The sequence below is a fragment of the Nicotiana tabacum genome, chromosome 3, assembly GCF_000715075.1.
Source record: "Nicotiana tabacum cultivar K326 chromosome 3, ASM71507v2, whole genome shotgun sequence".
Taxonomy (NCBI): Eukaryota; Viridiplantae; Streptophyta; class Magnoliopsida; order Solanales; family Solanaceae; genus Nicotiana; species Nicotiana tabacum.
Genome location: NC_134082.1, coordinates 31,514,282 through 31,586,370, shown reverse-complemented (window position 1 = coordinate 31,586,370; position 72,089 = coordinate 31,514,282). Strand labels below are relative to the sequence as shown.

The 72,089-nt window shown below is 38.6% G+C and overlaps 1 protein-coding gene and 2 long non-coding RNA genes across 4 annotated transcripts; 2 read left to right on the top strand and 1 right to left on the bottom strand.

Moving 5' to 3' along the window:
- The first annotated feature begins 32,023 nt into the window (after positions 1-32,023).
- Positions 32,024-50,941, top strand: LOC142179409 (uncharacterized). The gene is made up of 2 exons (XR_012707454.1): positions 32,024-32,524; positions 50,619-50,941. It is a non-coding gene; the product is annotated as an uncharacterized LOC142179409 (long non-coding RNA).
- On the bottom strand, positions 32,123-43,807 carry LOC142179410 (uncharacterized). The gene is made up of 2 exons (XR_012707455.1): positions 42,629-43,807; positions 32,123-41,734 (listed from the first exon to the last, which is right to left on the bottom strand). It is a non-coding gene; the product is annotated as an uncharacterized LOC142179410 (long non-coding RNA).
- Positions 50,942-57,086: 6,145 nt separating the features above from the next.
- Positions 57,087-68,788, top strand: LOC107828168 (high mobility group B protein 14). 2 transcript variants are annotated; one of them, XM_016655433.2, is made up of 6 exons: positions 57,087-57,295; positions 57,412-57,576; positions 65,223-65,280; positions 65,386-65,436; positions 68,231-68,311; positions 68,415-68,788. In XM_016655433.2, the coding sequence occupies exons 1-6, from the start codon at positions 57,177-57,179 to the stop codon at positions 68,463-68,465; spliced, it is 525 nt and encodes a 174-aa protein (XP_016510919.1). In that variant the 5' UTR covers positions 57,087-57,176; the 3' UTR covers positions 68,466-68,788. The 2 variants fall into 2 exon arrangements, with proteins under 2 accessions (XP_016510919.1, XP_016510927.1); XM_016655441.2 differs by having other exon boundaries at positions 57,094-57,295; positions 65,392-65,436.
- The last annotated feature ends 3,301 nt before the right edge of the window (positions 68,789-72,089 follow it).

Genomic DNA, 72,089 nt, shown 5'->3' with positions numbered 1-72,089 from the left:
GAAGTGACCGACTCGAGATCCCGGGCCTCCGGGATCACCCTCTGAAGCATTTTGTCAAGGAGAAACCGGCCTTCCCGATTTCACCGCACACATTGATATACGTGTGAATGTTGTTTTTCTTGTTATGTCCTCTCTCCCTCTTTCATTTAAGTACTTTAAATTTAAAGGAAAAATGATGAGAGTGTTTTAGTTAAAAATTAATTTTAAGGAATTTTGTACAAAATTATAAGGAGATTAGAAACTAATATAGGCATAATGTGGAGAGTAACCGTGGAGTAACAGACGGAAATAAAAAAAAACAAAGTGGAAAAGAAAAAAAGAAAAGATAATTACGAGAAAAAGAAAGGAAAAATTTATATACAAATGCAACAGAAATTAACTTGCGAAAAATAGTTTTAGTTCGTTATATGTATAAAATAGGCCAAATCTGGAGATTTCAATTACTTGAAAGTTTTTATCTTTAATTGCTTCTTTATTTATTTAATTTTAAACAACAACAACAACAACCCAGTAAAATCCTACAAGTGGGGAGGGAGGGTAGTATGTATGCAGACCTTACCCCTACCCGAAGGAGTAGAATTTTAAAAATAAAACAAAAGCACGAAAAAGAAAAAGTTATGTACAAAAATATATATTTATATACATCATAATACATAAAGATATACATTTACTCAGCTTTTCCACAATTTTTATTATGCATAGTAAGCTTTTTCACATTTTATTTAATTCCTTTTACCTTTGCATCGATAATACAATAAATGTACTGTCTTTTCAAGCTCTCTACAGTTTATATATGGTCTTTTAAAATTCTTTGAAGATTTCTTTTATCAAATATTATTAATTTGGCAGTTTTCCTTTTCTCGTGAAGATCAATGTTCTTCTAATTTGGTCTACTTGCTCAACATATGAAATAGATAGGCAACTATAATTCTTTTTAATATTGGTCGAGTGTCTTCATCTTTCCTGAATTATTTGTTTGAGGATATATTCAAGTTAAATTGTGGTGTTTGAATTATCGTTATTTAGAGAACACAAAACTTGTCCGCTCTTATGCATAATAGATAGGCAAATTTTTTTTTTTTTTTTTGGCTTCTTACTTCTTACTTATCGGATAATTAGTTTTAATATTTTACACTCCCTTTGTGAATTAGTTACACAACCATGTGGATCATAGTTAAAAAAACCTTCTCAAAGGAAATTCAATAAATTGGCTAAAGCAGAAAGAAAATGCGAAAGGTTTGAAGAAAAAATAAAGCTTTTAAAACTACAAAAGGAAGATAATAAAATGACGTGACAATTTTTGCATTTTTACCCAAATAATCAAAACATTCTTGAGTGAGAAACACGTGCACATGTCCAGAAACTAGTTTATATTAAAAGCACGAATGCTCGTACCGAAATGTTCTTTACCGTTTTGCCCTTTAAAAAACTATTTCATATTGGACAAAATTATAATTTAATTAATTTTTTAATACTTAAGACTTTAAAATAAACTAAAATATGATTGTTAGATATTTCTTTATTCAAACTATGCAGGAAATCTTAATATGTAGGAATACGTTAAAAACAAATAACATTTTAACTTATATAAGTAGATTGCCCAACTAAAATTATGGTAAATCAACATGGACTTATAAATCGTTCCTATAAAATATTGAGTTGGTTAAGACTTTTATCACACCGGAGACTCTTACAACAATATATTAGAAGAAAGTCTATTATAAAGATGTGTTGTGTCTCTTTTTCTTTATAAAAGAACTTACCCAGGTTTGAGGGTTAGTTATATTTTATACTTATGATGATCTCAGTTGCACATGATTTATACACTTCATGACTATGCTGGTGAAATTAAAATTCTCAATTTACTAACTAATTATTTTTCACTTTGTCTTCCTTCGACATGATATAATCTATCTCATAAATGTATACGGTTAAAATCGGGCTAGTACGATTTTGCTATTTAATCAAGACCAGGGGATCACGTCAAGGATCAGCCTCGTAATGGATCGGGCTATAGCACGAAGACAAGGTGTCGAGTTCAAGAATCGAGGTCCCCGTCGAGACCAAGGACAGCAGCAATCGAGACTAAGTATGACCGACTTTGAGTGAAGTGCAATAATGGAAAGGCGAGATATTCGTAATCGGTCGAAGATCACGGCGGAAATTTCGGAACAGATCAAATCAAGGGCTGTTATTTGTACCAATCATGGGATTTACTTCCGTAATTAGAATTGTACCATAATTAGGATTCCTCTAGTATATAAAGGGGAGTCCCCATCATTGGTTGTTTACCATGAAAATAGTAATAACAATTAAATTTATTGATGGGACTCTAAAAATATGTGATTATGAGATTTAGAGACAAAATAAAGTTAAGGAGGGAGCAGTAACCAAACCGACATGCCAGTTACTTGGGACCTCGGGCTTGTCGATTATGGACCGCGAGGTCGATCCTGGGGCTCAGCCACGAGCTGTTGAGGGTAATCGAGTATGACTAACAGTTATGAGATAATTAGAGAGGGCTTTTTATGACCAATTATAAGCAATATATGATGAACAAATATGAAGACAATAAATGGAAGCAATAATATCAAGAGAGTGTATGAGAGAGCAAAGAGAATGTTCATGTATATTTCATGTGGAATAGCTGAAGCAACAGAGTTTACAAGAATGGTAGGAATGCCCCTTATATAGGAGGAGAATCTTAACATAGTACAAAATACATTAACTACTCGGATATGGGGATGGGACGGCTAGACATGATGTCTGAACGCCCTACATTGGGTTTAGAATAGTCTGCTAGGCTCTGTCAGTCTTAGCCAAGCATCTTGGGAACTTTCCTCTTTTTTAATATAGCTGTTGGTCTGAGCTGCCACGAGATCGGGCCCCGATGACCCTTGACAGTGAGCCTCGACCTCGGTCTCGAACCTCGAGAAGCACGTTCGCGGGGCACCATAATGACGAGGAAATCGGAAACCCCCGATTTTACCGTACACCGATAGTCTCCATGTTTCTTAGAGTGAAAATGATAAGAAATGACCTTGAATTTCTTCCCCCTCCGATTCTCTCGTAATCGACGTCAGGCACAAGGCGCCAAGGCATGATGCACACGTAGCCCCTGAAGATTTTCGCATTGACTATGGCAGTTGGTTGTCTCTTGGCCTTCATCAATGCACACGTGGGGTTTCTATAAATACTCCCCTTCTTGTTTTCTATAACTTATTGTATTCCCAAGCCTCAGAAAAGGTTCGTTCTTCCTTTGCTTTCATTTTTTCTTAGGAACGCAACTCTCCTTCTTCTTCCAGAAATTTCTGGAAATGGCAAAACTTTCCGCCTCCGCTTCTCAAAAGGATGTGGCCTCGTCCTCTTCGCTCCTATCTCAAGGTGAAGTGACGATGCCTCCTCGTGCGGAAGGATGTGTTCCAGTCTTTCGCGATGGATTCTAATTTCAGGGCTGTGAGACCTTCTTCAAAGCCGGGGCATAGCGAGCCTGTGACTCAATATATTAGCTCGATAACAGATATCGGAAGAGTGAAAGCTGATTGTCGCTGGGGGGACACGGTGCTTGTGGAGATCCCTTCTCTGGAAGAGGATATTACGACACACAAAACAGGTTTCCTCAGTGTGTACACCTATCCGTTTACTCTAGGGCCGGTGGGTCCATCTTCGCCCCTGATCGACCCCGTGATTCTCGACTTCTGCCAATGATGCCAAGTGACCCTTGGCCAAATTCATCCTTCATTCTGGCATGTTGTTCACATGATCAGGTACTACATGAACATGATCGGGGAGATGCCCTTCACTTTTGATCATCTGATTAGGATGTACATCACCCATCTCTTCCGTAGGGGTTTAGTCAAACTCCACTGCCGAGACCCGAGGTCCCTCTTTGCCTGTACCAATGAGCTTAGAAATGGGGGATGGATAAGTCGATTTGTTCGAGTTAGGACTTCTGACCTGATCCCGGTGAAAAAGATACTGCTCCTCGAGAGGTGGAATGTGGAGCGTAAGTAGACATGCTACCTTGCCTTCCCTCGCTTCTCTCCGGCTATGTTCTTTCAAGAACTTAACATGTATTATTTTTGTTACTGCAGCCGCAACAATTTACCCCGGTGTGGTTTCGGACCTCCAGGATTGGGTAGGTCATCTATACTTGATTTGCCCATATACCGAGCGAGTGTGGAGTGATTTATCCCAGTCCCGGTGGGAAGCCAAGGATAATGGTGAACCTCTACCCTTGTCGTAGTCATCCTTTTCGACTTAAATTGCTACTAACAGCGCTCTCGTTCCCTGTGCTTACCTCTTGCCTTTGTGTAGGATTGGGGGAAGTCCCCTTGATGAAGGGAGCTTTACCCGGCGGGGAAGGCGCTTTGGTACCTGATGAAGGGAAGAAAAGACAAGGGGATCCGTTGGACGAACCTTCCGAATCTAAGAGGATTAAGGTGGAAGAGACTGAGTCCAACTCGGTAGATCTAACCCCGAAAACAGCGGGAAACCCTCGAGTTGAGGGTGAAGAGAAAAATAGCTTCTCGATGATGCCCGAGGGAGGGATAAACCTGGCTAATCCTAGGGCCGTAGAAATTGTGGCTTCCGAGCCGAAGATTGATGCTGTTGCGGCCCCACTTTGTGGCAGAGAGACAATTGAGGGAGTATCGGGTTCTACCCCCGAGCTGGTCGGTGGTCAGAGTTCTCCTCAATCTGAGGTGCCTTAGTTAGGTGGTTTGGAGGGGCCTAGTTCAGGGACCCAGAATAGACAAGGGGTGGCCCTAACTGACCTTGCCAGTGTTGTGGTCGTGATTGATTCTCCTTAGGGAATGACCCTACCTTTTAAAGGAGTGCAGGATGCCTCATGCGAAGAATCTCCTGATGCGGGGATACCCGCCAAAGCTGGAGATGTGCCCGAAAGGCTCCCAACCGTTTTCGAGGGAGTTCCTAAGGTCGATGCTTCCCTCGTCTTTGGTGAAATGAACAGGCTTTGCGAGCAGGTAATCTTCGCTTTCCCAGTCTGTCGCTCAAGCCTCGGTTGCCTCGACCTTTTTCTTTCTAACTTGTCTAGTTTCGTGGCTTTAGGCCAAGGTGCTTTACAATCAGACTTTCACCCGGTATCAGGTCGAGGTGGCCCGCCTCGAGCGTGAGAAGGCTCACCTTACTAAGCAGGTATCTAGTCACTGTTTGCCTTTATCTGAATGTTCTGCCAGATCCTAGTGTTTTAATATCTCGGATCTAATTTGTGTAGCTTGAGAAGGAACGCACCCTACTAAAGGAGGAGCTTCGGCCAGAGACTCTGAAGTCTCCGAACTCAAACGGCGTAAGAGAGAGATATCTTCTGAGAGGGATGCCCTCCAGGAGAAGGTGATATTGGTTGAGCGTCAGCTTAGTGAGGCGAGGGAGGATAGTGGAAAATATAGAGGTCTTCATTGCGAGCTGGTGGCTGCCTTATCTAGGATCAAGACTGAAGCCGAGACGCTTATATCTTTGTATGGAGAAGATGCCATTGTGACAAGCACCCATGCCGGAGGGGCGCCTGAGGGGAATGAATCAAGGTTGACTCGGGTAGTGGATATACGTGTGGGAAATATCATTTTGCCTACTGAGTTCGAGAGAATGGAGTCCCTGGAGAAGAGAGATGCTGCCTTTCTTACTTTTGGGGGTGTCTAGCGGTAGCTCATGAGGTGACAAAAGAGAAGGCAGAGCCCCCGGAGGGGAGGAGGCCATCGAAGAGAGGCTGCTGAAGGACCCGTAGTCTTCGGGATGCAGCCTTCGGTAGAGACACCTAAGACCTCCCTTTCGATGGTGGATTAAGATTCTGTTTGGTTCTCTCTTTGTAAGGGTTTTTCCAAGACTTGTAAACATCCCCTTGGAGGTCAAGAAGGGTTTTTATTTTTTGATCCTCCCTTCCTTTTTTCGAAAATTCTATGTGATGTTCTTTGACTTTTGAACCAGGGTCCCGTCTCCGGGTTAGACCCCGGGGCTTGACGATCATCGAGACTGGTGACAGTGACTCGTACACACTGAGTCGGTTACTTCTTAGAGTAAGCTGGCATTTGAGCTCTTGATATTATTTCTTCCATTTATTGTCTTCATATTTGTTCATCATTTATTGCTTATCATTGGTCATAAAGAGCCCTCTCTAATTACCTCATAACTGTTAGTCATACTCTATTACCCTCAACAGCTTGAGGCCGAGCCCCGGGATCGACCTTAAGGTCCATAATCGAGTTGTTCTTGCATAACTAGCTTGAGGATATTCAAGCTCGAGGGCTCTGCCCAAATGCTGATTTTCTTTATATTACTATCAATTCTCATCATTTATCTTTGCGTTTATCAATTGGTATTAGGTGAAATCACATATCCTTAAAACCATATTATAAGATTAATTGTTATCCGATTTTTAGGGTAAATAGTTTGGTGCCCACTGTGGGGCTAAGGATAATAGTGATTGCTTAATATTAACCTTCATAACACACATTGCTTTTACACTTGTTCTCATTAGTGTTTTTGATTTCAGGAATCAACATGTCAAACTCTCAAGCAGTGCCCACTCACACAGATACTGAACTTGGTCTTCATGGCAAGAACGAGCACGTGGTCGCCTCGAGAAACGGAGTACCTCAAGGACGATTTTATGCATATGTGTATTGATTATCACCAGTTGAACAAAGTTACAGTGAAGAACCATTATCCTTTGCCTCGTATTGATGATCGGTTTGACCAGTTACAGGGTGCACGAGTGTTTTCTTAGATTGACTTACGTTCAGGGTACCATCTGTTGAAGATTCGGGAGCCAGATATCCCAAAGACTGCTTTCAGGACTCGGTATGGTCATTACGAGTTCCTTGTTATGTCATTTAGGCTTGCCAATGCCCCAGCAGCCTTTATGCATTTGATGCACAGTGTGTTCCGGCTATATCTTGACTCGTTTGTTATCATCTTTATTAATGATATTCTGGTGTAATCTCGGAGTCGGGAAGATCATGAGCAGCACCTGAGGACAGTTCTCCAGACTCTGAGGGAAAAGAAGTTATATGCAAAGTTCTCAAAATGTCAATCCCGATGTACCATAGGTCGTAGATCCAGTCGATGTCAGTTCTCGAGTCGCCATTCGTGAAGATTTTGGCGCTGACCCTAAAAATAGTTTCCATAGAGACGTCCGGGAAGCCGATCAGAATGCACAAAATGGTGAAGAAGGTGGGATTAGCCTTCGAATGATATTCGACAAGTTATAAACTCAACATGCTGCGATAGTGCAACTCCAAAAAAAAGAATCGAGCACCAAGCAAAATCAAACTCGATATATCACAGGAAGTTGTTCATAGAGTCAAACTTGTACAGTAGAAATTGAACGATAATGGATCGGTAACTAACACCGCCATCATGAAGATGCTCGAGGAGCTCACTAAACGGATTGAATCAGGAGAAAAGAAAATTAAGGCAAATGATAAAAAGTAGAAACGTACAAATCCCGGGTTGATCAAATACATGGGGCACCCCCGATTCTGAAGGGTTTGGATTTGAAAAAGTTCGTACATAAACCTTTCCCACCAACTGCGGCTCCGAAGCCCATTCCAAAAGAAATTCTACATGCCAGAAATTCCCAAGTACAATGGAACCACTGATCCTAACGAGCATGTCACTTCTTATACATACGTAATAAAAGGAAATGAATTAGAAGACAATGAAATTGAATCTGTTCTGTTGAAGAAATTTGGAGAAACTTTATCGAAGGGGGCAATGATATGGTACCACAATTTGTTGCCCAATTCCATCGATTCTTTCTCCATGCTTGCCGATTCGTTCGTAAAGGCACACGTTGGAGCAAAAAAGGTCGCGACTAGGAAGTCGGACATCTTCAAAGTGAGACAAAAGGACAATGAAATTCTAAGGGAATTCGTATCTCGATTTCAGATGGAACGCATGGACATACCCCCGATTACCGATGATTGAGTTGTCCAAGCCTTTACTTAGGGTTTGAACGAGCGAAGTTCGATAGCAATACGTCAACTAAAGCAGAATTTGATTGAATATCCAGCAGTGACCTGGGCTGATATACATAATCGATACCAGTCAAAGATCAGAGTCGGGGATGATCAGTTGGGAGCCCCGTCCAGTTTTGTTTACCTAAATAGATCCGAAGGCAGGATTCAAAGAGACATTGACATAGAGCCCCGATCGAATAGAGATCCGTACCAACCTTATTGCTCAGATCGTGAAAACAACTGACTGGGACGTAATCTTATTCGAAATGATCGAGGTCAAAATTCCAGAGGGATCATGAGTAAGAGTGGCTTCGATAAACATGTCGAGCCTAAAGAAGTGCCACGATTATTAGAATACAACTTCAGCATCAATACTTCAGGTGTTGTGTCAGCCATTTTGACGAATCAAGGATACTAGGTGGCCCAGACCTTTACAAACCGATCCATCTCAAAGGAACCAAATCAAATATGCAAATATCATGGTACCCATATGCACAGAACCGAAGACTACAAACAGTTAAGGTAGGAGGTATCTCGTTTATTCAACGAGGGTCACCTTTGAGAGTTCTTGAGTGACCAAGCTAAAACTCTCTTCAAAGATCGGGACGTAAATAGGAAAAACGAACAGGAAGAACCGCATCACGTGATTCATATTATTGTTAGTGCGGTCGATATTCCTCAAGGCCCAATATTCAAACACACCAAAGTGATAATTACAAGGGAGAAACGTACTCGGGACTACTTAGCAGAAGATACCTTATCTTTCAATGATGAGGATGCAAAAGGGATAGAACAACCTCACAACGACACACTGGTAATATCTATCCTTATGAATAAAATTCAAGTTAAACGTGTGTTGGTTGATCCAGGTAGCTCAACAAATATTATTCGATTGAGTGTCGTAGAGCAGCTCGGCCTCCAGGATCAAACCGTGCCCGTGGCTCGAGTACTCAACGATTTCAACATGGCGAGTGAAACCACCAAAGGAGAAATCATTTTGCCGGTAAACATAGCCGGGACTATCTAGGAAACGAAGTTCCATGTAATCGATGGGGATATGAGATACAACACACAGCTCGGAAGACCTTGGATTCATAATATAAGGGCAGTACCTTCAACGCTTCATCAGGTCTTGAAATTACCAACACCAGAAGGAATCAAAACGGTGTACGGCGAACTACCCGCAGCCAAAGAGATGTTTGTGATTGATGAAGTAATACCAGTATCGGCACTATCATCAACAAAGGGACCAAAATCGAAGGGAAAGCAGGAAGTCAAATAGCAACCACAATCGCCAGCCTCGACCAGATCGAAGCAGCAGGAAAATTTCGAGGATGATGATCATATGATACCTTAAACCTTCGTAATCCCCAATGATTCTGATGCCATGAAGTCAACGGTTGAAGAGATGGAACAAGTCATACTGATCGAGCACCTGCCTGATCGAAAGGTATACCTGGGCACGGGGTTAACTCCCGAGCTCAGGGAAAAACTCATTAAATTCCTTATTAAAAATATGGATTGTTTTGCTTGGTCCCACCTTGACAGGATAAGGATCCCACCGGAGATTACCACTCATCGACTAAGCTTGGATGTGAAGTTTAAGCCGGTAAAGCAAAAAAGAAGGCCACAATCCGAGGTTAAGCATGCATTCATCAAGGATGAGGTAATCAAACTTCTCAAAATAGGGTCCATTCAAAATGTAATATATCCTGAATGGCTAGCAAACACAGTCGTAGTCCCTAAAAAGGGAATAAACTCAAAATGTGAGTAGACTATAAAGACTTAAACAAAGCATTCCCTAAAAGATTCTTTTCCTTTGTCGAATATTGATCTCATGATCGATGCCACGGCTGGCCATGAGACCCTCAGCTTTCTCGATGCACTTTGGGTATAACCAAATACAAATGGACCCGGAGGATCAGGAAAAGACTTCATTTATCACGAAGTACGGTACTTATTGCAATAATGTAATGCCGTCTGGGCTAAAAAAATTCGGTGCTACTTATCAATGTAGGTTTTTATTGATGACATGCTAGTTAAGTCCCTACACGCAGAGGACCATTTGACACATTTGCAGGAAACCTTTGACATATTGGGAAAATACAACACGAAGCTCAACCCCGAGAAATGTGCATTCGTGGTCGGTTCAGGCAAGTTCCTTGGCTTTATGGTGTCAAATCGGGGAATCAAGATCAACCCCAATAAAATCAAGACAATCGAAGACATCACAGTCGTGGACAGCGTTAAGGTCGTACAAAGGTTAACAGGATGGATAGCCGTTGTAGGCCAATTTATCTTGAGGTCTTCAGATCGAAGTCACAGGTTCTTCTCACTGCTCAAAAAGAAGAAGAATTTCTCTTGGAGCCCAGAATGCCAACAGGCATTGGAAGAATTAAAGCGGTATCTTTTGAGCCAACCGTTGCTTCAAACTCCGAAAGCAGACGAGCAACTCTACATATATTTGGCAGTCTCGGAGGTCTCTGTAAGTGGTTTTCCTAGTTCGAGAAGAGCAGGGTACGTAATTTCCTATTTACTACATTAGTCGAACTTTAGGTGAAACAAAGACCTGGTACCCACACTTAGAGAAATGAGCGCTTGCTCTAATAAGTGCATCTAGGAAATTAAAATCGTATTTTCAATGTCACCCAATTTGTGTTGTAACCACTTACCCCCTTTGCAACATTTTGCATGAGCCCGAACTCTCAAGCCGATTGGCCAAATCAACCATCGAAATAAGTGGGTACGATATCGAGTATCAACCCCGAATGGCCATCAAGTCTCAAATCTTACCAGACTTTATGGTCGATTTTACACCAGCCCTCGTACCCGAGGTCAAAAAGGAACTATTGCTAAAATTGGGTACATCCTCAAGGGTGTGGACCCTTTTCACAGATGGTGCTTCAAATATGAAAGGGGTCCAGACTAGGCATTGTTTTGAAGCCACACACAGGCAATACAATGAGACAATCTATCAAAACCCCTAAACTGACTAACAATGAAACTGAGTATGAGGCCATGATTGCAGGTCTCGAGCTGGTTAAACGTTTGGGAGTAAAGGTCATTGAGGTCAACTGTAATTCCCAACTCGTGGTAACCAAGTCAACAAAACCTTCGAGGATCGAGAAGATCGAATACAGAGGTACTTGGACAAATTGTAGGTAACCCTACACCGATTCAAAGAATGGACCTTACAGCATGTACCTCGAGAGTAGAACAGTAAGGCCGATGCCCTTGCAAATTTGGGGTCATCATTCAAAGATGATGAAATTAGCTTGGGGTCTATCGTACAGCTTTCAAAGTTGGTAGTCAAAGAAGGCCATGCCAAAATAAACTCCACAAGCCTAACTTGGGATTGGAGGAACAAATATATCGATTATTTGAAGAATGGAAAACTTCTGTCGGACCCTAAGGAATCGAGGACTCTATGAACGAAATCTGCACGATTCGCATTGGCCGAAGATGGAACATTATATAGATGGATGTTCGATGGGCCGTTGGCAGTATGTGTGGGTCCGGGAGATACCGACTACATCCTACGAGAAATTCACGAGGGTACTTGCAGGAACCATTTTGGTGCTGAATCACTGGTTCACAAAGTCATCCGAGCAGGTTACTATTGGACCAATATGGAAAAAGATAATAAGGAGTTCGTTCGAAAATGCGACAAATGCCAAAGACATGCATCGATGATCCATCAACTTGGGGAGCAACTTCATTTAGTCTTATCCCCATGGCCATTCATGAAATATGGAATGGATATCGTCGGCTCTCTGCCATCGGCCCCAGGTAAAGCTAAGTTCATTTTATTTATAACTGACTATTTCTCTAAGTGGGTTGAAGTACAGGCCTTTGAGAAAGTCAGAGAAAAAGAAGTCATAAACTTTATTTGGGATCACATCATATACCGATTTGGGATACCTGTCGAAATCGTATGCGACAATGGGAAACAATTCATCGACAGTAAAATAACGAAGTTCCTCGAAGATCACAAGATAAAAAGGATCATGTCGACGCCATATCATCCTAGTGGGAACAGACATGTCGAATCAACAAACAAGACCATCATTCAGAATCTATAGAAAAGGTTGAATGATTCTAAGAGGAATGGAGAGAAATTTTTCCCGAAGTCTTTTGGGCATACCGTACAACGACAAAATCTAGTACGAGGGCAACGCCGTTCTCCTTAGTATATGGCACCGAAGCTCTAATCCAGGTCAAAGTTAGGGAACCAAGCATCAGGTTTCAATACATAACGGAAGAATCAAATCACGAGTCTATGAACACAAGCCTCGAATTTCTAGGCGAAAAACGGGAAGTCACCCTCGTTCGAATGGCCACTTAAAAATAGTAAATCCAAAGATATTACAATCGAAGAGCCAATCTTCGACACTTCAAAATAGGGGACTTAGTTCTAAGAAAATTCACCCTCAACACTAATGAGGGGAAACTCTGCCCAAATTAGGAAGGACCATATCGGGTCCTCGGAGTCACCGGAAAGGGATCTTATAAACTCGGCATGATGAATGGCAAACAATTGCCAAATAATTGGAACATATCGCTCCTCAAACGATACTACTGCTAAGGTATGATTCTTTCTTTTTTTCATTTATATTTGATATTAACTTATTGCAGGTGTTTGATTGAAGACTTCGAGAAATGTTTCAACATAAATACCTTAGGTTTTAAAGCACGCGTTGCATTCCTTTTTCCTTAGATCGATTTTTGTCCCAAATGGGTTTCTCCTGCAAGGTTTTTAACGAGGCAACAATTATTTATGCCACTTGGGGACAATTCAAAAGTATTCGAGGCTTCCTTACAATCAACCTAGAATACTAGGGGGCATCACCCTCGGATGTTATATTTTCAAGGAAAATACTTTGTGTAGGCAGGGCCTCGATAGGTAAATTTTGTAAAGGGCCAAAGAGTCAAATGAATCGTGTCCGTGTGGATTACTCGAGCCCTCATGGCAAAACATGTACGCATGAACAATCCTTTTAAAGAAGTATCTTTTCCCTACCAAATGTTCCATGTCTTGGTGAAATTTCTACTTTACAATTTCATACTTAAGATCTATTACGGAAACCGGATCAAGAGCCAATCGTAACTAAAGCTCGAGCAATTAACCCCATACTCGGGTACTACCATCCGAAAATCGATATGCTCGAACTACTAAACTTCAAATTCATAAGACCTTAAAAAGGCAACCCTCGATTTTATAGGTCACGGCTACCCCATTCGGGGACTGACACTTCGAACAAGTTCGACATATAAGCGAGAAACAAGACCAAAGGAAAAATCTCAAGTTAAAGACTACGGCCAAACTAACACGGTTCAGAGACATCCGAATTCCGTAATCAAATAGGCCTTCAAATATTTTCATAAAACTGGTTTCAAAAAGGCTACCCTCGGCAAATTTACATAGGGTTTCAATAACATCAACCCTCAAAAACCTTAAGAGGTACCAAATTGTTTGAACTCTCGAACAAAATTATGCTAAGGCATAACAACTTTTTATATGATTAAAACCTTTTAAGCCGAAAAAGGGGAAAACCCCACTCTTTTAAGGCCATATCGGCCCGATTCAAGACCCTAAAGGCCATTATATTGTTGAGCTCGAGGATCCACCCTTGCTCAATCGGAACCTAAGGTTTTTTTCTATTTTGAGTTCGACCAAGTACTCACTCGATTATAGAGACAACACTAGTCTGACTGTGGTCAAATCACTTATGCTTCGGGTTCACAAGCAAATTTTTCGAAGGACAACGAAGCGAGTCAAAATCCTCACAAGATATAGAGTATATCAAATTTATCATAAGTCAAAAAGCAAAACAGAGTTTTCACAATTCACAAAACTGAAATTGGAGACGAGTCAAAAAGAAAAAGGATATTTTATATATGCAAAAATATTTACAAAGACCACGCTGGGTCTTACACAAAAATCCAAAAAAGGAAGAAACAATTCTAAGTGCCTAATCTTCCCCTGGAGCCTCATCTTCATCCCATCCACTCTTGGATCCACTCGAGCTCCCGGAACCATCATCGTCAGAGAGCAAAGCTTTGGCTTCGGCCTCTAGCACTTTTGCATTCTCGATATCGCCAGTAAGGTCAAAACCACTAGCATAAATATCTTCGAGAGTCTCTCTCCGAGACTGGCATTTGGCATGCTCGGCAACGCAGAATGATCGAACCTGAGCGGCATCGAAAATTTCCTTTGCTCGAGCGTGAGCGACTTCAGCATCAGCTCGGTAGACAGCCACAACCGCTTGCGCGTCGGCCTTTACTCTTTCTGCCTCAGATGTGGCCTTTGCAAGCTCAGCAGCTAGCCAAACCTCAAACTCCTCAATTTTCTTGGCTCGGACCAAGAGCTCCTCCTTAATGATTTGGAGTTGATGTTCGGCCGAAGATAGCTGGGCCTGAGCAGTGTCTTTCTAGAGAGAGCAGCCACAATCTCAACAGACGAGACCCATATGCTGCTTCTTATCTTCTTCTTCTTCATGAAGGACTGAATAAAAAGAAAACCCTAGAAAAAAGCTAGGACATCAGCCGCAACAGTGTTGAAGAAAACACATACACCCACTAGCGAAGCTCGATCTTCAGAGAAGAAGAGTCATTTCAATGGCTTCTTCTTGACACACCCTCACGCCAACCTAAACCAAAACACCCTTTCCCCCGTCGTTGTCTCACACCCAGCTACGACATCGTTATAGCAACCAGCTCGTTTGGAGAGTTGTATTGAAGTGAGATGTCGGAAACGATTTGAGGCCGTCGTCCAATTGTCGATTCGAGTTTCACTGTTGGTTCGTGGTACCGGTTCGATTCTTTGCTGCTGTATTTCATCTTTCCTTTCGATTTCAAAGCAGTGAGAAAAGCTATATTGAGGTCTGTCTCCATGTCATTTCTACTGTTTTTTTATAGCTTGAAATTTATGTATTTGTTATCATGTTGCCTTAGTAATTGTGTTTGGTTATATGTTGAAACTGATTTCGACTGATTTTCATACCCTTTTATTAAGTTTATTTCAAATGGATCTATGTTCTATTTAATCACCTTCAAAGTCTCACGTTTCAGTTCTACCGTTACTTGTGTTTATGAAGATTTGGAATAATTTTGATGACAGAAGAAACGAAATGAGAAAGGTTTTTAGTTGTTCGTTCATGGTTGTTGCGCCAGTTATATGCCCATGTGTAATTTTGCTCGTTTCATATTAATTTAAAACCATGATATCCCTGTGGATTCCTTTCAGTTAATGTTGACTTCATTTTATTTTATATTTTAATTTTTGTTTTCCTTATAGTTAGCCTATAGATATGAATATCCGTTTAAATATGAATATCCGTAGTTTATTTTGGTTGAGTAAAGACTTTCTTTTTTTGAAATAAATTGAGGTGCGCCGTGTCAAACAAACATGACAATTGCATGACCCTCATTTAATTAGTTTTGTTTTTAACCCTTAGAAATCAAGGTGTGCCATTTAGTTGAATTTTCCATGGCCCTCGCAAAGTTGAAGACGCGTAGTTGTTTTAGCCACGTTATTTTAATAACTTACCTTCCTAAATTCGGGTGCGCATTTATGTGACCCAAATCCAAATCTCAACGTTAGATAAAATGTGTCGTGGACTGCGGGTACATTTATGTAGCGTGGCTTACGACGTGTTTTAAATAACTTTGAATTTTTTTCCGAAATATTAAAAGCGGTTAAAATAATAGCACCATTTTTGCTTTTTGCTTTTGCTTTTTGCTTTTTGCTTTTGCTTTTGCTTTTTGTTTTTGCTTTTGGCTATAGTATCTTGAAATATCATATTGAAGTGTTTGTGCACTCAAGTGATAGAGTAAAGATTCTCTTTCAGCATTATACATTACGTATACCACAAATTAGAGTAAATGTACGCAATTGTGAAGTTTCTTTCTCTGCTATTTGTTTGGCATGATTGATCCATCTTTTTTTATGCATTCAATTAGTAGATGGTTTATTTTCATACTTGAGCCTTTTGTTTAAAAATTATTTAGCAACCAAACCTCATACTTTGGTTTGAAGCAATGAAGATTTTTGGCCGTTTGGATTTAGATAATTCAAATCTAATTGGCCAAGAGCTAAAAAAAATTCACAAGCTAGTTTCATCTTTCTGTAAATAATCTATCTCTTTTTCTATATTAATTTTCATAACATGGCCTTCACAATAATCTTAAATTACCTTTAGAAAAATAATTAATAAATCTCGTAGTTTGCTTTAGGCTCGATTCAGATTAGTATTGTGATTATGTATATGTTCGCGTAACATAATTGCGAATTTAACTCTAAAAAGACTCGAGGGATTCATTCGCGCAACCTCAATCAAATTTTCTTAAATAAATAAACAAAGTGTTATTAATTGTGGACATATTCGCGTGACATGATTTTTGACGCGCCAAAGGAAAAGAGTATACGTGCGCATAACTCAATTCTTTAATTACGAATAAATCAAGTGAATTAAAAGCGGTTTAATAGTTGAAAATGCACATAGGATTGAAAGTGTTTTAAAATTAGATAATTAGGCCAATAATAATAGTTGAGCGACCGTGCTAGAACCACTGAACTCGGGAATGCCTAATACCTTCTCCCGAGTTAACAGAATTCTTTACCCGGATTTCTGATCCGCAGACTGTAAAACAGAGTCAACCTTTTTCTCGATTCGGGATTTGAACCGGTGACTTGGGATACCATAAATATCCCAAGTGGCAACTCTGAATTTCTTAATATAAATAATCCTGTTTCGATTGTCCTTTAATTGGAAAAAAACTGCCTTATGCCCTTTGGGTGTAGGAAAAAGGAGGTGTGACAGCTCTGGCGATTCTTCTGGGGACCTACGGACCCAGAATATCTGGTTCAGGGTTCAGAATTTGAGCTTAGATAAATTGTTATATTTGGCTTTATCTGATTTTGTTACATGTTTGGGCCTAATGTGCTAAATGTTGGTTTTTACCGCTTTGATATTATCTGAACTGTATATATAAACTGCTACGAAATCCCTCTCTTCTCTCTCTTGAGGAGTGCACGCTGGTCGTGACTTCTTTCTGTTAGTGTCCTATTCCAAATAGAATGAGGTTCGGACAAGTTGCAAAGCCGGATGATCTTTTGGTTACCGGTACGCAGCCCCCCTCGGCTCGAGTTGTCCATTCAGGTAAGCCAGGTCTAGAACAAATAAACCCAGGTTTTAAACCTAGTATAACAAGACTTCATGCCGGATCCCTAGTAGGAACGTTTGTTTACATCACGTGCATTTTGACTTTGGAGACTCAACACAGGGGTTGGGTCTGTCTAGGACAGGTGTACCAAAAATAAAAAAGACCATCCTGATGCATCTTACTTGCTACTTATGCATTTATTTGCTTCGGATTTGCATGCTGACCAGCTTATTAATAAAAGGAAAGAGTTTGGAAAAGAAAATAGCAATGTGAGGGCTAAGGGAGGTAACTACCTGTTTTGAAATCCTATGTCCCAAAATATACCGAAACTCTACCAAAATTTTGAAAAAAAAAGTTGGTTTTTTTTTGTTTTGTCAAAATTGCCCGAACTAAGCCAGTTTCATTCTTACCGGATGTGGGATACGTAGACAACCCCCATCAGGTCCAACTGCCCTTTTTGCAAAATAGCCCAAAAAGAACAAAAATTTTATTTTTCATTTGAAAATAATTAAAGTAATGACATTCTTGTCAAAAATAGCCGAATGTCCCCAAAAGGGCGCCGGAAGGTTGCTTTTGCAAGAACATCCACATTTGGTCATTTTTCAAAGTTTTGGCTGGTTAGCCGACACAGCAGTAAAATCTCCGTTCTCGAAATGCTGAAAAGCTGTATTTGCAAAACCGGGTTTTTATTTTATTTTGAAAAAAATGTGTGTTAATTTTATTTTTGAGTCAAATAAGTCTTAATTTTTGCCTAAACACCCTACTAAACATGCAGAATGAGCACGAGTCAGAATTTGCCGGTAATAGTTATGAACAAAATCTCTTTGGAGTTGCGTATGTGGTGGGAAGATCTGGGCAAGTCAGAGCAAGATAAGGTCAATCTGCATTTGGGAGGTCTCAGCGGGTTGATGAAGATAAGGCCTAGGGGAGACATCATAAAGGCGTTGGTCATATTTTGGGACCCGTCTCACAACGTCTTGCATTTCTCGGATTTTGAACTCACACCCACCTTGGAAGAGATAGCAGGTTACATGGGAAGTACTGAAGGGCTGAGGCATAAGTATCTGATCGCTCCAAGAGCCGTTAACTCTCACAAATTCATAGATTTGTTAAAAATAAGCAAGGAAGTCCCATATTCGGAGTTGGAGGGTGGTTTTTCCACTCTACATTTTATATACCGGAGGTACGGGCATATAGGAGGGTTCGACGATCCGGAAAGCAGGGTTTGTAGCAAAGAGAACCAAGCAAAATGGGATGAACATAGGCATTTCGCTTTCATGGTAGCTTTCTTAGGCCTTGTGGTGTTTCCCCGAAAAGATGGGAATATCGATCTGCGGGTGGCTGGAGTCGTCAAAGTCTTAATTACCAATGCCAAGAGCACCCTTGCCCCTATGATAATATCTGAGATATACTGAGCTCTTACAGCTTGTAAAGCTGGGGCAGATTTCTTCGAGGGATGCAATTTGCTACTACAAATGTGGATGATCGAACATCTGTGTCACCACCCTCAGTATATGAGTTATGGGTCTGCAAAGAAAAGTTGCATTGAAGAGTTCGACACAAGGATTTCAGGGTTCAAGTTACCGGAGGGGTTTGGAGAATGGATAGCCTGCCTTCGCGCCATCACTACGGGACAAATAGAATGGACACTAGGTTGGCTTCCTGTTGAAGAAATTGTGTATATACCCGCCACTGGTCCTTACTTCCTCCTAATGGGTCTTCGAGGTATTCAGCCTTACGCTCCCTACCGAGTGATGAGACAATTGGGAAGGTGTCAGGTGATGCATCCAGATGAAGATCTCAGTATTTACGCGGTTGAGATTAGCTCCGACGGCCAATTTCACGAAGAAATAGTTCGTTCTATTTGGAACAAGTGCCAGTATTTGACGGCGAACACTCGAGTGTGGGAGCTATCTAGAGGTGAGGTCTCACCCGCCTATCTTGCCTGGTATAGAAATAAGAACACTGCAAGGGCCGAACCAAAAAGACCGACCAAAAAACCGCACATTTAGGAATTCGTCGAGGCATCGCAAGAACTGTGGGCTTGGTTGGCCAAAGAAAATGAGTACAGGGCCACAATAGGAAAACTAGAAAAGCAAGTCAAAGACCTTCAATTCGAGAATGGATTACAAGCAGCGGCGGATGAGGGTGAAAAGAAAAGGCTAGCCAAAGAAAATAAGGCCCTTCGAGCCCAGATTTAGAAAATGAAAATAGCAGCAGAAAATCCTATAAAAGTGCCAAAGATGAAAATCTCAAATATAACCTAAGGCAGAAAGTGGGTGAATATAGTTTTGATCTGAACAAAGCAGAAGGTGAACTAGCCAGGGCTCGAAAGCAATTGGCTAAAATTGCGGAAGAACGAGCACGCTCGGTTAAACAATTAAAAGAAAGATACGACAATGAGGTTGCGGGGTTAAAGAAAAGGGTCGTGACCATTGAGGACAAAATGATCAAATAGGCGAAAGAATTCAAGGCTGAAAGAAAACATTTGGAAAGAGATTTGCAACAACTTCAAGAACAAAATCAAGCAGCTGAACAAACTCTGGAAGCCAGGGCACGGCAGATTGGGCGTTTGCTATAAGAAAAGGGTGTCATAAGAGAGAGAGAGTCAGAAAGATCGCCGACTACATCACAATGAAGTGCAGTAGTTGTGAGGATATGACTAGATCTATGTTTTTCGCCACTGTGATGACCTTTGTCCACCGTATAATGGAAAGTCTCTACCACCTCCAAGGGGATTTAGCACGTTTGCCCGAGGCGAGACCAAATGATGTCCCGCGGACCCCAGGAACAGTTAAGGCACTGATGTATTCGTGATTTTCACTTGAGTCTATATTTTCTTTCTATTAGTGTCTGTCAGTTTGTTTTCAAACTTGTATTTTATTCTGTTGTAATATGTTGGTTTGTTTTTCCTTTCATCAAAGTCCGTTAGTTTGAGTCGTTATAATCAAAATAGTTGTTTTTTGTGAAAATTCAAACATCCCAAAAAAAAAGGTTTTGTTACTTGTACCCCAGAACTACGTTTGGTCTGATTCATACGGGGTCATGATACGTAGGCAATCTTCATAGGATTCGACCACAACCAAAAGAAAAGGATAAAACAAAAAAAAGGAGGGGAATAAAAGACAGGCGTGAGTAACAATAAAAGGGAAAGGTCAGGAAAAGCCGAGATGAAACAAGCAACCGAGCAAATACATGATAGAAATGACTAATTGCCTAGGTGCATTGCATTCCTATGTGTGGTTGCTTATTTGTTAAAACTCTAATCACTAACAAGTTTGGTTGTTGTTCCAGAATTCAAGCAGTTAGTTCACCTAAGCATACTGGCAACCCACCCATTCCAAACCAGATCCAAAGGAGAAATAATCATGTCTATCCCAGATGTAGACACCAGTGTCATCGAAGGAGAAGAGTTGGACGTTAACGCCATGAAAGAAGAGATGTACAAATTGAAACAACAAATGGCCAAAATGTATCAGGCCTGGGCTAAAGGACAACCGCCATCCGCTTACCCGGCTAACCCTACCTTCACTCCACCACCGGCTCAAACTCAGGATCATCCTGCCACCGATCTATCCCCGAGCTTTCCCATTTACCAACACTATCGGGGCACCACTTCTCATACACCACAATCTCCACCCCCTAAACCAATTCCATACCCTCCTCCACTAGTAACTCCTGTCTTCGTAGCACCTCCACCAGCTACACTCCACAAATCTCCTAGTGAGCCTATGTTCTAGGCCCAGGACAACCAATACTACCCCTCGGAGCCCACTTTCAAAGCTCCAAAAACCCATTCCTATACTCCTCGCTTTGACCTCCCGATAGAAGCTAATAAACCAGTCAAAAATACCGAATAGGAGGAGATATTCAGGAAAGTTAAAAGCTTAGAACAATCATTCAAAGACATGTGGGGGTTGGGAGGGCAAGTAAGCGTGGCCTACAAGGACCTATGTCTGTTCTCGAATGTGCAATTACCGGCAGGTTTCAAGATGCCCAAGTTCGATCTATACAACGGGCACGGTAATCCAGTAGCCCACTTGAGGGGTTTTTGCAGCAAGATGAGGGGAGCGGGAGGAAAAGATGAATTGTTAATGGCTTACTTCAGTCAGAGTTTGAGTGGATCAGCATTGGAATGGTATACCCGCCAAGACCATGGAAGATGGTACACATGGGATGATCTGGCGCAAGCATTTGCTTGTCACTTCCAATACAATCTTGAGATCATTCCAGAATGACTGTCCTTGACTAAATTGGAGAAGAAGCACAGTGAAAGCTTTAGAGAATATGGTTTCCGATGGAGGGAGCAAATAGCAAGAGTAGATCCCCCAATGAAGGAAAGTGAGATGGTAGATTACTTCCTACAAGCTTTAGAACCTACTTACTATGGCCATTTGGTCTCAGCTGTGGGAAAGTCATTCAACAAAGTGGTAAAGATGGGGGCATGGTAGAAGAGGGCCTCAAGTCGAATAAAATCATGAGCTATTCGGCTATCAAAGCGACTACTCAGGCTATTTAGGGCGACATAGGAGGGATTGGGAAAAAGAAGAGAGAGGAAGCAGCAATGGTTGATTCAGGAACTTGGTCCAGATCCAGAGGTTCACCTTACCACTACAATTAACCTCGACCCCACCAACAAACTTATCACCACAATCCACCCCAACACTATTATCCCCACCAGAACCTCATTTTTCCGTCCACCATGCACAAGTGTACAACCAACCTCCTGCCCACACTCAACGGCGTGCTCCCGTACTACAAAATACTTATCCACATCCACGAGCCTATCAAAACACTCTCGGACCAAGTTTCTGGCCTAGTCAAGCATTCAAGGGTGAAAGGTTGCAGAAAAAGAAAACCTTTACTCCGTTGGGAGAATCATACACTACTCTGTTCCACAGGCTAAAACAGCTAGATATGTTAAGGCCGATACAGTCCAAACTGCCAAATCCTCCTCCAAAGAATCTTGACTATACTGTCAGCTATGAGTATTGTTCTGGTACTCCGGGTCATGATACAGAAAAGTGCTGGCACTTGAAAAGTGCGATACAAGAGCTTATTTATACCAATAGAATTGAAGTTCAAGCTCCCGAGGCGCCCAATATTAACAGGAATCCAATGTCAGCCCACCAGGAGGCAAATATGATCGAAATAGTACATGCGGAGGGAGATCCCAAGAAGCCATCACAGACCGTCATGATGATTCGATCTAGTGGAGTCAAGACAGATGAACAATCAGCAGGTGAGAAGTTGGTGCTCAAGCTGAGAAAAAAGAGTGTTGAGCCATCTGTGGCAGTTGAGAAGGGGTCTTTAAGCAAAGTTGCAACGAAACAGTAAGGGGTGAAGGTGATTGTACCAGGAGCAGCCAGCAAACTCGTCATAATCATGGAAGGTGCCCGTGCAGATCGGGTTATTATCAAGTCGATTACCTAGTTACCAATAATCAACAGCAAGGCTATTTTATGGAATTATGAACGGGTAACAGTGATGTACAAAGGGAAGGAAGTCAAAGAAGAAATCTGTGAAGTACAGGGTTTGACTCGCTCGGGAAGGTGTTTTACTCCCGAGGAGTTAAGAAGAGCTAAAGATAATCCAGCGCTAGTAAAGAAAGCCGTAACAGAAGAAGAAGCAGAAGAATTCTTGAGGAAGATGAAGCTACAGGACTACTCTATCGTGGAACAATTAAGAAAGACACCTGCTCAAATTTCCCTATTGTCATTATTGATCCATTTGGATGAGCACTGTCAAGCTTTAATGAAGATCTTGAATAAGGCGCACGTTTCCGATAAGATCTCCGTGAATCACTTGGAAAAAATAGCCAACAAAATCTTCGAAGCAAACAGAGTCACATTTTCCGATGATGAATTGCCTGTAGAAGGTACTGAGCACAATAGAGCTCTTTACCTCACAGTAAAATGTGAGAACTTTGTGGTGACCCGGGTATTGGTTGACAACGGGTCAAGCACAAACATCTGTCCTCTCTCCACTCTAAGCAAGATGAAAATAGAAGATAAGAGAATCCATAAGAACAGTATTTGCGTGCGGGGATTTGACGGTGGAGGTAAAGATTCAGTTGGGGACATAGTGTTGGAGCTGATGATCGGGCCAGTTGAGTTCACAATGGAGTTTCAGGTGTTGGATATAGCTATTTCCTATAATTTGTTGTTGGGTTGACCATGGATCCACGCCGCTAAAGCAGTCCCATCAACACTACTCCAGGTAGTCAAATTTGAATGGGATAGATAAGAAATAGTTGTGCATGGGGAAGACAGTTTATGCGCTCGTAGCAATGCCATTGCATCGGTCATTGAAGTGGAAGATGACCAGGGACCATGGGTCTACTAGGTTTCTGACACGATGTTGGTAGAGAAAGTTCCAGAGGGGAAATACATTCCAAATCCAAAGATAACCGCCACATCAGTCATGGTAGCCTATGAGATGTTGAAGAATGGTTTTGTACTCGGTAAAGGTTTGGGCTCATCTTTGCAAGGCATCATACAGCCGGTGTCCCTTCCTGAAAACTTGGGAACATTTGGTTTGGGGTTCAAGCCCACTGCCACAGACATAAGAAAAGCCAGAAAGCTAAAACAGAAGGCATGGGTCCTTCCAAAGCCAGTCCCACGTCTTTCCAAATCATTTGTCAAGTCCGGTACAAGAAGTCACCCAGTAACAGCAATTCCCAGTTCTGTGATTGATCCTGACAAGGAGTTAATTGAAAGATTTGAGAAGTTGTTCGACAATGTGAATATGGTGGAAATTGGAGAGGGTTCTAGCAACGCGGAAGTGCAATTTGTCGAGCCAAAAACAAAGCTTAACAATTGGAAGGCTACTCCTCTCTCCACTCGGAAGGAGTCTTGGTAGTTTATTTTGAGTTTCCTTCAGTTTGTCTGGGTTATTCCAGGGTTGTAATCCAGATTTTTTATCTTTCAGTCTGTTTGAAGTGTGAAAACCTTGTTATCTTTCATCATTCAATGAAATGCAGTTTCCCTTTCTTTATCATTCCTGATAGTTTTTCTTTTGTTTTTCTTTTCTTTTCTGTATAGTTCTTTTTACGTTGGTTCTAATGACATGGCATGCGTGAGGAATCCTCAGCCCAGTCTTAAAAATCAATCTGATTCAAAAATAATAGTTCAAGAAGTAGATTGTGACTACGAATCAGAATACGATGAAGATGAAACCTTCGAAGAGATTAGTAAGGAGTTAATTCACTTCGAAGAAAAACCCAAACCCAACCTGAATGAAATAGAAGCCATCAATTTAGGGGACACAGATAATATCAGAGAAACTAAAATAAGTGTCCATCTCGAGCCAAAGATCCGGGAAGAGTTCATCAAAGCACTCATCGAATACAAAGATGTTTTTGCATGGTCGTATGACGACATGCCGGGTTTGAGCACTGATTTAGTGGTCCACAAATTTCCCACTGATCCAGCGTTTCCTCCCGTCAAGACAAAGTTGAGGAAATTCAAAACTGATATGAGTGTGAAGATTAAAGAAGAAATCACCAAGCAGTTGGATGCAAAGGTTATTCGGGTCACTCGATATCCTGTTTGGTTGGCTAATGTCGTTCCTGTGCCGAAGAAGGATGGCAAGATAAGAGTATGTGTCGATTACCGCAATCTCAACAAAGCAAGTCCGAAGGATAACTTCCCACTACCCAATATCCACATTTTGATCGATAATTGTGCCAAGCGTGAGATTGGATCTTTTGTGGATTGCTATGCTGGGTATCATCAGATTCTAATGGATGAAGAAGATGCAGAAAAGACGGCGTTCATCACGCCATGGGGAACTTATTGCTACTGGGTAATGCCATTTGGTTTGAAGAACGTCGGGGCAACTTACATGAGAGCGATGACTATTGTGTTTCATGATATGATACACAAAGAAATTGAGGTATACGTGGATGATGTGATCATAAAATCAAAGCATTAGGCCGACCACGTTGGGGATTTGAGGAAATTTTTCCAGAGGCTCCGCATGTACAACCTCAAGCTCAACCCTGCCAAGTGCACATTTGGTGTTCCATCTAGAAAATTGTTGGGATTCATAGTCATCCATCGAGGCATTGAGTTGGACCCGTCAAAGATCAAAGCTATCCAAGAATTGTCGCCTCCGAGGAACAAGACTGAGGTGATGAGTCTATTAGGGAGGTTGAACTACATCAGCAGGTTTGTTGCTCAGCTCACGATAACTTGTAAGCCTATTTTCAAGTTGCTGAAGAAGGATGCTACGGTCAAGTGGACTGATAAGTGTCAAGAAGCATTTGTTAAGATAAAAGGATACTTGTCAAACCCACATGTGTTGGTTCCGCCAGAACTAGGGAGACCTTTGATTCTTTACTTGACAGTCCTGGAAAATTTATTTGGTTGTGTACTGGGGCAGCATGACATCACCAGTAGAAAAGAACAGGCCATCTACTATCTTAGCAAGAAGTTCACGGCTTATGAGGTTAAGTACACTCATCTCGAAAGGACATGTCGCGCCCTAACTTGGGTGGCTCAGAAATTGAAACATTATTTGTCATCCTACACTACTTACCTCATTTCACGCTTGGATCCGTTGAAGTATATCTTTCAAAAGACTATGCCAACAGGAAGACTTGCGAAGTGGCAGATCTTGCTCACAGAGTTTGACATCATCTATATGACTCGGACTGCGATGAAAGCCCAAGCATTGGCCGATCATTTGGCCGAGAACCCGATCGATGAAGATTATGAGCCATTGAGAACTTATTTTCCCGATGAAAAAGTGATGCATATCGATGAACTGGAACAAATTGAAAAACCAGGCTGGAAACTTTTCTTTGATAGGGCTGCCAATATGAAAGGAGTCGGAAAAGGAGCTGTGCTTATTTCTGAAATAGGGCATCACTATCCTGTTACGGCTCAGCTTCGATTTTCTTGCACCAACAATATGGCTGAGTATGAGGCCTGTATTTTGGGTTTAAGGCTAACTGCAGACATGGATATCCAGGAAGTCTTGGTCTTGGGAAACTCGAATCTTCTGGTACATCAAATTCAAGGAGAATGGGAAACGCGAGATTTGAAGCTCATACCGTACTGACAATGTTTGCATGATCTTTGTCAACAGTTTCGATCAGTGGAGTTCAGGCATATTCCAAGGGTCCATAATGAGGTCGCCGATATTTTGGCTACCCTGGCGTCAATGTTGCACCATCCGGACAAAGGTTATGTCGATCCTCTGCATATTCAAGTCTGAGATCAGCATGCTTATTGTAACATGATTGAAGAAGAACTTGATGGTGAACCATGGTTCCATGATATCAAGGAGTACATCAAAATGGGGATATATCCAGTGCAAGCTACGGTTGATCAAAAGAGAATAATTCGACGGTTGGCAAGTGTATTCTTCTTAAGTGGAGGAGTTTTGTATAAAAGAACACCAGACCTTGGATTATTAAGATGCATAGATGCTAGACAACCTATGGCTGTCATGTCTGAAGTAAATTCGGGAGTTTGCGGACCACATATGAGCGGATATGTGCTGGCAAAGAAAATTCTCCGAGCAGGTTATTATTGGCTCACCATGGAGCGAGATTGTATCGGTTTTGTGCGTAAATGTTATCAGTGCCAAGTACATGGAGATTTGATTCATTCTCCACCATCGGAATTGCACACAATGTCGGCACCATGGCCCTTCGTTGCTTGGGGTATGGATGTCATTGGACCAATTGAGCCAGCAGCATCTAGTGGGCACAGATTCATTCTGGTAGCCATTGATTATTTCACCAAGTGGGTTTAGGCCAAAACTTTCAAATCGGTGACCAAGAAAGCAGTGGTCGATTTTGTTCACTCAAATATCATCTGTCGATTCGGAATCCCAAAGGTGATTATCACGGATAATGGTGCTAATCTTAACAGTAATTTGATGGAAGAGGTATGTCAACAGTTTAAGATTACACATCGCAATTCTACCCCATATCGTCCCAAGGCGAATGGAGCAGTCGAGGCAGCCAACAAAAATATAAAGAAGATACTTCGGAAAATGGTAGAAGGTTCCAGGCAATGGCATAAAAAATTACCATTTGCGTTGCTGGGTTATCGCACTACTATCCGTACTTCAGTAGGTGCAACTCCTTATTTGTTGGTATATGGAACTTAAGTAGTGATACCTGCGGAAGTTGAAATCCCGTCCCTTCGGATTGTCGCTGAGGCTGAGATTGATGATGATTAGTGGATCAAAACCCGTTTGGAGCAGTTGATCTTGATTGATGAAAAAAGATTGGCAGTTGTGTGTCATGGCCAGTTGTATCAAAAGAGAATGGCAAGAGCATACAACAAAAAGGTGTGTCCCTGGAAGTTTGAAGTGGGCCAGCAAGTGCTGAAACGTATCCTTCCACATCAGGCTGAAACAAAAGGCAAGTTCGCCCCGAATTGGCAAGGGCCATTCATTGTGACCAGAGTATTGTCCAGTGGTGCTTTATGTTTAACAGATATCGAAGGAAAATGCATAGACATGGCTATCAATTCTAATACAATCAAGAGATATTATGTATGATTTCTTTGGTATATTTGTTGATTGTTTGTATTTGGCATTGTTTCGAAGATTGGAATGACGAAGACAATTTGTTCTGCTATCTAAACATTTTACCCTTTGTTTCCCCTTTTTAAGCCTTATTTATTTCTTCCATACCCTTCTTTTGGAATCAATAATGAAAAGAGAGAAAAGAAAGAAAAAGAAAAGAAAAGAAGCGAAAAGAGAAAGTACAAGAAAACAAAGAAATTCAGGTGTGAACTACGTTTGACCTGATTCCTGTTAAGGATATGTAGGCAGCCTCATGGCTCGGTCATAGTAAAATAAAAGTCAAAAGATCCCCAAGCAAGAAACTGGGGCAGAAGTTGTGATTGTAATAAGAAATGTGATTCCAAGAGTTGTAATTCTAACCCATTTTGAAGTTGTTTTGAGACCATTTTATACCCTTTTCTTTCCAAACATATCCAAGAACCCATATTGTTGTCCAAAGAAAGACCTCCCAATCAGTCTTCGAGAGATGCCAAGTCAAGCAATGTAAAGAGAATTCATATCAGGGGCAACACCCCGGTTTAAGCAAGAGAAATCAAAAAATGAGAGTCTTATTGGTGAAAACCTTCATGGGCACCATGAGGCGACGAAAGCCGAGAGAAAATAAAAATGAGAGAGTCTTATTAGTGAAAACCTTCGCAGGCACCATAAGGCGACAAAGAATTGAGGAACAAACAAATGAGAGAGGTTCGTTGGTGAAAACCCTTCAGGGCACTACAAGTCGAACAAGGTCCGTAAGTTGGCGGAAAGTAAAATTGGGTTGTGGAAATCTTGGAGAACAAAGTAAAACAATTGGAAAGGAGATTGGTTAAATAGACTGGGCTGATTAATCCAAAATGAATACCATGATCATTGGTGCCAGTGAATCCACTCAGATAAGTTTTTTTTCCTATCTCCAATAGTCATCCAAATTTGGATTTTCTTCTTTATTCTTAATTCTCAAAATCGTTGCATTTCATTACTGTTAATTTTACTCCTCTAAAGCTCTTCCAAGGTTAGCCTTGTTTCAACAAATAAGAAGGAATGTCAGAGTGTACTACCAGATTCAAAATTACACAAAGCAAAATGCGGCTAGAACATGCCGGAGATAATATGATGAAAAGTGGGACATAGGGTGTAAGCAAAGGTTATATCGGTGGAATGGTTCAGTAATGTCATGGGAGATGTACTAGTTCAGGCAGAAAGGTCAGGAGGGGAGAATAACAGTTGGGGGATCCTGCAGTCAAGGATCAGTCAAGAAAGTCAAAACAGTCTTTTCGACCAATTCAAGGTAGTCGGACGAAGCAAAGCATGGCAAAGAGAAAACAACCCCCAGCAAGAATGCCACAACTAACTACCACATTTTAAACTGACAAGACTTTCTTTGATTTGAAACAGGGGCAAAGATGGCATTTGTTTCAGGAAGCACCCTGTAAGGAAAACAAGTACCATGCAGGTTTGATCGCAGAATTCTCAGGACCCTCCTAGAAAATGGGACTTTGTTTAAGATCTAAAATAATCATGAGTCGCAGAATTTGGCATAAATGCACCCCAAAGGATTATAAGTGAAGCTTCAAAGTTTGCATGTTTGAGATACACTTTGGACATTACCCCAGAGGCCTCGGATTTCAAAGTAATTTAGGGAGACTCTATAGCCTCTATCTCTCGGGTTGGCCAACAAAGGGACCGAAAAGAACCCGTTTCCGCTTTACTTCCTCAAGAAAGAAGAAACACCATCTTTTTCCACCTTTTCCCCCGATTTAATTTGAAAGTTTCAGGACCCTCCTAGAAAATGGGACTTAGCTTTAATTCGAAATATTCATGAGTACAATATCTAGCATAAGCTCTACTTTATGAAAATATAAGTTAGTTTGAAATTTTCATTTTTTAAGACAATAATCAATTCGAAACTTCAGGACCCTCCTGGAAAATGGAACCTAGGTTAAGATCCAAAACAAACATAAGTAGTGAATATAGGACAAATGTGCACCAAAAGGGATATAAGTTGGCTTCAAAGTTCGCATAAGAGTTTTTAGGACCCACCTGAATAATGGGACATAACTTTAAGAATTCCATTAGATAAGTAAGTGTTGTTATAAGAGAGTATAGTTTAGCGTTGAAACTGTCATTCATAAGATAAACTTTAATTTGGAATTTCAGGACCCTCCTGGATAATGGGATCTAGCTTACAGATTATTAGAAATATTGAGTAAAATGATCCAATTAACACCCACATATGCGCCCGGTTACCAAACTGGGGCAGAAATATTTCTTTTTGTTTTGTCTATTTTGTTGAAGTCAGGTGCCCATCTGAAGAACAGGGAAGAACAACATGGATGTTAAGGATTAAAAGCAGTTCAGGATCAAGTAATCAGGAGCCCACCTGGAGAACAAGGGAAAACAAATCAAGTTTCAAGGAAGATTGACACAAGTATTGATAATCAGGCACCAACCTGGAGGAACGAGGGAGAACAAGTCAAAGAAAGGCAATTGCAAGGAGAAGATGGTTGAAATATCAGCAATCAGGCGTCCATCTGAAGAACAAGGAAAAGCAGTTGAAGATTCAGTAATCAGGCGTCCACCTGGAGAACAAGGAACAACGGTTGAAATATCAGCAATCAGGCGTCCACCTAAAGAACAAGGAACAACAGTTCAAGTTTCAGCAATCAGGCGCCCACCTGGAGAGCAAAGGAGTACAGTTCTAGTTTCAGCTTTCAAGTTCTTATTGATATTTGTCAGGATCCCACCTAGAGAACAAGGGAATACATTTCGAGTTCAGCAATCAGGAGCCCACCTGGAGAACAAGGGAATACATTCAAGTTTCAGCAGTTAGGAGCCCACCTGGAGAACAAGAGGATACATTCAAGTTTCAGCAGTCAGGAGCCCACCTGGAGAAAAAGGGGATACATTCAAGTTCATACAGCTAGGAGCCCACCTGGAGAGCAGGAGAATATAGTTCAACTTCAGCAGTCAGGTATCCACTTGGAGAAAGGGAAAGCATCTCAAAGTACAATTCGAGTTCAGCAATAAGGCATCCACCTGGAGAAAGGGAAAGCATCTCAGATTACAATTCAAGTCAGCAACAAAAGGAGCTCGTGGCAAAAATGCGAGTCAACAGTCTGAGGTGATCAACAGAAGTTAGTCACAATAAAGAAAAAAAGAGAAGGGCAAGAAGTTAATCCAAATACAGAAGTTGATGGAAGATGTGAACTGCTTAAGACATGGTGGAAGTCACAAGCACTACATGTCTGGTCTTGATCCAAAAAGTTGAAGAAGAAAGAGCTAGGACTTGCAGCTAACAAGCGCCAAGATTCAAATCTAAAGTCTACATGAAGAACCATTCAAGACTCAAGATCAAGCTTCAGAAGACTTATAGATAGGAATCTTGTAACTCATAGTTGACAGGCTTAGTTAGTCTTTTTCATTTGATTTTTGAAGTAATAATAGGAACCGCGGACCGGAACCTCGACGGCACCTCAATCGGCTCTCCACCTCGGCATACTCCATCATCTCACTCACTTCTGAACTACACGTGGCCTGATTCCTTTATAGCCAAGGATATGTAGGCAGCTCAGATACCAGGGCTCGGTCATTCCCCTTTTCTTTTAGTTTTGGTCTCTTTAAATAAGGGTCAGGTCAAAAAACCTGTCTAGTCATTCTTTGTCTGAAAACTCTTCAAGTTTTCAGTCAAAGATGGGCAGCTGTAGACATGTGATTTTTGACACTCCACAAGATTTTTCATATTTTAGCACCTAAATATTTAAGTTAGGCCTAATATAGCTATTTCAACTTATTTTAACTCTTTTACTTTATTTTATTACAAGAAAAATGAAAATTACAAAAATATTTTAGTTTATGTATTTTTCATAAAAAAAAATTTAAAAAAAATAATAATAATACAAAAAATAGTATCTTATTTTTATCTTTATATAATTTCAAAAAACACAAAAATAGTTTCATGTTTAGTTTAATTAATTAGGATTAGCTTTGGCATTGTGTAGTATTTCTATCTTATTTTAAAAGGCATTGTGTAGTATTTCAGATTATGAAAAAAATACAAAAAATATGTTGTATTTGCATTTAGGATTTAATTTTGCATTTTAGGATTAATCAACAAATTAGTTGTTTTATTAAAATGGGAAAAATCACAAAAAATGGTTTGTTTTTGCACTTTTTAAATTTTAATCTCGAATTTTGGTAGTTTTTCCTGTAATTTGGTCCTTAATTATTTAGAGAATTGTTCAATGAAGATTATCTACCTAACCAACTAGAGAAGCTTCTAGTGTTGGTAGGGTTAGAATTACACTAATTAGGTCAAGTGGATAATTAAGAAGTGAAAAGTTAAATTGATACTGGTGAGTACACTAAGCTAAATGCTTATTTGAAGAGGGCTGAAAAATACACGCTAGATAGAGTGAGCAGCCACAATTCTCAACAAACGAGACCCATACGTTGCTTCTTATCTTTTTTTCTTCATGAAGTACTAACAAAAAGAAAACCCTAGAAAAAAGCTAGGACATCAGCCGCAACAATGCTGAAGAAAACACACACACCCACCGGCGGAGCTCGATCTTCAGAGAAGAAGAGCCATTTCAATGGCTTCTTCTTGACACACCCTCAGGCCAACCTGAACCAAAACACCCTTTCCCCCGTCATTGTCTCACACCCAGCTGCGACATCGTTATTGCAACCAGCTCGTTTGGAGAGCTGCGTTGAAGTGAGATGTCGGAAATGATTTGAGGCTGTCGTCCAATTGCCGATTCGAGTTTCGCTGTTGGTTCGCGGTACCGGTTTGATTCTTTGCTGTTGTATTTCATCTTTTCTTTCGATTTCAAAGCAGTGAGACAAGCTATATTGAGGTCTGTCTCTATGTCGTTTCTACTGTTTATTTATAGACTTGAAATTTATGTATTTGTTGTCATGTTGCCTTAGTAATTGTGTTTGGTTATATGTTGAAACTGATTTCGACTGATTTTCATACCCTTTTATTAAATTTATTTCAAATGGATCTGTGTTCTATTTAATCACCTTCACAGTCTCACGTTTCAGTTCTACCGTTACTTGTGTTTATGAAGATTTGGAATAATTTTGATGACAGAAGAAACGAAATGAGAAAGGTTTTTAGTTGTTCGTTCATGGTTGTTGCGCCAATTATATGCCCATGTGTAATTTTGCTCGATTCATATTAATTTAAAACCATGATATCCCTGTGGACTCCTTTCCGTTAATGTTGACTTCATTTTATTTTATATTTTTAGTTTTTATTTTCCTTATAGTTAGCCTATGGATATGAATATCCGTAGTTTATTTTAGTTGAGTAAAGACTTTCTTTTTTTTAAATAAATTGAGGTGCGTCGTGTCAAACAAACATGACAATTGCATGGCCCTCATTTAATTAGTTTTGTTTTTAACCTTTAGAAATCGAGGTGTGCCATTTAGTTGAATTTTCCATGGCCCTCGCAAAGTTGAAGACGCGTAGTTGCTTTAGGCGCGTTATTTTAATAACTTACCTTCCCAAATTCGGGTGCGCATTTATGTGACCCAAATCCAAATCTCAACGTTAGATAAAATGTGTCGTGGACTGCGGGTACATTTATGTAGCATGGCTTACGACGTGTTTTAAATAACTTTGAATTTTTTTCAAAAATATTAAAAGCGGTTAAAATAATAACACCATTTTTGCTTTTTGCTTTTGCTTTTTGCTTTTTGCTTTTGCTTTTGCTTTTGGCTATAGTATCTTGAAATATCAGATTGAAGTGTTTGTGCACTCAAGTGATGGAGTAAAGATTCTCTTTCAGCATTACACATTACATATAACACAAATTAGAGTAAATGTACGCAATTGTGAAGTTTCTTTCTCTGTTGTTTGTTTGGCATGATTGATCCATCTTTTTTTATGCATTCAATTAATAGATGGTTTATTTCCATACTTGAGCCTTTTGTTTAAAAATTGTTTAGCAACCGAACCTCATATTTTGGTTTGAACCAATGAAGATTTTTGGCCGTTTGGATTTAGATAATTCAAGTCTGATTGGCCAAGAGCTAATAAAAATTCACAAGCTAGTTTCATCTTTCTGTAAATAATCTATCTCTTTTTCTATATTAATTTCCATAACATGGCCTTCACAATAATCTTAAATTAGCTTTAGAAAAATAATGAATAAATCTCATAGTTTGCTTTAGGCTCTATTTAGATTAGTATTGTGATTATGTATATGTTCGCGTAACATAATTGCGAATTTAACTCTAAAAAAGACTCGACGGATGCGTTTGGGCAACCTCAATCAAATTTTCTTAAATAAATAAATAAAGCATTATTAATTGTGGACACGTTCGCGTGACATGACTTTTGACGCGCCAAAGGAAAAGAGTATACGTACGCGTAACTCAATTCTTTAATACGAATAAATCAAGTGATTTATAAGCGGTTTAATAGTTGAAAATGCACATAGGTTTGAAAGTGTTTTAAAATTAAATAATTAGGCCAATAATAATAGTTTAGCAACCGTGCTAGAACCACGGAACTCGGGAATGTCTAACACCTTCTCCCGGGTTAACAGAATTCCTTACCCGGATTTTTGATCCGCGGACTGTAAAACAGTCAACCTTTTCCTTGATTCGGGATTTGAACCGGTAACTTGGAACACCATAAATATCCCAAGTGGCGACTCTGAATTTCTTAATATAAATAATCCTGTTTCGATTGTCTTTTAATTGGAAAAAACTCCATTATACCCTTCGTGTGTAGGAAAAAGGAGGTGTGACATCCTTTTTTTATTTGTCATTCGCTACGTCAGCAGCGAGTGCATTTGTAAGTTTGGCTAATTGTCAAAAAAATGCCTAATTGTCGAAAAATTGCCTAATTGGAACAAGTTTAGGATAATATAAATGCCCAATAGGAACACCCTTAAGTTTAGGCGTCTAAATAAAAAATGGTGCCACCATTAAGTGCTTCCATATATATTCAACAATTTGGCTTTTCCTAACTAAAATCATGTCACGACCCAAACCAATGGACCGCGACGGGCACACGGTACCTTACTCAACCGAGTACCAACGTAACGTATCTTCTTAATGCATCATCATATACACGTGACATACATGCCTAATAGGGCAACATGATCTTTTATAAACTCAAAACATAGGCCGACAAGGCCGTACAATCTTTCACATACACGACATATGTCGACAAGCCTCTAAGAATACATAAATATCATAATGGTCGGGATAGAGTCCCGCCATACCAAACAATACACGTCTAAATCATACTAACCAAACAAGCAACTCCGAAGCAAATGGAGCGCACCAACATCTTCCGTTGAGCTGATAGCCTACTTGGAGGGCTCTCGACCTGTCTATCGGGACCTACAGGCATGAAACGCAGCGTCCCCAGGCAAAAGGGGCGTCAGTACAAATAATGTACCGAGTATGTAAGGCATATAAATAAGTACATAAGAGACATGGAAGAAATATAGAGTACACGACTCATCCTGTAAGTGTGAATAACTTTGTAAATCATAAATTACTTTTAGCGTCACGCATATGCGTATGAATATCATGCCGCGCATAAGTACATGTTTCATAACATCATCAGCCTCTGAGGGCATCCCATCATATCATATCAGCCACTGTGGGCAAAATCATCATCGTATACCAGTTGATCAGGTGGTGGTGCGTATATAACGCCATAACCTTTCTCATATCCCATATACATATATATACATACATATATACGCGTATATAACGCCGTTTGAATACATACATATATATGCGTATATAACGCCATTTGAATACATACCCATATATGCGTATATAACGCCGTTTGAATCATATTTCAGCCACTGTGGGCAACATCATCATCATATACCAGCTGATTAGGTGGTGGTGCGTATATAACGCCATAACCTTTTCCCATATCCCATATAAATATATTTACATATATACGCATATATAATGCCATCTGGTCATGGGTTAATGCACGTGGATGCAATTCATTAAATGTACGTTAATAAAATCATTCAGAATGTCATAAGACCATTTTGCCCCTTGAGCAATATCATAATGTAACCTCCTTTCAACTTTCGTATTTTTCTGAGACCCATGAACAGATGATAAAATATTATGACACCTGGAAATTAAAGAACATAGATATTTCTATTACTCCTATGAGTAGAGTCACTTTTGGAATTTGTGCATTTGCACGTTTCGTTCATATCGTATGGATCATGCCAAAAGAAAGAAGAGATAGTCTTAACATACCTGGAGCAGGGAAAACTTCGTATAATATTTCGTTAGAAAACCTTCATTGATTGAACGAAATCTACCTCTAATCCTTAAAGATTCACGAACGAAATTTGTTTCTGGTTCTTAAAATGTTTGAACGAAATCAGTGTTCCTTTGAAATTTTTGAGAGGGAACGATTTTGTTCTTGCAATTTGGAAAGAACTTGTTCCAATTAAAGACCACATTTCTTTTGGTTGAAAACTTTAAAAAGGAACGAATTTCTGATTTCCCTTTAGGATTTGAAAGAATCCTTTGAATTCATTTTGGATCAAGGAAACGTTTCTGTTTCTTAAAAGTCTTGGAAAGACTAGTTTTTCTTTTTGGAGTCACTTCTTTGATTCCTAAGAATTTTTGGCAGATTATTCTAATCCTCAATCTTGCTTATGCCTAGGTGGCATAATAAGTGACTAGTTAGTCACTCTTATTTTGGTGGTTTCTTGACACGTGTGGTTGGGGATAATTATTAAGTTTTTATCCGCTTATTAGTTAATCGGGTAATGTCCTGCTACCCGGTAATTAACCAATTACCCGCATAATTTAAAAATTACCACAAATTACTTAAAATATTACTCACTTTCTACATACCTTATACACCTTACTATCATGGCCATGTAGTACCTTGTATGACACTAGTTCATAAATACCGGGTATTTTAGCTCGGGCCATATTTTATCCCAAAATGTCAAACATTGACGATATTTGTTTTCTTCGATTTTACTTACCCTCTTACCTTCATAAATTTACTCATCACTTATGATCCTTATAATCCCCAAATAATCTTTTCCTTGGACTGATGTCAATTACCATACGACAAATTCAACGTACAATACTGTAGGGTGAAACACTGTCGTAACCTATTACTGCAAAGCGCAACATCACCGTAATTTACTACAGAGGGTGACACCATTGTAACATATTACTGCAGAGCATAACATTGTCATAATATAATACTGCGGGACGTAATATTGACGTAATATTGCCGGGTGTAACATCATTCCCCCCTTTAGAATATTCGTCCTCGAATGTTGACTGATGCTCTTATCATTTTTGTAACTTATAGCTCTTGTGAATAAATCTAATGTCTAGGGTATTCCCCCTCCCCCGCTTTAGATTTTTTGCTCATATCATGACATGTTGTCGAAATCTTCCTAATCTTGCAACTTCTGTTACCTCTTGTCATGCGGCCTGTATGACCCTGGCTTTGTAGGTGCACTTATGCGATTCATCTTTCCTTTTTCCTTTTACCTTTTAGTCAATCTGTAGGTCTTACTTTGTATATACAAGGCTTAATAAGATGCCTCTCTGGGCCTCTATAGGTATATTGAAGTCCTTTGCTCGATACTTTGTTGGATTTACGAATATTGCTATATCTCATCGCATAGGTACGTTTAACCATCCGTATGAATTTACTGCCATAACTCTTACTTTAATTTATCGTTGCTGAGGTCTGCTACCAAGTACCATCTTACTTTCATTGCTCATTCCATATGTATAAATTTAAGTCCTTTAATGCTTCCTCATTACTGTTCATATTTAGAATGACGGCCTAATCTTATCTCATACATTGTAACTTTTGTCCATCCATTGTTGATTCACCTCAACCCACTCATAACTTAATCTTTTATGTAATATTGCTGCTAGGATTCACGTTTTATCGGGGAACGTCTAAAATGATTAGATTGATCCACCTGGGGCAATACCCTACTTTCATAACCGTACCTCAGAGCATCCCAATGCGATTCACCTTGCGTGGGTACTTTAATCTTGTCCAATTCATAAGATCCATTTCTTTTCTTGGTTGAATCATTACTCAATTGAAGGCCCAAACGTCATCTTTTATCTATCACAATTACACCCTCATTCTATTACCAGGGTGGCATTCTAAATGCTATTAGTCTTAGACTCCTTTGAGTTCATTCAGGCTATAGTGAGCTTTGTATCATTTAGGGAAACCATCTGCTCTTCTTATTTTCATGGGCTTAATCCTGAGGACTTATCCATTTTCGTTACCTTCTCACTCGCCCTTTCTTATCCTTACTCTTGTCTTCTAGAACCTTGTCGCTTCACTATACAATGGCTTGCGACCTACACAACTCTATTTATATTACTTGCAACCTTTAAACTTGCTTGCATCATAAATTTCCTTATGTCATTCTGGGATATCAAGCGAGACATCACATTATCTCTAACTCTTCTTTATTGTCTTAATTAGCCTCCTCGATACCTAGAAACCATAGGCTATGAGATATGCCACTGAATATGCCGCTATCATTCCTGGATATTGAATCCCATCACTTCTAGCCTTCTATTCGAAGTATGGACTATTCACATATTCTGCCTTGAGTATCTCGTACGTTGTTCCCCTTTACCTTTCTTACCTTAAAATCTCGCATCATATCTTTTATCTCTTTCATGACCTCCCTTTCACATAGGTATAATTTACATCCATAACTTGAAGCTCTATTATAGTTCTTACACCTCTGGTGCATACATAATCCGGTGGGAGCTTCGTACTGACTTTTTATGAGGCTGGTACTCTTCAGTTGGCTTCATCATAGAACTATTATAAAGTATGGCTACTGTACTATCTTTCTTATACCTCTACTACATAAGAGTGATCCTGAGGTCTATAATTCTCTTGGTCCCTCATGTTTTGCTTAGTCGATGTAACTCTTTAGTCTCATCTTCTTTTTAATCAGCCTCTATGTAGGCCTAAGATATCTTTCGACATGCGGCTCTTGGTATCAGTTATTACTTTAGCCTTTCATAGGCGCTGAGGGATATTCATGATAAAATCCTTTAACAATTCAATCCTTCATCTATGACCTGGGCTCAATTCTTTCTTTTAACGTATACTAGAATCTTCTACGGCTGTATATGATACATGTATAAAACTCCGAAGCCTTAAGTGAGTTCGTAACGTAACCAACTCTGGATCATTGATCAAATAATTTCTTTCATTCCATTTTAGCTTTATTTCAATGTAAGCTATTACTTTTCCTGATCTTTCAGCCCCCTTGTTCCGTCTATACTTAGCTCATCTTAGTGCCTATACATGCTAGAGTTTTCGTGCAACTCATATGATCTTGAATTTTACTTTTAATTTTACTTCTCATTCATTAGTCATGGTAGGTGCCACTTTCCTTTGGAGTGCTTATAATGTTGTTGTAATACTGTTGTTACACGACCATTTCCTCTTTAGGTCGTTGTGCTTAAGTTGAAGCCTTTTTCCTTATTTCCTCAGCTAGTCTTTCGTTATAGTACTTAGGGAGAACCCTTGACTCTCGTAAAGCTGTGAGCTTATTACGGACCTTTTGATGTCCTTCCTTTCCTATAATTATCCATAGTTGCTTACCTCCGTGCCCTTGTGCTTATAGGGTTGCTTCAACTGATATTTTGATTGCCTTCTCAGTGGTACTTTCTTTTATCCCCGTAACACTCATATGGTATCTTTAACTACCCCGATTTCTATTTGAATATATCTTAAGAATTATAACAACATTACTGCGAGGATGAAATCTCCATGTTGGGGTTTACTACATTTACCTTGCATGATTTGCTGATTTGTCTGTAACTTCTTGTCTAGCCATGACTAGGCTCTTCCTAAATCAACTACTAACTACTCATCGACCCATTCTCATATCCATATTTGGCGTAATCTCTCTTAGGTTATTTCCTTTGCCTAACTTACCTCTTGCACTAGCTCCTTATTTATCAATAACCTTCCGGGCAAGAAACCATACTTCCTTTTTCTGACATCGTGCTTACGTAACGTTATGGAATCATAGCATAACTGTAGGAATCAGATAAGTGCAATCTCATCCCTTTCTCATTTTTATCGCATTCTTCCTTCATCATTCCATATTTCCCCATTTAGGGGAGTATTAAGAGTTGGAGCTACGACGACCTGCATATAAATGTTTGACCTTTTCATCTTTGGCATCCTTTCACATCATCGATGACTCTTACTCGCCTTGCGGTAATTCTCTCGTACCAAGGATAGCAAAATCCCTTACTCACGAGGGTGAAATTTAGTATAACTGGCACATACAGTCCCTTAAGCTGAACTTTGCTCACATTGCTTGTTGTAAGGAAGTGTCTTCCTGAATGATCATTCTCTGAATTTCTCATGAATCTTCTTTTGTAGTCCATTCTATTATTAGCGGAACAAAATCTGAAGTTCTTATGATGGCGACTATCACCAGTCACTCAATCCCTAATTCATGTTTAGGTTATCTTGTTCACCAGCCCATACTGATCTCTATTATTCTGGGGTCTAGATTTTCCTATTTGTAATCACGTTAGGGTCACGAACTTACTTCTTAAAATGAGGATATGACTTCATGGCCTATACTCTTTTGTTGTCTTAGGGCCCATCACTTTTCGCCTCTTTCTTCATTTGACTATAGGTTCTGTAACACTCTACCGTTGTCATCCGTGTATCATACCTTATTCATAATGCTTCCTTATCTCTCTTCTTATTTCCCTGCTAATATATCTGCCTATCACTTTCTTTTGAAGACTTCAACATGACATCCTTTTGCTTTTAGCTCCCCTTGCTTCATCCGTTGGCTCTTCGGGTTGCCAAGCATTCTCGTTCTACTAGGGATGGAGCCATACTAAGGTAATATTTATCCATTTAAGCCATCCAGTGCCTATCTTTGTAGTACTCACATCTAGTTGTACTATTTTAGAGTGCACCATCTGGGTGGTTTATAAAAAGATCTATTAGCACATTTGCAATATCCTTCGGAAATGTCAGCTGACGCAAATAATTCATTCATCATATCTTCTTATACTACTTCTGTTAACCCTCATATGGCATATATGGAATGGGTGTGTCCAATTGTATATACCTTTGTTACTGTTGAATATAACTCAAAAAGCTTATGTTCCTCTGCCTTAATTATAATTGTCGTTAGCCTTCATTAATTGGGTGCCTCGTACTCTTCTTCCTCTTGCTTCTTCTACTTGTTGAAACTTGTATTTATCTTCTTAATCTCTCATTTTCTTTTACCATAAAGATGGATAGATATTCTTGCCTTACGGCTTCTTATCAGGAAGCTTGCACCTTTCAGTACACCTATGATCTGCTAAAGACCTCACATTTATTTATCGTAGGCATTATACAAAAATCCAATTCCTCTGACTCAGCTCTTCCACAACTATCTCTCTTTCCAATCCTTCTTTCCGGATGTAGGTATCGTCTTATTACGAATAATAAAAAAAAAGAATTTTGGAATTTGAATTCTTATAAGTGAGCTCTATTACACGATCTAGAGTAAGAAGAAAGAGTGACAATCCTAAATGCCCTGTAGCCTCCTGCTTATAAGTGTGGTGCACGACACACCCATAAACAAGACTCTACTAGACACGGCTTGTAGACTCCCTAGGACAGAACTGCTCTGATACCACTTTTGTCACGACCCAAACCGATGGGCCGCGACGGGCACCCGGTACCTTACTCAACCGAGTACCAACGTAACATATCTTCTTAACATCATCATATACACGTGACATACATGCCTAATAGGGCAACATGATCTTTTATAAACTCAAAACATAGGCCGACAAGGCTGTACAATCTTTCACATACACGACATATGTCGACAAGCCTTTAAGAATACATAAATATCATAATGGTCAGGATAGAGTCCCGCCATACCAAACAATACACGTCTAAATCATACTAACCAAACAAGCAACTCCGAAGTAAATAGAGCGCACCAAAATCTTCCGCTGAGCTGATAGCCAACTTGGAAGGCTCTCGACCTGTCTATCGGGACCTGCAGGAATGAAACGCAGCGTCCCCAGGCAAAAGGGGCGTCAGTACAAATAATGTACCGAGTATGTAAGGCATATAAATAAGTACATAAGAGACATGGAAGAAATATAGAGTACATGACTCATCCTGTAAGTCTGAATAACTTTGTAAATCATAAATTACTTTTAGCGTCACGCATATGCGTATGAATGTCATGTCATGCATAGGTACATGTTTCATAACATCATCAGCCTCTGAGGGCATCCCATCATATTATATCAGCCACTGTGGGCAAAATCATCATCGTATACCAGCTGATCAGGTGGTGGTGCGTATATAACGCCATAATCTTTCCCATATCCCATATACATATATATACATACATATATACGCGTATATAACGCCATTTCAATACATACATATATATACATATATAACGCCATTTGAATACATACCCATATATGCGTATATAATGTCGTTTGAATCATATCTCAGCCACTGTGGGCAACATCATCATCATATACCAGCTGATCAGGTGGTGGTGCGTATATAATGTCATAACCTTTTCCCATATCCCATATAAATATATTTACATATATACGCGTATATAACGTCATCTGGTCATGGGTCAATGCACGTGGATGCAATGCATGAAATGTACGTCAATAAAATCATTCAGAATGTCATAAGACCATTTTGCCCCTTGAGCAATATCATAATGTAACCTCCTTTCAACTTTCGTATTTTTCTGAGACCCATGAACAGATGATAAAATATTATGACACCTGGAAATTAAAGAACATAGATATTTCTATTACTCCTATGAGTAGAGTCACTTTTGAAATTTGTGCATTTGCACGTTTCGTTCATATCGTATGGATCATGCCAAAAGAAAGAAGGGATAGCCTTAACATACCTGGAGTAGGGAAAACTCCGTATAATATTTCTTTAGAAAACCTTCATTGATTGAACGAAATCTACCTCTGCTCCTTAAAGATTCACGAACGAAATTTGTTTCTGGTTCTTGAAATGTTTGAACGAAATCAGTGTTCCTTTGAAATTTTTGAGAGGGAACGATTTTGTTCTTGCAATTTGGAAAGAACTTGTTCCAATTAAAGACCACATTTCTTTTGGTTGAAAACTTTAAAAAGGAACGAATTTCTGATTTCCCTTTAGGATTTGAAAGAATCCTTTGGATTCATTTTGGATCAAGGAAACGTTTCTGTTTCTTAAAAGTCTTGGAAAGACTAGTTTTTCTTTTTGGAGTCACTTCTTTGATTCCTAAGAATTTTTGGCAGATTATTCTAATCCTCAATCTTGCTGCCTAGGTGGCATAATAAGTGACTAGTTAGTCACTCTTATTTTGGTGGTTTCTTTCCACGTGTGGTTGGGGATAATTATTAAGTTTTTATCCGCTTATTTGTTAATCGGGTAATGTCCTGCTACCCGGTAATTAACCAATTACCCGCATAATTTAAAAATTACCACAAATTACTTAAAATATTACTCACTTTCCACATACCTTATACACCTTACTATCATGGCCATGTAGTACCTTGTATGGCACTAGTTCATAAATACCGGGTATTTTAGCTCGGGCCATATTTTATCCCAAAATGCCAAACATTGACGATATTTGTTTTCTTCGATTTTACTTACCCTCTTACCTTCGTGAATTTACTCATCACTTATGATCCTTATAATCCCCAAATAATCTTTTCCTTGGACTGATGTCAATTACATTACGACAAATTCAATGTACAATACTGTAGGGTGCAACACTGTCGTAACTTATTACTGCAAAGCGCAACATCACCGTAATTTACTACAGAGGGTGACACCATTGTAACATATTACTGTAGAGTATAACATTGTCATAATATAATACTGCGGGACGTAATATTGACGTAATATTGCGGGGTGTAACAAAGCATTTAACTCTGTTTTAGTTATAATTTTGCTCTTTCGTGTGAGCTTGGAAACCAATTCGTGTTATCTTCGTTGAGATTTGTATTTTACTTTGGGCATCGAAAATTAATTGGTGGGAGAATAACTTGTACCAATATAAAAGCATGAAGTTTTAACATGATTATTGATTAAAATTTTGTTATTTTTAAATATAGATTTCACATTTTAAAATATTTATTTAATTATTTTTGTGTTTTGAAATTAACTGATACTATAATTGTTCAAATACTAAAAATAAATAAATAAATATTGAATATGTAGTTGTGAAGTTGAGGGGATTTGGCTGCGCATGTTAGTCAACGGTTGTTAACGTGCGCCTTCAACCATGACTCGACGGAATAAGTAAAATCTGGCGACGTCAACTCCCTCCGCAGAACACGAAAAACTTACTAGGGTAATTACACCAAAAAATGGAATCCCTCGGGACTTAGGGCCAAGGCAATTTGGTCCATGGCTAACAAGAATGGGAAGTGCTCCAACGGTATTACAAGGAAGACCACCAGTGGAAATCAATCCTCCTATAGAACAAGATGAAAGCACATCAGCAGCAGCTACAAGGAAACTTACCTTCTCCACAACAGTGAAAATAGGAAAACCTACGGCGGCTGAAGTTGTGCAAGGTAACAGATCTCAGTAATTAGGGATGAAACTTGACTATTTTCCCCCAATAATGAGAGATGGGTGTCGTGCCCCCTTTTTTCCCTTTGCGGGGAAGTCCGGGTTTCGACATTTAAGGGGGGGAACAACTCGTTTCTTTTTGGGAATTGGGTATTTCAAGAGTCTCCACCTAACGGATTATGGTGCATTAGGGCACCTAGAGCGATTAACTCGTGTAACTAGTTTGCATTACCAGAGATTAGGGTAAGGGATCGAAATGACCTTGAGGGGAAGGTGTTAAGCACCCCTCGTGGTCCATAACGGTGGGTCCCCGCAGAACTTAAACTATGTGAATTAGTCATTTTAACAAATAAACATTTTCAACACATATTTGCAAATAAAGGTAGTTTTCACATTATAAATACATATATGATCAAGGAAATTCAGATAATGAAAGTAAGAGAGGTTTGGATAACATGCATATGTAAAGAAAAGGAAGTTTAGAGAATTTAAACACATATGGAATTGGGAAAGAGAAGTCCTAAGTTGATTAGCCTATAGGATCATACTCATGCAATGCCCGGTAATCACTCCTCAATGAGGAGATACACGTGACATTAGCGCGCAGGTCATCATATCCTTTTACTACCGATTACCCTCCCCTTAGTGGTTATATAAGCAGGTTTAATTAACGACCTCTAGGCGTGCTGTTACCCGTCCCTTCCTTATGGTCCTGGAGAAATTTAGCACCTCTAAATCTGGATAGTTCTAGACAACCTAAGGTTTTAAAAGGTAAAAATCTAGGCGACAAGTAAATAATAGGTATGACAAGCAAATAGGGACAAACAGTTAGAAGGCTCATATTTATCCCCGCAAGTATATATGCAAACAAATAGCACGTCTAAAACACAGATTGTGAAGAGGTTCAGAAATCCTAAGAACATGATATCTAGATGAATGTTTACAGATTCATGATATGCATAAAGAAAGTGGCAGAATCCTAACCAGTTTGCCTACTGATTTTATAGCATGTTAAGCCTGGATAATTTCACACATAAGACAGAACTGGTTTTACAATTTTAACGCCCTAAGGCTTGCCTAAGTGCGTATATGCAGTCATGATTTTGGGAAACAATTTGAAGTTCTTTTATCCTATAGGCATGCTTTCTAGTGACATTTAACAAGACACTGTATGAAGCTCCAGTTTTAATACTTAAAGCAATGATAATACCCTATGGACATGAATTCTATCTCTAATAAGTGAAACTGCTATTAGTTCTCATTAGGCACGCATACATGACTGATCCAGTATGACAACCAATTAAACCTACATGCATGATTTCTAAAGAGACAGACTTGAATATATACTGTAACGAAAAACTGAACCTTAATTATTTTATTCCCTATAGACATGGTGTTTAATCATGTAAAGTAAAGTAGGCAGAACTTATTTCAACCAAAGCAAACCCTATATGCAGGTTATCTAACAATACACATTTGAACCAAAGTAAACTGTATAGGCATGTTATCTAACAAGGCACATTTGAGCCAAAATAAACCCTATAGGCATGTTATCTACCCAACTTTACCCACAGTATCATATAACTACCCTCCTTTTTCACTAGTCGCTCCAATATCTATTTACAATCAATTATTACAAACCAATGATTGAATGAATTACATAAGTAAAATATAATATTAAGCTATAGGGAGCCTAAAGTAAGCCTAAAGCAAATCCGAGTGTACCAGGCCTTCAATAGTCTCAAATGCCGAGGATTTCATAGCCAAGTTCATGTCCAGGTGTGTCAGAGATCCCTAAGGACCTCAAGGATCTGGGGGAGTACTCACACCCAGACCTTTCTCAAATAAGGACTAATTTATGTGCAATGTGGAAGAGTCAGCCCTGATATGCCAGAGTTCAGAGAGATATTAAGGACCTCTAAGCAGTACACATACCAGAGGGGCATGACTTAATAATCTAAGAGTAAGTAAGAGTGCAATGATTTGAAAAGGGTTTTGGTAAATAGTATAGAGAGGACTCTTAGAGGTGAAAAGATTTTCTGAAAACCAGTACTAATTTGGTAGTAAAACAGCTTGAGAAAAGTATGAAAACACTTTGAAATCAAAACTTCACAGAACAAACCATATTCAAAAACACTTGGCAAACAGGTTCCACACAAGCAGAGAGGGGTTGGGGATACATAGAATACATCGTAGTGTATAGTGGAGCACAGAAGCAAACAGATGTACATGATTAATAAGTTAGTTACGTGGAGCAAAGATGTTGAGAACACATAAACCTCAAACATACAACTAGAGAGACTAGATGACTAGCAAAGCAGGGTAAGAAAGGACTTAAATGAACAGACTAGGCAAAGTACCACACAACTATGCTAATCACACACTGAACAAAACAAGATTTAGACATGCTAGGTAAATAGTAGACAAGCAAGTATGCTAATCACATATTGAACAAAGCAATATTAGGCATGCTAGATAAACAGTAAACATGAGTAGGAATGAACTCAGGACTGATAAAATAAGGCAGTAATAAAACACATAGGATTTAGATTCTAAAATTTAATCAGAGGCATACCAGTTAGGGGAAAGAGATCACAAGATGTAAGACAGGTGTTGTGCAGTTTCTAGCCTTGGCTTACAGCCGGCAAGACTAATGAAGATCACAAGTAGCAGAAAGAACAGAGAGCTTTTTAGAATGTAAGAGTAATAGTGAACTAATGTTCGTGCTTTGAACTGAGAGTAGAGGAGAGTATATATAGCAGTTTAGGAGTGGAGCAGAATAAGGTAAAAGAAATCAGATCTCAACAATTAGGGAAATTACAAAATCAATCACACACGAAATTAGCGTAGTCTTCCTTCAATTATGGACAACTACTCAATGGTTAAAAGACAGGAGACACTTAAGGAAAAAAATCAAATCAGACCTAAGTAAAGAGGTAAACAAACAGAAGTTTAATTAAGAAAATAATCGTGAAGAATCAGTAATATTACAGGCAATAAGAATAATTAAAGTCGTAAACAAAGTAATAAATCAAGAATCAGCACATAAGTTCTAACCAAGCAAATCAATAAATCGAGATTCAAAACAATACTAATTTAAAGAGAGGGAAAAATATCAGTTTTCCATAAATAGATGAGTAGGCTGAACAAAACTTCATAAACACACATAAATTAGCCAAGAGATCGACTCAGAAACCCTAACAGAGATAAAGTAGGGTAAAAGTCACATGGTACTGAATTAGACTAAGAAAAATCATGAAAGTCAAAGCACAGAAATAAATAATGTAACAGGTAGCATGGAAAGACTTAGAATCGGAGCAAAAAAATGTAAGAAATTAGGGATTTAGCTTAAATCGACTAAGGTTCAAACAATATTAATATGAATTGGTTAGTAATACTTAAGAAAAATGATTAAACACTTGAAAATCAGAAAGGCTTTGAAAAAGGTGAGTTCAATAAACCCTAGTTTTTAGGAAAAACGGAGAATCGATCAAAACCTATAAGACATTTGTGAAAACATGTGAAATAGACTCGATTCATCTAAGATCCGGACAGATCTGAGAAGAACAAAGGATAAAAAATTAGGGTTTTTTTGAAGGCAACGGAGTCGAGCATAGACTTAAGAAATCATGGATTCAAGACAAAAAATGAGAAAGATCTTACTCAAAATCAAGTCAAATAGCCTGAAACGGGAAGGAAAACCCTAAAGTGTAAACAGACTGCCTAGGTCCCTTGAGGATCTCCTCAAGGATCCAAGAAATGGAGATACCATGGCAAGCAGAAGGCTGATGTAGGCCTAAGATGATAGAGAAACATCGTAGAACGGAGGGTTAAGCCGGTGATGGTGTTTGGAGATTAAAGTTTAGGTAGAGAGCATTTGAGAGAGGAGGGGAACAGATGACGGCATGGAAGGGTGAGAAATGATTAGGGTTTGGGGGGGTGTAGGTTAGTTTAATTATGGTAAGGAAAAATCTAGACCGTTGACCAAAATGATCAACGACTAGGATAGGCCGGGGTATTGGGTCGGGTAAGCTTAAATTGGGTTAAGGTCAGATGGGATTTGGGCCTGGGTAGATTTGGGCTAGTGTGGGATTAAAAATTGGGCAATCTAATTGGCTAAATCCGAAAATAAGAGGGTCATTTATTAAATACTCATTTAATTGATAAAACAATTTTAAAAAATAACTAATAGGTTGCTGATAAAATAATGTAATAATGCATGCGTAGGCTATAATTGTAAAGTAATTGCAATTGCATCCTAAAAATACAAATGTTGCTATTTTGTACAATAATTGAAACTTAGTACAAATGCAAATGATAAAATTAAGCCACAAAAATTATTATAAAACTATTTGTGATGCAATCAGTGATTGTTTTATAAAATAAATGTTGGGATAAATTAATTAACATATTTTAAAAATGCAGAAATTGTATGAAAAATACTAATTGATGCCAAAACATCATTTTAAAAATATTATTGGAAAAAATTGGGTATCAACAACGGGATAAAGATAGTGAAATTATTCCAAGCAGAAGTTGAAGAGGAACGTCAGAAATGGAAGTCAGCATTAATTGGGTATGTAATTGGGGGAAACCCTTCTTTTAAGGAAATGCTGAAATATGTGTATGGGGTGTGGAATTTTATCATGACTCCTCAGTTATTTCTGCATAATGACGGGTACTTTATCTTTCAATTTATGTCTGAGAATGATAAGGAGACCTTATTGCAGAATAGACCTTACACCTTTAACAATAGACCTATGGTTCTCAAAGAGTGGGAACCAGAATTTCAGATGAGTAAGGAACCTCTTCAACTAATCCAACACATGATTAACCTTTAGCATAACTAAGTGTTACACCCCATATTTTCGTACGTGGAAGTACGCTATAAGTAAATTGATATAAGCTCGGACATGAGATATTACATCCTACATTTGCGTACGTTAAAGTTTCATCATAAGTTAAGCGATATAAGTTTGAGAATGAGATTATTTTGGGATTATAAGTGTTACAATATTTCAAACAAGCGATAAGTAAATTCATGAAGTTGAGAGGGTAAGCAAATTAAAGAAAATGAGTTTTGTCAAAATTTGGCAATTTGGGACAAAATACGGTCCAAGCTATAATACCCCGTATTTATGGACTAGTATCATACAAGGTACCACATAACCATGATAGTAAGATGTATAAGGTGTGTTGAAAGTAAGTAGTATTTTAAGTAACTTAAAATAATTCTTAATTATATGGATAATTGAGTAATTATAGATTTTTAGTGAGAGATTAACTAAGTAATTAAACTAATTAAGTAATTTGGATATGCTTGACAAGCCAAAAACGTGGCAGCACATTAAAGCTAAATTATGACTCATAAAGTCACATAAAAGGTGGCACTTTTGGAGGAAATTTTGGTGACTAAGTCATCCAAAGTTTGGCCCACATCCATGTATAAGATATCTTAAACATTAAGAGTCTCATGACTCTTAAGAGGTCTCATCACGTTACTATCTCAAAAAGTCTCATGACTCTTAAAGAATATCATCACGTTAATTTGGTCGTTCTAATATGCATTTGCATATATTACATAAGCAATGTAAGATCTTCAACAATTCAAAGCGACGTGAGATTTTGCAATTCTAAGGGAGCTCAGTATAATTTTTTACAAGAATATTATACAGATTTTTTCCTACTTCAAACTGTCGTTGCGTGTTTTCACAAAAGAGAACCGGTTTAGGTATGTTAAGGCTAAGATCTTCCTTCATTTTGCATGATCTCGTCATTACACAAGTTTGATAACGAGGCATAAAGAAAAATTCATATCCCGGAATTTACGTATATTTTGCTAGTCTCGCAAATTACGTATATTTTCCTAGTTTTGTAAGTTACAATATTCTCCTTATCAGGACTTCATATTTAATTGAGTATTTTTCTTCTTCCAGTCAAAAGAACAGAGAATTTATATATACAGTATTAAAGTATTTTTATTACCATCGAGTTATAATCGATGGGCAGGCCCATATTAGGCAACCTCTGATCAGATGATAAGTTATACACCGAGCCTACTATGGTCGAGCGCCTATGAGCGAGCCAACTATGTTATATATATATACCTTATAGGTCGGACAGCTATTTTACTTACTATATTGAGAGAGTTGAGTCAGTATCAGCAGGTAAGCATATCTTCAGATTATCTTTGATCCCAGTTAGTTCCAGTTATTATATTATCAGTTCAGTTTCAGCTTTCAGTATACTGCCTTACATATTCGGTACATTATTTTGTACTGACGTCCCTTTTCTGGGGGCACTGCATTTCATGCATGCAGGTTCAGACAGACAGATGGGTAGACCTCCTCATTAGGTGTTGTCCGAGTTCAGCTTGATCGGTAAGCTTCATGCCTTTCGGAGTTGCCGGGTCTAGATCTTTATGTACATCTTGTATATATATGTATATATGTTATGAGTATGTCAGGGACCTGTTCTGATTACAGTATATCCATCAGTAGAAGCTTGTAGACATATCCTGTCAGTTAGTGCAGTATGTTGGACTTGTCGGCCTTGTATATATATTTGGTTGGTTTGTCAACTGTAGTAATTATGATGGCCTTATTGCCACAACTTTATATTGATATTTAGTTAGCATTCGCAATTGTCTTGCAATGTGGCCCATGGCCAAAGTATTACATTATATGTTCAGAATCCCTTAGTCGCAAGTTGGTACATAAGGAGAGGTGACGCACCGGGTACCAGTCTCGGCCCCGAGGTTCAGGGCGTGGCAGGGCACCAACAAGTTTGGGTAGAATTGCGAGCTATTTGGGGAAGCCAATATGCACGGATAAGCTTACAGCTAAAGGAGAAAGAGTGTCTTATGCACGTATCCTAATTGAGATGGATGTATCAGTCGAACTTCCGGAAGAGATATCAATTGAACTACCAGGAGACAAATGCAAATTACAGACCATTGAGTACGAGTGGAGACCCCTACACTGTCAAAGCTGCTTGAACATAGGGCATCAAAATGGTGAATGTAAGAAGGCCACATTTGAAAAAGGGAAGCAACAAATGAATAGAAGGAAACCGAAGATGGACTGGAGAGTAAAAGTGAATCAAGAGCCTAGTAAACCAGCCACAAATGCTGAACAACAAGTTGAACCAGAATTACCAAAAGAAGTAGGAGAACCAACTGATGACCAGAATGGAATAGAACAGTATGAGAGTCTGGAATTCTAGGTGCAATAGACGAAAACCAGGGGTAAGAAAAAATTGGCTACTATTCAAGAACAGGAGGGACAAATTCAGCTTTATGAAGATAGTGACAAGATTGAGAGGTTGTTGAGGCAGAATCAGTTTAGTGCTCTAATAATTCAACCAATGATAGTCACTTTAAAAATGATAAAGGAACAGAGTTCTCCGAGGAAGATACCTCTATGATATTCTGCTCATGGAACATAAGGGGGCTTAACGAGCCCTTTAAGAAGAAAGAACTCAAGACCTTCCTGCTTACAAATAAGGTAGTTCTAATAGGCTGTCTTGAGACTAAAGTTAAAGCTAACAAAGCTGAAAAAGTTAAGAAGAAAATAGGGAATGATTGGGAAATAACTACTGACTACACTCAAAGCCCAAATAGTAGAATATGGATTGGTTAGAAACCTCGACAAGTGTAAGTACAAATAGTAGCATCTAGGCTTCAATACGTGCATTGCTTAGTAAAAGACAAGGGATCCAATTTTACTAGCCAGGTAACTTTTGTTTATGGCTTGAATACCATAAATGAAAGGAACGCCTTATGGCAAGGGCTAAGAACTCTGAACAATAATATAACTGATCCATGGATTGTGCTAGGGGATTTCAATGTTGTTCTTTCTGTGAATGATAAACAAAATGGTATTCTAGTACACCCAATGAGATAAAGGATTTCCAAGAGTGTATTGAAGACATATGGCTTGGACAACTAAAAAGTACAGGGAGTTTATTCTCATGGAGTAATAAGAGAGATGTACATATCAGAATTCACAGCTTTATAGATTGGGCTTTTGGGCAAAATAGTTCGATAGCTATGGACATTTGGAAATAGTCTACCTTAACCTAGGGTGCTTAGATCACTCTCCTATTATTGTTAACACTGGGAGAATCAGACAAAACCTTACTAGGTCATTTAGATTACTCAATATTCTTCTTCAAAATAAATATTTTAAGGTAGTGATCAAAACTACATGGCAGTATAAAGTTCCTGGGTACATTATGTGTGGAATATGCAAAAAGCTCAAACTTATTGAGCTAAACACAAGACACCTCCAGAAAGAGGTATCCAGTTTGGAAAGGAAGGTTGAAGACATTTGAGGGAAGTTGTATGACACTCAACAAATGCTAAACTCTGATCTTTACAATCCTAATCTGATTCAAAAAGAGAGAGACCTGATTTTTGAATTAGAGAAATAGTCTAACATTCATGAGGAGCTTTTGAGGCAGAAGTCTTGGGCTGTATGGTTAGCAAAATGGAATTCAAATACAAGATATTTTCATGCCTAAATGAAGACTAGACAAACAAGGAACCATATCTCTTCAATTTGTAATGACCACAAAATTATGCTGACTGATCCAGGCCAACTACAGTATGAGTTTATTAATTTTTTCCAAGAGTTGTTGGGCACTAAGGCTGCAGAACTACCTTGTTGGAACAACAACATTACAAAAGATGGGTATTGCCTCAATAAAGAGGAGCAGCAGTGGTTGATTAAACCAGTGAGAAAGGAAGAAATTATACAAGCTTTGAATGATCTACCAGCTGACAAAGCCCCTGAGGGAGATGGTTTTCCTGTTGAATTTTTCAAAGCTAACTGGGATGTAGTGGGAGATGATGTTATAACAACTATTCTTCAGTTTTTTGAGACTGGAAAAATCCTTAAGGAGATAAACAATACAACTATTACATTGGTGCCAAAAGTTCCAAATCCTACTCATGTCAAGGAGTTCAGGCCTATTGCATGTTGTACGACTCTGTACAAATTGATAGCCAAGGTGATCACTGTCAGACTTAAGCAAGTAGTAGACAAAATTGTTGGGCCAGCACAATCAGCTTTTATTGAAGGAAGGAATATCTTAGATAATGTGATTGTGGCACATGAACTAGTCAAATGTTACAATAGAAAAGGAACGTCTCTTAGATGTCTAGTAAAAGTAGATATCAGGAAAGCTTATGATACTATTGAGTGAGATTTTTTTAGAATGGTCTTGTTAGAATTTGGAATACCAGTGTAGTTTGTCAAGCTCATCATGGAGTGTGTTTCGACTGTGAGTTACTCTATCATTTTAAATGGAGGACTCACCCTTAAATTCCAAGCAAAGAAAGGTCTATGACAAGGAGATCCTATGTCACCATTCCTATTCGTGTTGACAATGGAGTATTTGAACATATCTTTGAAACAACTGAATCAAAATCCCAACTTCAATCATCACCCAAGATGCAGGAATGAAACTAACCCATATTTATTTTGCAGATGACTTAATAATATGCTGCAGGGCTTATAGAATATCTATTCAGTTGATGATGAAGGCATTTGAACATTTCTTTATAGTCTCAGGCCTTAAAGCAAACATGGAAAAAAGTTCTCTGTATATAACAGGGGTGGATCTACAGTTGAAGAACCAAATCTACGCTGAAATGCACTTTGCAATGAGAGAGATTCCTTTCAAATACCTTGGTGTCCCCTTATCATAAAAAAAATAATAAAATAATAACAGTTCAACAATGTATGTCACTTGTGGAGAGAATGATTGCAAGGATCAGATGTTGGACCACCAAATTTCTTTCATATAGTGGCAGAGTGTAGCTAATTAAGAGTGTCCTTTTGAGATCCAAACAAACTGGTCACAGATTTTTCTGATACCAAAGAAGGTGATGTAGTTAATAACAAGTGCCTGTAGAACATTCTTGTGGACTGGACAATGTGCAACGTCAAGAAGAGCACTTGTAGCATGGGAGAGATTATGTATGCCAAAATTAGCAGGGGGCTTGAACATAATTGGGTTTCAAACATGGAATAAAGAAGCCAGATCAAAATTGCTCTGGGCTATCACAACAAAGAAAGGTACCTTGTGGGTTCAATGGATTCACAGTTTCTACATTAAAAGTAGAAGCATCAGTGAGATGGAGACACCTAAACAAGCATGTTGGCTTGTTAGGAAAATTTTCGATGCAAGGAAATGGTATGGGAGCAATGATTTGTGCACAGAATTACAACAACTAACTCATGCTGGGAAGTTCATGATCAAGAAGGCATATAAATACCTACTCCCTCAATATCCTAGAGTTATATGGAAAAATCTCAACATGGTTCCATGTTCTGTACCAAAGTATCAGCTTATACTTTGGCTTGCACTTCAAAAAAGACTCAGTACAGCAGACAGAATGGCTAAATAGGGAATGAAAATTCATAGGAACTGTGTATTATGCAGAGCTGATGCTGAAGAAATACATGCACATCGGTTTTTTGACTGTGATTATTCAAGACAGATTTGGAGTTCATTCTTACGCTGGACATGAGAAAGCAGTCAAGTAGGGAACTGGGAGGAGGAGATTGAAAGGTTAACGACCAAGAAATACAACAACAAAACCCATGCAGATGTACTAGGATGGCTATTAGCTGTCACTGTTTATCATGTCTGGAGTGAGCGCAATGCTCGACGATTCCAAGAACATCAGCAGAATTGTATTTCAAGACTTAGAGAGATTGTCATTCAATTGCACAGGAAAGGACATTTTAGAAGCAATTGGAAAAGATTACTTGATAGGTTGAACTCATATCCAAGTCTAGTATAGACTTCTACTGTAATAGATATATAGAGGGGATGAGTAAATGTTAGTAGGATACAAAGTTCAGGACTAGCTCTAGAGTCAAAAAAGAACTAGTGGATGTACATATTATACTTGATTGAATAAATTTTTTATTGTTTGACCCAAAAAAAAAGTTTAATTGAATAATGATACTTCAAAATCAAATGAATTTGTATATACTTCCAATTCTACTTTCACTCCATTATTTGAAACAAAATGTCATCAGTGGGTTTTCTTTCAATCGTAAATTCTCTCACTAGCTTGCTGTTATGTTCATTTTTAAATTTTTTAAGGTATTCATTAAACTTTGATTTTGTGTCATTTGAAGCACGTAGATTATTTGTATTACGTGCATATATATTTTATGTTATTTTCTTCAACACTTATTTCAAATTTTTAAAGATTATATTTTTTGTTGAACCATAAAAGGAGCATGATAACTTGTGAAATTAAAGTGGTAAGATTATAAAATTGAATAAGTGATAAGCTGAATATATTGCGTGATATACAATTGAGGATTTCTATAGGATAATTTTTGTTTGTGATTAATTTAGGTATATAGGATCAACATTTATCAATTTTAGAAATTTACCCTTTTTCCACTAGCTCAAATATATATATATATATATATATATATATATATATATATATATATATATATATATATATATATATATATATATATATATATATATATATATATATATATATATATATATATATATATATATATATATATATATATATATATATATATATATATATATATATATATATATATATATATAAAAGCGCGAAGGCCCTTAGCAAAATGTCATTCGCCTTTTTTACCCTTTAAAAATAGACTTTATATTAGACAAAATCGTAATTTAATTATTTTCCTAAATTTTATGACTTTGAAATCAGCTAAAATTTTGGTTATTAAATCTTTCCTTATTTTAATTACATAGAAAATCCTAATATTTAGGACATTTAAAAAAAATATTATTTTTGAGAAATAGGAGTATTACGTAGGAGTATTGAGTTTCTTTTCCTTAAGGCAAATTTAATGAAATGCTTGACATTTATTCTTTTTATATAGTGCACTTAGAATTTTAAGGGAAGCTTCTGTATATTATTACTATTAAATAAAAGTGAGAGGTTTATATTTCATTAAATATTTTTTAAATTAGTGAATGTATATTTCAAATATTATAAAAAATTAATAAAGATAAAAATATTATTCGAGTTGGAAAGGAGTTCAAAAATTATAAAAGTACGAAGTCCCAATGCGAAAAAATAAAGTTATTTCTTTTTAATAGTCAGAACAAATAATTAAGTCTTTAAATGAAGTACTCCCTCGACTTCAGTTTATGTACAAAAAAAAATTATTTTTTGAGATTCAAACTAGCGAAATTTTAAAATATTTTTTCCATCATATTGGCACGAGAAAAATTGCAACATATAGTATTTCTTATATAGTTTTTGAATATTTAAATTTTAACTTTAAAATATCAAGTTAATCTAATTCAATTTAGTTTTAAAGAATAGTCAATTTAACTCTTGAAAAGCGAAAAGATTCACATAAACTAGAAAGGAGAGAGTAATGAGCACAATAATACAATTTTATTATTTTAAAATCATCATAGGTGTAAGATTATTTTTGAAATTGATAAAATTCTTAAGATACATAATTTATTTCTATAAGAAGAGTATTGATGGTGAAAAAAATATAAAAAATAGAGCAAACTTGTTATTTGTTTTTTGTATTGCATAACAAAAATAACAATAGTTTTCATAAAGTGTCTGCATATGTCCTAAGAAATTACAATAACGCATACATGAGAAAAAAAAATTATTTATTGAATTAACTAAATTAGATCACTATATATATATATTTAGGAGCTTCGATCGTTTTCGTTTTTTATTTAATAACCCAAATAAATTATCTAATATAGTTACCTAATATTTTAAAAATTATATACTTGCGCGTACATAAAACTAGTAACTTAAAATGCCCTTCCAAGTTCCATCGAAGAGTGAGGAAGCTGCCCTTGGGTAAAAAGAGAAAATGGCAAAGAAAGCTTCATCAACGTCTCGAAACTCTGCTTCTGCTTCTGCTTCTGCTTCTGCTTCTGCTCCAGCTTCAACTCCAGCTTCTACCAACACCTCCGTGACAACAACCAAAAGGTGAAGAACAAAATGGAGAAAAGAAAGGTTTTTTTTCCCTTAAAACGATTTTTAGGTTATTTTTGCTCTTTCTCTTTTGTTGCTCACTGTCCCATTTGTTTTCTTGATAATTACAGTCAAATGGTGCTGAGGGTAAGATCAAATGGGAAAGTAAAGGCAAGTGGAATGAAGCAGAGCAAACCCACATCAGGGAAGAACCTTAAGGCCACTTTCAAGAAGAATATTGCAAAAATAGATGCCATGAAGCCTAAGAAACCCCCCACTGCTTTCTTTTATTTCTTGTATGTTCCCTTTACTGAAATTCCTTTAGTTTTTCTTTTCTTGCAATCATATTCTATTTTTCTGTCTGGGGGTCTTTTTCTTTTCTTTGATGTATAAAATCTTCTTAGTATAGCTTCTTGCTTATTAGAGGTACCCTGTGGAATTACTGCGTGCAAACTGGCCCGGACACTACGGTTATTAAAACAAGAAAGTATAGCATCCTGCTTATTGTTAGCTCAAGCTATTAATATAACTATTAGCAGGTAAATTTGTTACAAAGTGTGAATTATTGATGTTTCCATAGGCTGCCTTCATCTTCTGGTTTGGACATTTCCTTTTGAAGTTTATCTAATTGTAAATTGAAGTGGTTATATTCAAATTTGTTTGCGGCACAACGGTCTATTGGTAGAGGCGTGGAACCCTCCCTTCTTCTTGCCCCTTTTTTTCTCTTTCAGATTCGCAGTTTTTCTTGAAGTTTTCAGGTATGCCTGGCCATTTGAGAGGCGCGTGGGGCACATGCGTCGACCGAAAGGGACAACAGGGAAGGCGCGTGGCGGCGCATGGAGGCTGGAAATCGCTTCAGTTCTGCTTCTGCAACCATCGCCTCGACCTCCCTAATTATAATCTAAGTTCTATCATTTGAGAGTTGGTACCTCTTGGTCAACTATTGATATTCTGTCATCCAATTATACTAGTTTAATAAATTGTTCTAATTATAGCACATATCTTGTTTGTTTTCTAGTACTCTCGATTCGTGTCCGCTAGTTTTCAGTTTTATTCATTCTCTTTAGTATTAGATTAGTTTGCTTTACATTGTATTGGCTTTGGTGGTCGATGGTAGAGTGAGGTCATCTCCTCAGGTGGGGTAGGAGCAAGGAGGGCAAGGGGGCAAGGGAACCTCTAGGCTGAGATTTGGGTATAGGAACATAGGTACATTGATGGAGAAGTCTATAGAGCTAGTGAAGATTCTTCAGACAAGGAAGATTCACTAGTTTGTGTCCGGGAAACTAGTTGGGTAGGAGCTAGGGCGCAAGATGTAAGCGGGTTTTAAACTATGGTACTCGGGAGGCTTGAAGGGCAAGAATGAGGTAGGCATTTTGGTGGATAGGGAACTCTAGGAGCAGGTGGTGGAGGTTAGGAGGGTGAACGCCAGACTGATGGCTATTAAACTTGTTGGTGGAGGGCTCACTTTTAATGTTATTAGTGCATACGCACCTCAAGCGAGCTTGGACGAGGTCAAAAGGCATTTTTGGGATGAGTTGGATGAGGCCGTGCATGGTATACCTCACACCAAGAAGCTTTTTCTAGGAGGAGATTTCAATGGTCACATTGGAATGACCACAAGGGGGAATGGCGATGTGCATGAAGGTTTTGCTTTTGGAGTTTGAAATAAATGAGGAACTTTAGTGTTGGATTTTGCTAAAGCTTCTGATTTGGTGATATCTAACTCAAATTTCCAGAAGATGGAGGATCACTTGATCACCTTTCAAAGTATGGTGGTCACGACCCATATTTATTACCTTCTCCTTAAGAAGTGTGAATAGCGGTTTATGTATGCATGAACTACAAGGCTATCCCAAGTGAAAATCTTATGACCCGACTTAGGCTCTTCGTAATGGACTTAGAGATTAAAAGGAAGAGGAAACAAAGGGCTATATATGGTCTCGACCAATGATCAAGTGGGGAGCCTCGACTAAAGACAAAGCCCAAGCGCTGGGGGAGAAGTTGCTGGTAACGAAGGGTTGGAAGAGTAGTAGGGATGCGAGTAGCATGTGGATTACGTCCTTGAATTGCATTAGGGAAGCAGCTAGAGAGGTGTTAGAGGTCTCGAAGGGCTACTCTGGTGGTCACATGGGAATTGCTAGTGGAATGGAGAGGTCCAAGGTAAAATGGAAGGCAAGAAAGTGGCATATTTAAAGTTAGTGGAGAGAAAAGGCGTGGAGAAGAAAAGGATGAATAGAGAGTGTGAAGGTAAAAGAGGCGAAATTAACAATTACAGAGGCTAAGACTGCATCATTTGAACATTTTTATAGAGAACTTGGGCCAAAGGCGGGGACAAGAAGTTGTGTAGGCTAGCCATGGTGAGAGAGAGGAAGGCCCGTGACTTAGACCAAGTGAGTTGCATCAAAGACGAGGAAGTCAAAACATTGGTGGAAGAGACACATATTAGACAAAGATGTCTGACATATTTTCATGGACTGTTAAACGAAGAAAGGGACAAGAACATTGTGCTGGGTGATTTGGAGCACTCCGAGAGTCGTCGAGATTTTGGTATTGCAAGCGTATAAAAGTGGAGGAGGTTGAGGCGGCTATGCATAAAATGAGCAGGGGAAAAGCGATCGGGCCAAATAATAATATCCTAGTAAAAATTTGGGAACGCAGGCATGGCAGGCTTGGAGTGGCTTACTAGGTTATTTGATGTCATTTTTAAGATAAGGATGCTCGAAGAATAGAGGTGGAGTAGGATGATCCCGTTGTACAAGAACAAGGGTGATATCTAAAATTGGATCAACTATAGGGGTATTAAGCTGCTAAGTCACATTATGAAAGTTTGGGAGAGGGTGGTGAAAGTGAGTGTGAAGAGTGTGTATTTTCGAGAATCAATTTGGATTCATGTCGGGACAATCAACTGTAGAAGCCATTCACCTTGTAAGGAGATTGGTGGACCAGTATAGGGAGAGGAAGAAGACTTGCAAATGGTGTTTATTGACCTAGAAAAAACATACGACAAAAACCCAAGGGAGGTTCTATGGAGAGGTTTGGAGGCTAGAGGCGTGCTTATAGCATACACTAGGGTGATTCAGGATATGTATGATGGTGCTAAGAGCCGGTTTAGGATAGGGGGAAGAGACTCAAAACACTTCCCAGTCATGATAGGGTTGCACCAGGGATCAACTCTTAGCCCGTTTTTATTTACCTTAGTAATGGATGTACTGATGCACCACATTCAAGGAGAAGTGTCATGGTGAATATTATTTGCAAATGACATAGTATTGATTGACGAGACGCGAGGCGGTGTTAACGCAAGGCTGGAGGTTTAGAGACAAACCCTAGAGTCAAAAAGTTTCAAGTTAAGCAAGACCAAAACCGAATACTTGGAGTGCATGTTCAGCTGCGCGACTTACGAAGCTCACGTTGACGTGAGGTTTGATACACAAGTCATCCCAAAAGAGGAAGTTTCAAATACCTTGGGTCAGTAGTCCAAGGTAATAGGAGATTGACGAGGATGTCACACATCGTATTGAAGCGGGCAGGATGAAATAGAGGCTTGCATATGGTGTTTTATGTGATAAGAATATGCCACAAAGATTTAAAGGTAAGTTCTACATAGCGGTGTCAGACCGACTATGTTGTACGGGGTGAAGTATTGGCATGTCAAGAACTCCCATGTACAAAAGATGAGAGTAACAGAAATGAGGATACTGAGACGGATATATGAGCATAGCGGGAGAGATAAGATTAGGAATGAATATCTTCAGGACAAGGTGGTAGTGTCTTCTGTGGTGGACAAAATGCGGGAAGCGAGATTGAGATGGTACAAGCATGTGAAGAGGAGATGCACAGATGCCCTAGTGAGAAGGTATGAAAGGTTGGCCATGGTGGGTCTTAGGACTCGTAGAGGTAGGCCTAAAAAGTATTGGGGAGAGTTGATTAGGTAGGACATGACGCAACTTCAGCTTATCAAGGACATGAACCTTGATAGAAGGGTATCGATGTCGAGAATTAGGGTAGAAGGCTAGTAGGTAGTCAAGCGTGTCTCTTTTTCATGCCAGTAGTATTAATATTAGTCTCATATTTTCTTATCCGTAGAATTCTATTACTATATGTTGTTTCTTTCGCTTCGATTTTCTTATCATCTTTTCTTGCTGTTGTTACTGCTTCATTTTCATCTTTCCTTGAGCCGAGGGTCTATCAGAAACAACCTCTCTACCTTCACAAGGTAGGGGTAAGGTTTGCGTACACACTGCCCTCCCCAGACCCTATTTTGTGGGATTACATTGGTTTATTTTGTTGTTGTTGTTGTATTTAGTTTTTGATAATCGGGAATTTTCCGAGGGCCAGTGGCACATGGTTGGGAACTCGGTGGACTCCTCTACCCTTCTCCACTTAAGTCCAGGTTTCCGTATGCGGCAGGGTTCGAACCATTGGTATGCGCCTCCACACATCACGCGCTAAGCTCTTATCAGTAGACCAAAGCTTTGGGCAATGTTCTTGATGCCTTTATTATTGCTCTTTAGCTTAATTGAGTGTGCTTCCTTTTCAACAGCCTGTAGACCAGAGATCAACAATTTTGTAGTAATCCTGCCCATTCCCGTAGCTTTCAATCTCCATTGATATGTGTTGTCCCCATCTAACATTTTAGTTTAAAAAACAACTCCTGGAATTCAGGTTCCAGAAGGGCATGTATCTTTAACAATTTCCACGTTAGGTACCACCTCAATTTTGTCCACTTTGGTAGCGAAATGGCGGAGTAAACCCATTTTTGAGGAACTTATTAGGATTTCAGCTTCCCTCTAACCTCAAATTTACTCGCAGATAAATCCCCCAAATGTTCATTTCATCTTCATATGCAACCTTTTAGTGCATCACTCTTTCTGTTTTTAAATTCCTCAGCCATGCTTTACTCTAGTATCCTTCTTCAAGTCTCAAAACCACAAAAAAAGTTTCAGGTTCCCCTTCTGATATGATGACCCTGCAAAGATAATTTCCCAATATTGAAAAAACCTTCAAGGTGACGGAAGTTCATAGCTGGTGGGCCTCCTTTACAGAAGAGAGGGCATGGATATGTTAGGGTGTTCTTCTATGGAAGGGTGAGATTGAGTGGTTTGCTGAGTCTGGGGAATGGCCAATATTAGGGACGGAAGATGTTAAGAAAATTTTACTAGGAGTTTCTTGGGTGAGTAAACGATAAAAAAAAAAGGAGTTTCTTGGGTGAATGGTGGTGCTGAAAATTCCACTAAAAGGGTGATGGAAGTAATAGATTAAGGGTTGACAGGGAAGTTGAGATAGCCATCGGTATAATGTTCTTCCTTCGAATGCTTTGCAATGGTGAATTATTACTTTATGGAAAACATCTTGGGCAACAGGGTTGATGTATTCTAATCATGCTATTAGTAGTAGGCTGACAGGATACCTTGCATCCTAAGTTATTGGTCAGAATTCGGCAGTTTGGGTTCGATTTGGACCGGCTAAAGTGGTTGAGCAAACCAAGTGAATGACTGAAAGACCTATATAGGGAAAAACTTCTGCTTCAATCTGTCAACCAAAAATTTTACCCCTTTTTAGTACTCTATTTGAAGACAATTGAGCTGCATACACTGATTTTTGTTAGCTAAATAAAAAAGGAAGTACCAATCTCAGTAGTGTTTCACTTAGGAATGTTGCTCATTACAGGCTGTCTGCAAATCTTAGTTGCTTTTTCTTCAGGTAATATGAGATACCCCTAGAAAAGATAAGATTTCTTCATGAAGTCGTTTATGTGTGGTATTTTGAAAAAAAATTCATGAATAGAGCTGACAGGCTTAAAGTTCTTATTTCAGAACCAAAGCTATGAAAAGAAGCATTTACATTTACTTTCAAATTTGCTTGTATCATGGAAACTAGTGCTGCTGCTTCCATATCTGCCTTTTTTTAAACTTCACATCTCTGATAATTTGGAGAAACGCCAGATAAAACTACCATAGCCTAGCGTTTTTACCCATTACGGGGCCTTATTGCCTTGTAGATTTCCCCCTCTTCGATGTTCCTATTGGACAAGCTACTTGCTCCTCCACAGCATTAGAAAGTTTTGTATCTTGCAGAGCCCAAAAAATTTCTTATTGGATTTGATTACTCTAGCTTGGATATCTAGGTCTTCAGTAAACCTCTCTACACCAATTAATTAACTCTACTCTGCTTGCCGCAAACTAAAAAGCTTTGTTCTTTCTGTGTGTGTTTTCAACAGTGGCATCTTCACTCTTTTGTCTTCAGCATATATCTTGACAATCATACAGTTCCATGTTTACCGAGTGGCTGAAAAGTAAAAGTTTCCTGGTGAGTTACCTTTTTCTTTTGAGTAAGATTTTCCTCGTGAGTTTTATTCCGGGCTTCTTAGGAATAGGTTTTAGTCCCAAGGCCTAACTTCTGAACGATAATTTTGGATAAATTTCACATGTGTCAATCTGGCATGAACAGAGCCTTGAAGCAGCTGTAATTAGAACTGATGAAACTACCCCCTGCTATCTGTGGACACTTGTCTTTGACCTTTCCCTTGAACCTTGTTTGCTTCGGCTTCCGTATGGGAAGGAATTTCTCTAGTATATGAAGAGAGCAGGGGAAAAAGTAGCTGAAACTAAATGATTTCCTATTGCCAAGCTTTTGCTTGGCGACTATTCTAGGTATATGGCTATATGCAAAACTTAATTTTCTGGATTCACTAACTTGACCATCTATCCAACTTAGGTTTAGTGTCAAAGCCATTGGCTATGAATTGAGTGCATTAGAAGAGGCATCCTTTGAGTCTAAGCATTTTTATAATTTTATGCAGTTCACTGAAAGAGGGGTCGTATGTGCATAAGTTAGCAGCCAAAATAACACCGTGGTTGGTTGAAAATTGCTATTCTTGGAGCATTACGTAGAATCCCTAGCAATAACCCTCAGGGGAAGGCTACACAAAGCATAGAAGTAGCAAAGCTGCTTTCAACCCAAACATGTCAATTCATAATTCTTCACTCATTGATTTGTATAGTGCTTAAACCTCAAGAATTTGCTAATGTTCCACCTCCTTCACGTAATGTGATTAAGCAAGAAGTAACTGCTAGTGGTTCTCTGACAAGTAAGCGTTTTTAAGAAGGGAGATATATAGAAGCCAATTGAGACAAACTTAATGTTAATCCAAGTAAATATGAATCTAGAAACACAAATAGCAAAATATATACTGCAGTGGCTTATGAGAACAGATCTAAGATATAAGTGAAAATGCTAAAGACATAAAAGGTGCTTCAGAGTGTTGCCAATAAATTCAAGGTCAGAAATGAAAATTTTGGGATTTAAGCATTAAGTCATCTTTGTGTCATCCAACTTGCTTCTATGTAAGTTATTTCATACCTTACTACTACCCTACATCACCCTTCTGAACTCCTATGCCCTATGCCTTTAATCTTCTTTGAATGATCCTTTTACTCTTCTAAGGTGAGCAAATTCATGTTCTTTTCTTGCAGATGCTACCCTCGTCGTTTACCTTTTTGGCTGATGATATAAACATATTGTTTTCCTATCACAAGATTCTTTTGTTTTGTATCTAGTGTTTCTGGGTGTCCCTGACTAGACTCTTGCTGCATTGCATCTACAGAGATTATTTGAAGCTCAAAAATACCCATATCTTCTATGTGTTCTGCTTACTAACCTATTCCCTTCTGTTTCTTGCTAACCTATTCCCTTTTAGTCTGATGATATAAACATATTGTTTTCCTATCACAAGATTCTTTTGTTTTGTATCTAGTGTTTCTGAGTGTCCCTGACTAGACTCTTGTTGCATTGCATCTACATAGATTATTTATTCTTGAGCCGAGAGTCTTTCGGAAATAGCCTCTCTACTCTCCTGGGTAGGGGTAAGGTTTGCGTACACTCTACCCTCCCCAAACCCCACTTGTGGGAACTCAATGGGTTGTTGTTGTTGTTGTTCCAGGGAGGACTTCCGTAAGGAATTCCAGGAGCAAAATCCAGATGTCAAGTCAATGCGAGATGTATGTGTCTCTTGAACCTCGATTTGATCTATTATTTTAACTAGTTTTGATTGTATATGGCATTTTTCTCTTATTTTTCCAATGATGTTTTGCATTTATATCAAGCTGCAGGTTGGGAAAGCCTGTGGAGAGAAATGGAAAACAATGACATATGAGGTTTCTGTTCCCGAGCTAGCTTTTTCACGCTTTGTCTCTTTCTAGTTTGCTGCTCAGTTGTCTATCAGTGCATTAATTTTAGAGATGATTCTTCCTTAATACTGCACACATTAAGCTAGCATTCTGAGGATGGTCCTTAAATTGTTGTCTAGCTTTTATTACATGCATGATCATGCCTTCTTTTGCGTTTGTCAAAGGGTTGTTATACGGGTAAGGGTACTTCATATGGATTCTTCAAAACAAACTAAAAATTAGTAAAAGACTGCACGTGCCGGTACTGTGTACTTAGGCACAACTCATATTGGGTACATACCCTTAAACGAGTCTATGTAACATAAGCCAATACTAGTTTAGTTTTATTTAAGTTGGCCTCCATTTTGGTGTTTTTCTTCCAGTAACGGCTGCACTAATATTTTGAACATGCAGTGAAGTTAATGAAGCACTGTGTCTTCCATAACTTATCTGACCAAACAACTGCACTTGTCATTTTAGTTTTACACATAAGAAATGAATAAAGCATTTGCTGCCTGGCATCAAGGAAATCATTTTCTGGTAACTTTATGTAATTGAGTTGAGGTTCTTTGTTCTAATCCAGAATAGTTACTAGTGTTAGTAGAAGAACTTCATCTCTTTGGTTACCTCAATTTGGAGCTTAGTTGCTCATTATATGGGTTGCTTTGATTGCATTTTAAATATGTTGAGTGGGGAGAGATCAGAGCAATTAAATTGTTTCAGCATCAAGTCTGAAGCAGCCTTAAATTATGTTTTTTCTGACCAGATTAATCCAAATAGGTCAAGTTTTCTTCTTTGGTTGATAAATCAAGTTCATTTCTTTAATAATACCCCAAGATGGTGTCATAAGTATTTACAAAGTGAATGAGTTGCTAAACAACATTTATCAATCAAGTTTTTACAATCATCTAGGCATGAAGGTGCTCATTATTTTACCCAATAAAAGAAGGGGAACAAAACGGATTATTAATACATGTAGTTATGGAATAATTTCCTACTATTCTCATTCCAAATCGTCAAAAGCACACAACGGCATGGTCTTCAAATTGCTCTGTTCTGCTTGCTAAATCTCTGTGATCTCGATCTGGTTGTCTTCTTCACCGTCCCTGAATCACCCGAACCATCTCAAACAAAGGAGAGTTTGAGATTCCAATTGGTTCAAGTTCATAACCTATAAGAACTAGAAATTTTCTTCTGATCAGAGATCTCAAGAAACATTCTATGTTAAACCAAAGGGTCTATAGTTGTATAGGAACTGGAAATTTTCTTCTTATCAGAGATCTCAAGAAACATTCTATGTTAAACCAGAGGGCCTATGGTTGTATTGGGTGTATAAGCTACCGAATAATTGTAGTTTTTCAGTGGTTTGTCCATGAGGCCATGTTACAGAAGTAGGCTGTGGTGGTACCATCAACCACTTTTCCCTATATATGTCTTTCTATTTTGGATGTCTAGTCTTAACATTGCTAAAAGAGATTTTAGGGAGAAAAGCATTCTTTGAAACAACTTATGCCGTTGTTTTCCAATATGACTGCCCATTTCCTATACCTAGGACCTATCATCCCCTAGTACCATCTTTCTTTATGATGGGTAATTAATTATCCATAACTACTGGCACCTGAATTGCAACCAAACACGGTTAGATAATCAAGAATTATATCTCTTTGTGAACTCTGTGTCCTTGCTCCTATTAGGTGCAGGAGTAATGGAGCAATATGATTTATTGTTATCCATATTTAGCAGAACCTGACTTGTGAGCAAACATGGGAAAAGTTAAAGAAGTTTTTATCTCTGTGTAAAACTTGTCATACCCTTGCTTCTTTTTCGCTGAGTAATGGGTACTCCCGAAGTTGTGCTAGTGAACCTGCAACACAACTAGTGAACTAGAGGGCACTGATTGAAAAGGATATCTGTTCTGTTTGGTAGACACTTTTGTTTGTTTTTTATTGAAGGATATTTTACCTCTGAATTCCTTTATTTTTTTCTCTTTCAGAAGAAACTTTTTTTTTAAAAAAGTGCCTGAAAGTGTAGTGATCCCCCACTACCAACTTCCAATGTTCTTCTGCTTTCATCTTTTTTTCTTTTGTCAAGTCATAGAATCCTTAAATTATTTAATCAGATAGTAGAAAAGTTCCTGCCGGCTTAATATTCACCAATACATTGGTGGTAAGCTTAGACAGGCACTAAAATACTAAGGAGAAGGCTCACTTATGTGTCATGCCCCAGGAATGTAGCCTTCTACCTTGTTGAGTTTGCACTATTAGAGAGAATATATTTTATTCATCTCCGCCATTTTCTTTCCCTAAGTTGTGGGGGCTAGACCTATCCTTTTAGCCAGAAGTGGTCTTCTAAGATTTTCGGACTCACATTACCTGATTCAAAACTATGGGATATGGTTTGTCAAATTCCAAATCCAGCAAGTACCATTCAACATGGTAGGTAGCGTAATTTCGGATCACCTGCTGAACAATTGAAAGGCTGTTGGTTTTAAGCAAGGTCCGGACCGAGGAAACCCTGTATCGCTTCTGGGCTTCAGCAGATGATCCCCTTCCTAGAGATTAGGTTCCTTATCTTGTTACAAAATAAAAGTCCACTAGTTATCAAGTATATCTGTACCAAACAACTAGTTCCAATTAAGTCCTCAATTTTTGCTTGATGCGGACTCCACGCTTGCATATTTGGACCATATTGTATAATCTGTATCTGTTAAAGCGCTTGCTTCCCCCTGGAAATAGAGTTATGAAGATCCAAGACCACTGACATTTGACTTTACTGGTTGTAGGAAAAAGTGCATTACTATGATATAGCAACAGAGAAACGAAGAGAGTTTGATAGAGCCATGGCAGACTTTAACAAGAGAAAGGTAAGCTTGTGCTTCCCTTCCTAGTTTCTTTAATTCCTTAACTAGCGGTACTGCAGAAATTGAGGCAGTATTTTTCTTGCCATGTGATGGAAACTATGTGCAGGAAAGTGGAGAGTTTCAAGAGTTCGAAGAAGATTCGGATTTTGATGAATAGTTCAGTCATTGTTCGTAATGTTCAGATTTAGATGTTTGTTAAGAATAGGGGTATTTTGGCGTTGTTCCTGTATATCCAACTTCTCAGTCTATAGTCTCTCGACTTTATGACTTACCACCTTGGTTGACTGAAAAACCATCCTTTTCCCAACCAAACTAGAATCCACTTGCTCAACTATGGGTTCTCTATGTACAATCTTCTGTACATTAGCCTTCCAAGGTGTTATGTAACAACAATGGGGAAAATAGATGTTCGATGCAATATTCTTTGTGCATAGTGCTGCACATTTCATTCTAGTGGAGCAATCCTTTTCTTTGAGTGTATATTAATCTTTATGGTCTGCTGCCTCAATAGCTGGAGCATTCACCCTATGCTCGCTTTATGTTTTGGTGAATGTTTTGAGCATGCTTTGCGACTTGCGTTGTCTGCCTTGCACGTGCAAATAGATTTGATCACTTAGGATGTTGGTCATGGCGGGCAGATAAATTTTTTCGTGCTGCCTGGCAATGCAAAGCTCGTGTTTCTTAGCAAAATGGAATTCTTGGTGCATCAAAGGCTTAGTATTGTCATTCATGTTCTTTGCCAGCTAATGCATTATATCAATGATCCTTTTGCTGATTTAATCCCGATTAATGATATGGTTACAATCTGAGGAAGTGGTTCATCATTCAAACGTGGGGGAAGTGCAAGCCACTAATAACATATGTATTTACTTTTAAGTCATTGTTTAAAATGTCTTTAGTCTTTGACCACTGCTTTAATAAACTTTAATTGTCCGGACGAAAATACCCTTCTGCTCATGTCCTTGACGCGTTTAAGCAAAAGAAAACTAAAGAAGAAAGCTATCTATATTATTGATTCAAAAATTACCCCCATATTTCCAAATGAAGAACTCAATTCTCAATTCTAAAATTTTTAGATAAAAGACCCGATATTGCGACACGGCCTTCCTGCGCCTCCGGGGCGAAAATTTTAAGGCTGTGAGGGTCAAAAATCAAAATACGACCAAATGTGGCTGTTTATGCAAAGTCAGCCCTCCGGTGCCCTGTTTGGGAACATTTGGCTATTTTTGACAAAAACGGCATCACCTGGTTTATTTATAACAAAAATTAAAATTTTGATATTTTTGGTTATTTTTTGCAAAGGGGAGGTTGGACCCGATGAGGGTTGCCTACGTATCTCACACCCTGTGAGAATCAAACCATGCGTAGTTCGGGCAAATTAACCGAACTATTTTAAAACATGATTTTTATTTTTCCCTGGCAAGACAACCTATTTTCCTTTTCTGCTTTTTGAAAACAAGACAAAATGACGATTTTTCCATTTTCAACAACCAATAACACAATCTATTTTTCCAAATTAAACTAAAAGACTTCTTTTTTTTTCTATATATTTTTTTTAGTAAAACAAAATAAAACACATTTTTTTTTTCAAAATTTCGGCAGAGTTTCGCCAGTAATTGGTCATTGACTTTCCTAAAATAATCAATTAACTCATTAACTGATATTTTATTTTTCACTCTTTTCTCTTTTTTTTTTTTTTTAATTTTCCAACATTCCCGAGAAAAAAACCGGTCAACATGCAAGTTCGAAGCAAATATATGTACAGAGCGAGTATGATGCATCAGAATGGTCTTTTCATTTCAGGGTGCTAGCCCTAGATGGACCCAACCCCTGTGTTGAGTCCCCTAAGTCAAATGCAACGTGATGCAAATAAGCGTTCCTACTAGGGATCCGGCATGAAGTCCCGTTATTCTATATTCAAAACCTGAGTTAGTGTACTAGACTGTGTACCCGAGCGGACAACTCGAGTCGAGGAGGGGGCAACTTATCGGGAACCAAAAGGCCATCCGGCTTCGTAACTTATCCGACCTCTTTCTTATTTCAGGGTATGACACTAACAGAATAAGGAGTCTCAACCAGTGAGCACATCCCCGGAGGTGAAGAGAGAAGGGTGTCGGCACAATTTATATACAGTTCAGATAATATCAAAGCGGTAACATTTAGCACATTCAGCACAAAACATGTAGGAAAATCAGATACAATTAAATACAACAATTTATCTAAGCTCGAATTCTGAACCCTGAACCAGAGATTCTGGGTTCGATCCCCAACAGAGTCGCCAGAGCTGTCACACCTCCTTTTTCACTGCCTACACCCCCGGAAGAGGGGCGTAAAGGAGTTTTTCCATTTAAAGGACAATCGGAACGGGATTTAATTATTAATTATTCAGAGTCGCCACTTGGGAGATTAATGGTGTCCCAAGTCACCGGTTGAATCCCGTACCGAGGAAATTTATGACTCTGTTAACAGTCCGCGAACCAAAAATCCGAGTAAGGAATTCTGTTAACCCGGGAGAAGGTGTTAGGCATTCCCGAGCTCTGTGGTTCTAGCACGGTCGCTTAACTATTGTATTTAATTTTATCTAATTTTGATACACGCTATCTTATGTGCCTGTTATTAATTTTGAACCGCTTTTATTATAATTATATTTTAGAAGAATTGCGACGTCGTGAAAATGCGTTTCGAACCGCATCGCAATCAATGCACCCGTGGTTATCGACACATTTCGACTTCATCGAGATTTGGATTTGGGTCGCATCAATGCGCACCCGAGTTTAAGAAAGTGATTTAATTAAATCGTGCCTAAAGATACTAACGTAGTGTTACTTTGGGGAAAAGCCATGAAGTTCGCTAAACGGCCATCCCAAATTCTAATTATTTCGATAATTATTTACTAAGGGATCCACATTTATTTATTTTGTGCGGTAAAGCTCTTTTCTATCATTATTATTTTATAAGAATTACGATGTCGCGAAAACGTGTTTCGAACCCCGCCACAATCAATGCGCCCGTGATTGTCAATACATTTCGGCTTCATCGAGATTTGGATTTGGGTCGCATCAATGCGCACCCGAGTTTAAGAAAGTTTATTCAATTAAATCGAACTCAAATATTCTAATGTAATAAGATTTTAAAGAGGACCATGGAATTTGCTAAATGGCCCTCCCAATTTCTAATTATTTTAATAGCCCATTGTTGACAGTCCGTGCATGTGAGTTATTCCGGTGAGGCTAGTAGCAATTCTGAAATAGCTACGATTTTCTACTTATTTGTATGCCTCTAAAAGGCTAGGTAATTTGGAAAGGGATTGCAATGAAATAAAATAAGGACCAAATTTAAAAGAGAACTGGGCCTGCCCGTGGCCTCAACGTGATCCAAGCGGCTCAATGAGGATGGGTTTATTTCTATTGTAGCAATGAATCCTTATACTAAAAATGTGAATTCTGAGAATCCCTAAATGATTTATCCTACACATTGCCTATCACGACCTGCTGTTTTCAGTGAATTAATTTAATCATCAATGAGTTTGCTTCATGATTTCCAACTGATTTCTATACCAATTCACTTGCCATAATTATGATCTTCCAAACGATTTCAGAATCTTAAAACAAAAGCAGACCTTCTATTACACTATAATGACAAAATACCAATTACTAGGCTAAATGTCATCAAACTTGCTCATGAATTTCATGTCATGTACACAGGTCTAATTGCTTCTGATGACCAAGGGAACTCATACGAATTTTCAGATCAGCTCAGGCCCATGCTCGAAGCTTTTCAA

What these genes read in the sequence shown, in the direction of transcription:
- LOC107828168 (XM_016655433.2), top strand. Translation starts at nt 57,177, where the DNA reads ATGGCAAAGAAAGCTTCATCAACGTCTCGAAACTCTGCTTCTGCTTCT. An exon ending in TCCGTGACAACAACCAAAAG is followed by an intron (nt 57,296 to 57,411) that starts GTGAAGAACAAA and finishes TGATAATTACAG; the next exon opens with TCAAATGGTGCTGAGGGTAA. An exon ending in ATGTCAAGTCAATGCGAGAT is followed by an intron (nt 65,281 to 65,385) that starts GTATGTGTCTCT and finishes ATTTATATCAAG; the next exon opens with CTGCAGGTTGGGAAAGCCTG.